Source organism: Terrapene carolina, unplaced genomic scaffold, assembly GCF_002925995.2.
Source record: "Terrapene carolina triunguis isolate 2854851 unplaced genomic scaffold, T_m_triunguis-2.0 Scaffold21, whole genome shotgun sequence".
NCBI classification, from domain to species: domain Eukaryota; kingdom Metazoa; phylum Chordata; order Testudines; family Emydidae; genus Terrapene; species Terrapene triunguis.
In genome coordinates, this window is record NW_020664372.1 from 30,052,016 (window position 1) to 30,124,104 (window position 72,089).

The window sequence follows — 72,089 nt, forward strand, 5'->3', positions numbered from 1 at the left end:
CAGCACAATTGGGCTGGACCACTGACTGTGGGATTCTTCGATGATCCCCAACTCCAGCATTTTTTTTACTTCTGCTTTTATTTCCTCCTTTTTTGCCACTGGCACCCGATAGAGCCTCATTGTTACTCTGGCCCCAGGGTTTGTGACGATGTGGTGATATGTCTCGGTTGTTCGACCCGGTTTTGTTGAGAAAACATCTTGGTTCTGGAAGATCATCTCAGACACCTCATTCTTCTGGTCTGGTGTTAAATCGGGAGACACTCTCACCTGTTTGGAAGGCTTGTTTTCCTGGGTTAGGTCTTTTTGGACCGTTGTGCATGCCTCTTGTGCATGCCAGGGTTTCAGAAGGTTAACGGGATAAATCTGTTCTTGTTTTCTGCGTCCTGGCTGCCGCACCTTGTAGGTTACTTCCCCCACGGGTTCAACCACCTCATAGGGCCCCTGCCATTGGGCCAGAAGCTTGCTTTCTGCCGTGGGTACCAACACCATTACCCGATCCCCTGGTTGGAACTATCACACTTTTGCCTGGTGATTGTAATGGGTTCGCTGGGCCTCCTGTGCCTTCTCCAAATGTTCCCGTACAATAGGGGTAACCCGGGCTATCCGGTCTCACATCTGCATTACATGCTCTATTATATTTCTCCCCTCATTGGGTTCCTCTTCCCAGATCTCTTTGGCGATATCTAGTATGCCACGGGGGTGACGCCTGTGTAATAACTCGAAGGGGGAAAACCCAGTTGAGGCCTGTGGAACCTCCTGGATAGCGAACATTAGGTAGGGTAGTAGGGTGTCCCAATCCTTCCCGTCCCGACTTACCACCTTCCTTATCATAGCCTTGAGGGTTCAGTTAAACCTTTCTACCAACCCATCAGTCTGCGGATGGCAGACCGAAGTTCTCAGGGTATGTATATGGAGCAGCGTACAGAGGTCCTTCATTAGCTTCGACATAAATGGGGTTCCTTGGTCGGTTAATATCTCCTTCGGTAGCCCCATTCGGGCAAAGATCCCCACCAGCTCTTTGGCTATAGTTTTAGAGGCCGTGTTCCGCAGGGGAACGGCTTCTGGGTAGCCAGTAGCATAGTCCAAAACAACAAGTATATATTGGTGGCCCCGAGCCGTCTTCTCCAGGGGTCCCACTAGGTCCATGGCTATTCGCTCGAAGGGGACCTCTATGATGGGAAGGGGTACTAAAGGTGCCCTCAAGTGGGGACGGGGACTGTGCAGCTGACACTCCGGGCAGGAGGCACAGTACCTCCGCACTTCTTCATATACTCCGGGCCAGAAGAACCGTCGTAGGACTCGTGCCAGGGTCTTCTCTACCCCCAAATGCCCCCCAAAAAGATGACTATGAGCAAGACTTAATACAGCATTCTGGTGTTTTTGAGGTACTAGGATCTGTTGTACCTTCTGCCCCTGTACTGATGCGACTCGGTATAAGAGATCCTTCTTCATTATGAAGTAGGGTCCTGGTCCCTGGGTTTTCCCTTCCACGGGGACCCCATCTATTTCAGTCACCTCCTTCCTAATGTTGTCATACCTTGGGTCTTCTGCCTGGTCCCGTCCAAAATTTCCTTTCCCGGGGCTAATCTGCCCAAGACCTAGGGGCCCAGTCTCTGTTGCCTCTACTGGTTCAGAAGCATTAGGGTAGGGGTCAGACTCAGGTGCTTCTCCCTCCTGCGTGGCCTCCTTTTCAGCTGCGCGGGTCCGCCTACCTACAAGAGTGGCCCTCTGGCTTTGGGTCAGTATTTGGGTTCCCAAGGCCTTAGCTGCCCTTCTTTCCCTTTTTGTCTTTCTACCCTGTCTGGGAGTGGAGAACAAATCTGGGGATATTTCAGAGAAGATTGGGGGTTGACAGTCTGCTGTGGATGCCTCATCAATTTTAGGGTCCCCATCTTTCTCCAATCCCCCTTCTGGGAGTAAGTTTCCAAACCCTGGGAAGTCCCTCCCTGTGAGCACCGGGTATGGGAGTTTAGGGACTACACCTGCTGCTACCTCAGTAGTGTTCCCTTGGATCTCGATTTTTACTGGGATGGTGGAGTAGTAACTAACTGTCCCATGGACACATGTTATCCCCGTACGTTTAGCCTGCAGCAGTTGACTACGCTTCACGAGCTTCCCTGAGATAAGCGTGATAGCACTCCCCAAATCAACCAGTGCCGTGGTCCCTACCCCATTTAGTTTCACTGGTCTGGTATATATATGTGGGGTTAGTGAGACCCCCACAAGGTGGATTAGGGAGCATGGATCTGCACAGTTCCCCAGGTTACACTGCATAGGCTCCTCAGCATTGGGACACTGTGCAGCTATGTGTCCCCACTCCCCGCAGGCATAACATCTGTATGGAGCCCTAGGCATTCCCCGGTCTCTTGGTTTGGGCAGTCTAACATCACAATCCTCTTCTCCCTCAGTGCTCCGACTCTTTGTGGCCTCTGATGGGCCTTCAACCTCTCTCTTTTTCCACCTGGGCCCTCCTCGTGGCCCAGTCACCCGAACTTTAGGGCTTGGTGCTGCTAGTTTAACCCGGGGTGCCTCTTCCTTAACTGGTCGGGTCAGCTCCCTCGCTGTCCTTCGACCCTCTCTACCAGGGCGACAACTTCGTCATAGATGGAGGGTTCGTCCTGGCTTACCCAGGCACGAAGGTCTGGTGGTAGTCCCCTCATGTATCAGTCGATGACGAGAACCGCTAGTATCTCTTCCGGACTCCGGGACTCTGTTTGCAACCACTTTCGTGCGAGATGGATGAGGTCATACAATTGGGACTGCGGGGTTTTGTCTTCCTGGTACCTCCAACCGTGATACTGCTGAGCCCGCACTGCTGTCGTTACCCCAGATCTGTCCAGGATCTCTGCTTTCAGCTGGGGGTAGTCTGCCGCAGCCTCTTCAGGCAGATCATGGTAGGCCTTCTGGGCCGCCCCACACAGGAATGGGGCAAGGATGCCAGACCACTGATCTCGAGGCCAGGCCTCCCGTAGGGCTGTCCTCTCAAAGGCCAGAAGGTATGCCTCTACAGCATCCTCCCGTGTCATTCTCTGCAGACAATGACTGGCCCGTATGAGCCGCGTCCCATCATGGCTGCGATTCAGCTCTGTAAGGGACTTTACCTGGTTTACCAGTTCCCGCAACATAGCTTGGCCTTGAGCAGCCTGGTCCATCAGCAGGCAATTAGTCTCTTGCTGCAGCCACACTGCCTCCTGTTGGGCGGCAGCCTGGACACGGGTAGCCTCCTGCTGGGCCGCCGTAGCTTGTATCAGTGCCCGCACTACGTCATCCATTGTGGTGAAAAAAAATAAACCCTCTCCCTTTTTTTCTGTTTTTTGTTGTTGTTTTTTTAAATCACCCTCCTTCTTCCGCCGCGCTGTGCACCCCAAGATCCCACTGCTAACACCAGTGTGACAAAGTTCCTCCTCTATCTTGGTGGGTCCTGCGCTTATTGGCGGATTTTCTTGCCTCAGAGATTCACCATGTGGGTTGGGGAACAGCCCAGAGACCTTCCCCTCTGGAAGAACCCACAGTCCAGGTCAATTGGGAGGTTTGGGGGGAACCCGGGCCCGCCCTCTACTCCGGGTTCCAGCCCAGGGCCCTGTGGACTGCAGCTGTCTATAGTGCCTCCTGTAAAAGCTGCATGACAGCTACAACTCCCTGGGCTACTTCCCCATGGCCTCCTCCAAACACCTTCCTTATTCTCACCACAGGTCCTTCCTCCTGGTGTCTGATAACGCTTGTGCTCCTCAGTCCTCCAGCAGCACACCCTCTCACCCTCAGCTCCTTGCGCCTCTTGCTCCGAGCTCCTCACACTCGCACCACAAAGTGAAGTGAGCTCCTTTTTAAAACCCAGGTGCCCTGATTAGCCTGCCTTAATTGATTCTAGCAGCTTCTTCTTAATTGCTCCAGGTGTCCTAATTAGCCTGCCTGCCTTAACTGGTTCTAGCAGGTTCCTGATTACTCTAGTGCAGCCCCTGCTCTGGTCACTCAGGAAACAGAAAACTACTCATCCAGTGACCAGTATATTTGCCCTCTACCAGACTCCTGTACCCCACTGGTCTGGGTCTGTCACAATATTTACACATATTTCAAGATAGTTGGCCAACAGCTAAATAGCAAGGTCTACTGTTGATTTCTGACAGAAGAGTGTTAGATGTGTTTGCACAACTCTGATTTAATCAATTCCATGTTGTGCAGTGGCTGCTGTTTCCAACTCCCTGAAAGGAATCGAACTGATAAAACTTCTATAAAATACTGACCCAAAGCACATAAGGACATCTGTACCCCTTGCATGGGTTCACCTCAGCCTATTCTCCTTGCTCAGTAGGCCTGCACTGGATAAGTTGCCTTTTGGATTGTATGATCCTGGGAAGGGAAAATCCTGGATCTGAGCCTATTAGGAGGGTGTGTGTGTGCGTGGAGTAGACGAGGGGCTGTTTTGGTGTGGTTTTCTTTATTAAATTGTTTTAAATATTTTCTTATCAAAAGCAACTTAAAACATACCTGATATGTTGTGCAGTTAGTTATTTGTGCAACAGAAATGGCTTTGTAGCTGACCAAGAAACTACACCACCATAGATTTTACATTCAATTGCTTTAGCCCATCTGTATGTCAGGTGTTCCATTACAACAAATCCTGCAAGCTTCACTGTTCCCCTTTCTTTTTCTCCACTGACAGGCTATCTGGAAAATGCTTGTCACAAGCCAGTGAACAGGAAAAAAGTTTCCCCAACAGCATCTTTTATTATGTTTTTTTCTTCTTTTTTTCTCTCTCCTTAAGAAACAGCATGGCCAGATATCACAGCATTAAAATCATCTTAAGATAAACATAAAACCATTGCATTACAGCGATCTGTTAGGAGGTTTGCTTTCAAGCACAGTATTTGTTGAAAACCCAGATATAAAATTTATGCCAAATATAAAAAGTCTAGGGAAATAAAAGTAAAGGTAATCTCCTCCTACAAATTTCCTCTATACCCAAAGGACAATCCAGAAACGAGTCAAAATGTAACAAAAAATGGCTTTACTTATTTTGACAAGAAGCACAACAGCAGCAGATAGGCTAACGTTTCAGTACTAAAGTAAGATCCTTTGATATTGAAACATCAGATTAATACTTTAACACTGAAACACTAGACTGCTGCCAGCTATTTCTGAAATTTATTTCTGAAATAAAGCAAGATCCTTTATATGATTACTGTGACATAGCAGGGTGCAATTTAGACTAAGGAGCAGTTGTGCCATCCTTGCCCTGTAACCTTGGGTGCCTTACAATGCCTTGCTGAAGCAGCTCCCACATGGCTCATAAACAGCCTTTGAGCATGCAAGCCACACCCTGAGTTTGTGTGCAACTGCAGCCTGCCAGCCACACTTGGGTTACACTCTGGCTCTCACCAGCCTTGGTTATACCACAGGGTGACCCCAACACACCACCAGTTTTACATTTTCTCCCAGAAATGTATGTCTCCGGGACAGTACAAGTTTATATCGAGTCTGTTATTTCGTCAATAGAAATAATATGAGCACAACTTGCCACCGCAAATGGAGTTTCCCAGACTCTTCAATTTAAACACACTGGATTGATAAAACAAGAAAACAAGTTTATTAACTACAAAGACAGATTTTAAGTGAGTACAAGTAATGAGGCATAAAAGTCAGAAATGATTACAAGAAAAAATGAAGCTAAAATGCAATTGGGTACCTAACATAACACATTATGTTCAGTTCATTACCACAGGCTTTCAGCAGTCTTACTGACCAAACTTCTTAGGTCAGAACCCCTTCTCCAGTCCAATGGCTACTTACTTTGTCACTTCAGGTGCAGTGAATCAATGGGTGGTGGTGTTGGGGGTGTGCGGGTGCCTTGGGCTGTTTGTTCCTCCTCTTTACAGTTTCAATCCCGCTCTTGAACAACATTTCTAGCTGGGTACCAGGAGACCAAAAGTCTATGAAGAAGGATGTTCCCTGCTGCTTTTTCCTCAAGTGTTTGAGCTTCTTTTGTTTCCCTTCCTGCTTGATGATTCTGTTTACTGCTTAAATGCAAATTAAGCAGAGCACACATCCCTTTGTTTGAGACACACTTGTTTGCCAACTTCTGTTTGTAACATGTGTTAATAATACCATACAGTAGACTCTAACTTCACATACAATGTTGCCACACATAGTTTATCAGGATGATACTCATGAGTAAATTATGAGTTTTTAAATGATACCTTAAAAGGCATACTTTGTACAAAGATTGTTGTAATAGTGTGTAGCGTGTGAACATGGGTGCATTCTGTCACAATTACACTTTGACTTTGTTTTTTAATCAACTTGACTTATTACTTTTCTATCTGGATGTGGCAATAGTTTTTTCAGTGGGTTGAATGATATTCACAGTTTCTAGACCTTGCTTGTAGATTATAAAAATACTTTGTCCTTTAGACTTTTTTGTTTTGGAGTTCTGCAGTTCCTCACTTCTGAATATTGAAAACCACCAAATGTAAGCATTTTGTCAGTTCCACATAAACATAAAAAATTTTCAGCAAAATTTGGCTAACTTTTATAAACAATCTCCTTAACACCACCCACAGTAGGAGGCTAACTACAATCCAGTTATGCTACATCACAAAAAGAAATAGAAATTTATTTTAATACAGTGTTTCTTAGAAGCCTCCATTGAAAGATTTGAAGCAGTGGTAGATAGATCTTAAAAATAAAAGCACATTAATAAAAGTTTGCATTAAAGGTTAAATCAAGCTTTAACAACCACCTTACAAAAGCTGAATGTCAATGTCAGTCTTACCAGTCAGGCCAGAGAATCTGGCCTGCCTCACGGGTGGTGGATTTCCGACATTTGGAGTCTAAATCAAGACTAGGTGTCTTTCTAAAAGATATGCATTATCACAATTAAAAGTTATGGGTTTGATGCAGGAATTACTGGGTGAAACTCCATGGCCTGAGCTATGGAATCATAGAAATACAGGGTTGGAAGGGACCTCAACAGGTCATCCAGTCCATCTCCGCCATGCTGAGGCAGGACCATGTATACCTAGACCATCCCTGACAGGTGATGGCCTGTTTTTAAAAACCTCCAGTGACAGGGATTCCACAACCTTCCTTGCTAGCCTATCCTGATATTCTTATAGCTAGAAAGATTTTCCTAGAGTCTAGCCTAAATCTCCCTTGCTACAGCTTAAGCCCATTACTTATTGTTCTACCTTCAGTGGATATGGAGAACAGTTGGTCACCATCCTTTTTATAACAGCCCTTAATGAAGCTGAAGACTTATCAGTCTTTTCTTAAGCCTAAACATATCCAGGTTTTTTAAGCCCTTCCTCATAAATCAGTTTTCTAAGCCTATCATCATTTTTGTTGCCCTTCTGTGGACTCTCTCCAGTTTGCCCTCATCTTTCTTAAAATGTGGCACCCAAAAATGGACACAGTACTCCAGCTGAGGCCTCACCAGCACTGAGGAGAGTGGGACAGTTACTTCCCGTGTCTCAATCAGGGTCCAAACTTCCTAAGGGCAGAACGGGGGTCTGAACCCCAAAGAATAAGCAATTCAATCAATGTGTTATATACAATGTTATTGTGTATAAATATGTCAAATAAGATCTTTTATGAAAGTGTGTAATGTTCTGAACTTGATGGTCATTAGGAGATACATATGCAGGTTATGGTTTTGAATTTATGCACGTATAGCTGTGTAGAACATTATAATTGTTACAAGGGTGCAACTACATTACCTCACAGCAACCAGACAGGGAGGGGCACCTCTCAGGCTAGTTATTTGCACAAAATTAATTCCAAGCACCCAGCACAGTAAGACCCATAGAAAGGCAATGGTGGACTATTAAAAAGAACAGGAGTACTTGTGGCACCTTAGAGACTAACAAATTTATTAGAGCATAAGCTTTCGTGGGCTACAGCCCACTTATTTGGATGCATATAGAACGGAACATATATTGAGGAGATATATATACACACATACAGAGAGCATGAACAGGTGGGAGTTGTCTTACCAACTCTGAGAGGCCAATTAAGTAAGAGAAAAAAAAACTTTTGAAGTGATAATCAAGATAGCCCAGTACAGACAGTTTGATAAGAAGTGTGAGAATACTTACAAGGGAAGATAGATTCAATATTTGTAATGGCTCAGCCATTCCCAGTCCTTATTCAAGCCTAAATTGATTGTATCTAGTTTGCATATCAATTCCAGCTCAGCAGTCTCTCGTTGGAGTCTGTTTTTGAAATTTTTCTGTTGTAAAATAGCCACCCGCAGGTCTGTCATTGAATGACCAGACAGGTTAAAGTGTTCTCCCACTGGTTTTTGAGTATTATGATTCCTGATGTCAGATTTGTGTCCATTAATTCTTTTGCGTAGAGACTGTTCAGTTTGGCCAATGTACATGGCAGAGGGGCATTGCTGGCACATGATGGCATATATCACATTGGTAGATGTGCAGGTGAACGAGCCCCTGATGGTATGGCTGATGTGATTAGGTCCTATGATGATGTCACTTGAATAGATATGTGGACAGAGTTGGCATCGGGCTTTGTTACAAGGATAGGTTCCTGGGTCAGTGTTTTTGTTCAGTGATGTGTGGTTGCTGGTGAGTATTTGCTTTAGGTTGGGGGGGTTTCTGTAAGCGAGAACAGGTCTGTCTCCCAATGGAAGGACACTGTAACTGAAAAGAAAACCCAAAACTTAGAAAACTAAGGAAGGATTAACTCTAGCCATGAAAGAAAAGAAAAGAAAAGAAAAAAAAGGAAAAGAAAAGAAAGCTCTCTTAATAGGGAAGGATTTTGAAACTAAGGCTATCCAAAAATGGAGGGCATGCATGTAAACTGGGTGTGGTCCATGAAATACTGGATTCCCTCTGTAACGGTGCCAAACTCAGGTCAGATTTTCAGAAATCAGGGCAGACACCCCAGACTGGTGGTATATTCTATCATTACATTTCACCAAGCCAGGAACAGGTGTTCTCCTGGATCACAATATTGGTTTTACCATGGAGCCACAGACAGTCCCTTTATGCTCTCTAACTTCTCTTTACCACCCACACAAACTGGAATTTATGATGAAAGGTTATTAAAACCAAAATTAGGTTACTTCCAACCCCAAAGGGCCAGTCAGTTACCCCAGGTCAAAATATACTCCACGTCTCACCAAAGACAACACTGTAGCCAATCCTATAGTAAACTAAAACTGAAGATTTATTAATTAGGAAAAAGTAATGAGAGTTATAGCAAGGTTAAAGCAAAGAAAATACATTACAGGTGAATTAGCATTTGTAGGTTCAAAATAAAAGCAGAGATGTAGCAATCTGCCAGACTCAGAGTCTTTTCAAAAATTCTCTCAGAGCTTCCCCAAAATGGCTTTTTTGGACTCCTATGTGACCTCTTTTTAAGTGACAAATCTGAGGAACTGTCCCAGATTGAGGTGTCATTAGAGGTGGTTTTGGAAGAAATTGATCAACTAAACAGTCATAAGTCACCGGGACCAGATGGTATTCACCCAAGAGTTCTGAAGGAACTCAAATGTGAAATTGCAGGACTACTAACTGTAGTCTGTAACCTCTCATTTAAATCAACTTCTGTACCAAATGACTGGAGGATAGCGAATGTGATGACAATGTTTAAAAAGGGCTCCAGAGGCGACCCCAGCAATTACAGGCCAGTAAGCCTGACTTCAGTACCCAGCAAACTGGTTGAAACTATAATAAAGAACAAAATTGTCAGACACATAGATGAACATAATTTGTGGGGGAAGAGTCAATGTGATTTTTGTAAAGGGAAATCATGCCTCACCAATCTAATGGAATTCTTTGAGGGGGTCAGCAAGCATGTGGAAAAGGGGGATCCAGTGGATATAATGTATTTAGATTTTCAGAAAGCCTTTGACAAGGTCCCTCACCAAAGGCTCTAAAGCAAAGTAAGCAGTCATGGGATAAGAGGGAAGGCCCGCTCATGGATTGGTAACTGGTTAAAAGTTAGGAAACAAAGGGTAGGAATAAATGGTCAGTTTTCAGAATGGATAGCGATAAATAGTGGTGTCCCACAGGGGTCTGTACTGGGCCCAGTCCTATTCAACATATTCATAAATTATCTGGAAAAAGGGGTAAACAGTGAGGTGGCAAAATTTGCAGATGATACAAAACTATTCAAGGTAGTTAAGTCCCAGGCAGACTGTGAAGAGCTACAAAAGGATCTCTCAAAACTGGGTGACTGGGCAACAAAATGGCAGATGAAATTCAATGTTAATAAATGCAAAATAATGCACACTGGAAAATATAATCCCAACTATACATATAAAATGATATGGTCTAAATTAGCTGTTAGCACTCAAGAAAGAGTTCTCTGAAAACATCCACTCAATGTGTAGTGGCTGTCAAAAAAGCGAACAGAATGTTGGGAATCATTAAAAAAGGGATAGATAAGAAGACAGAAAATATCATATTGCCTCTATATAAATCCATGGTACACCCGCATCTGGAATACTGCATGCAGACATGCTCGTCACATCTCAAAACAGATACACCTCTACCTCGATATAACGCTGTCCTCAGGAGCCAAAAAATCTTACTGCGTTATAGGTGAAACTGCGTTATATCGAACTTGCTTTGATCCGCCAGAGTGCGCAGGCCCCCCCCACCCCCCGCAGCACTGCCTTACTGCGTTATATCAGAATTCGTGTTATATCGGGTCGTGTTATATTGGGGTAGAGGTGTATATTGGAACTGGAAAAGGTTCAGAAAAGGGCAACAAAAATTATTAGGGGTATGAGCGTTTGCCATATGAGGAGAGATTAATAAGACTGGGAGTTCTTAGCTTGGAAGAAAGACGTCTAAAGGGGAATATGATAAAGATCTATAAAATCATGACTGGTGTGGACAAAGTAAATAAGGAAGTGTTATTTACTCCTCGTAACACAAGAACTAGGGGTCACCAAATGAAATTAATAGGCAGCAGGTTTAAAACAAACAAAAGGAAGTATTTTTTCACATAATGCCCAGTCAACCTGTGGAACTCCTTGCCAGAGGATGTTGTGAAGGCCAAGACTATAACAGGGTTCAAAAAAGAACTAGGTAAATTCATGGAGGATAGGTCTATCAATGGCTATTAGCCAGGATGGGCAGGAATGGTGTCTCTAGCCTCTGTTTCCCAGAAGCTAGGACTGGGCAACAGGGCATGCATTACTTGATGATTACCTGTTCTGTTCATTCCCTCTGGGGCACCTGGCATTGGCCACTGTTGGAAGACAGGATACTGGGCTAGATGGACCTTTGGTCTGACCCCGTAAGGCCGTTCTTATGTTCTATCTGGCACCTGGACCCTCCCTGTCAGCGTTCAGATGGATCAGAGGTAAGGATTGCTCCCAAGGCCGCCCCTTTATAGTTGAAATAGGCTAGCAAGCTGACAGGCATCTTCTCTGAATGGGCTTTGATGAATAGCAAATGCAGACAGTTTGTGATCTTCATTGTTTAACATTCAATAGGCCATTCAAAGATAATGCATTTAGTAAAGGCCATTCAGACTATAAAAAGCAAAATGGTCTAAAGGTAAATCAACAAGTTTCAGGTAGATGAAGACAATAACATTAGCATTTCACTAGTTTTCATACATTAATTAAATCATCTAAATGCTAATACATCCTTTGATTTAAGTTTAATTAAGCACAGGATACTGACATGAAAAAGGACATTGCAACAACAGGTTAATTTAGTTGCATTAGTACACATCAGACAGGATACATATACAATGTAAATAGCATTCAGCAGGTTACAGACAAATGTAGGGAATAATGTTAACATTTAACAGACAAGTGAATTGGGACACTTAACACTGACTTGAGGTCTTGACCTGAGCTCAGTTAGCTGCTAGCACCACACCCTCTATGATAAACAGCACACTTGAAAACTGTTCAAAGGCAATAGGTAACTTGTTAGAGAAGGGAATTTAGCTAATATAGGTTGCATCTTTATTATTATTTTCTGTGTACCTTGTATGTGTTTGGTTTTCCTTATTATTTCATCCTTAAAACCATGATTTTTCTATTAAATAAACCTTTTGTTTATTTTTATCCTAAGCAGGTTTCTGTTGTACAATCTGGGTGAGCGGCCTCAAGTGGACAGATAACTGGGAACAGGTTTCACATCATAGGGGGTGACAAAGCAGAAGGGAATGTCAGAGTGTCTGGTAGTTAAGAATTTGGGGGATGGATCTGGGGAGACTCAGGACCAGAAGGGCTGTTGGAGTCACTTTGCAAGGAGTAACTAGGCAGGTGACAGCGTGTTAGACTTTTTTGCTTGAAAGCTTGCTACTATTATCAGAGCTCTAAGCTATAGTAGCATAGCATAAGGGTACCCAAAATTACAAGGCTAGCAGTGACTGAATGTCTTACTGATCTGGGTGACCCCCAAACATCATAAACACTCCTGTTAAAACACCCAGGATTTGCTCTGGTACCATACTTGAGCCTAAGCAGCATCAAAATCCTCTCTACCAGGTCTCCCTCTGAAAGCACCACTTTGCAATGAGTGATAAACCATTCCTGCGGGCTTGATGGCCCTCATATATTTTTAGTTCAGAAGGTGGATAAAGCTACTAGGGAAGAAGCTGTTCTAGATTTGATTTTGACAAATAGGGAGGAACTGCTTGAGAATTTGAAAGTGGAAGGCAGCTTGGGTGAAAGTGAACTACAATTAGGATTAAACTGATTTTATTGCATTTTGTATTTCATTGTACAATGAGTATGAAATGAATATAGAGATAAACCCTTAATAGGGTCAAGAAACCTACAAACAAGTGATTCAATCTGGAATATCTGTATGCATTATGATGTTTCCAGTAGCAACTCCATGGAAGAGGTGCCAGCAGATAGTTCCAAGTTTTATTTTTGACCTTCAAAACCACACTCCTCCCTTTTTTGTTTGTAGTATATCATACTTGGGATTAAGGCAAAAGATTTTTCTTCAAAGACAGGTTAAAAATGGCTTAGTAATAGAGAAGGTGGAGAGAAAAAAATTCAAATACATTCAGATTTTTAAAAAACTGAGAAAAAACATTTTGGTGTTGGAAATTCTCATGTATTAAATCTGCTATGATGCTTTTCATTACATATTATCATTAATATAAGCTAATAAAGTAAGCTGTATTGCATTGTAAGGAACCTTTTAAAATGTTTGTGTTAGGAGTGTCTTATGTACCATGTAAACTCGTTCATTAGCCCATTCGTTTATAAGCTGACCCCCCAAAATGGATAGGTAAAAATAGCAAAAAACTGTATGACCCTTTCATAAGCCAACCCTATATTTCAGGAGTTGGAAAACTTTGGCTCCCAGCCCGTCAGGGTAAGCCGCTGGCGAGTTGGGACGTTTTGTTTACTTCAGAGCATCTGCAGGCATGGAGCCCCTCAGCTCCCTCTGGAGCCCCATGTAAGCAAAATGACAATGTATTAGATATTCAATTCAATGATTCCATAGAGTTTAGAATTATCAAATTTTGGTGTGGATCCCTTTATAAGTCGACCCCCGCTCTTTGATGCGTCACTTTTTTACCAAAAATATTTGGCTCATGAACGAGTATCTATTTTCTGGTGGTATACAATTTTTCCATTTTAATAAATCCATTGTCTTTTAGTATTTTTAGTGCACAAAAAACAATGGATTCATGTATTCTACAGTTTAATGATTCATCTAGTAAACTACATTATAAGAAAAAAATAGGTGTGTCATAACTATAAAGGGAAGGGTAACAGCTCTCCTGTGTACAGTACTATAAAATCCCTCCTGGCCAGAGACTCCAAAATCCTTTTACTTGTAAAGGGTTAAGAAGCTCGGGTAACCTGGCTGACACCTGACCCAAAGGACCAATAAGGGGACAAGATACTTTGAAATCTTGGGGGGGCGGGGAAAGGCTTTTGTTTGTGCTCTTTGTTTAAGGGGTTGTTCGCTCTTGGGACTGAGAGGGACCAGACATCAATTCAGGTTCTCCCCATCTTTCTAAACAAGTCTCTCATATTTCAAACTTGTAAGTAAACAGCCAGGCAAGGCGTCTTAGTTTTACTTTGTTTTCTCAACTTGTAAATGTACCTTTTACTAGAGTGTTTATCTCTGTTTGCTGTACTTTGAACCTGAGACTAGAGGGGGGTCCTCTGAGCTCTTTAAGTTTGATTACCCTGTAAGGTTATTTTCCATACTGATTTTACAGAGATGATTTTTACCTTTTTCTTTAATTAAAAGCCTTCTTTTTAAGAACCTGATTGATTTTTCCTTGTTTTTAGATCCAAGGGAGTTGGATCTGTATTCACCAGGAGTTGGTGAAAGGAAGGAGGGGGGAAGGGTCAATTTCTCCTTGTTTTAAGATCCAAGGGAGTTGGATCTGTATTCACCAGGGAATTGGTGAAAGGTTTCTCAAAGCTTCCTAGGGAAGGGAGTGATGGCAGCGGACCAGATCTAAGCTGGTAGTTAAGCTTAGAAGTCCTCATGCAGGCCCCCCCACTTGTACCCTAAAGTTCAAAGTGGGGATACAGCCTTGACAAGGTGTTTATAATGTTTATTTTAAAAAACTAAATTAACTAAAGAATAATTTGTAAAGTTAGCCCTTCATGTTTATACTAATAAAAAGGAAGCAAAAAATGCGAAACTTACTTTCTTCCCATTTGGCCTTTGATATAATGTTCATAATTATTTATGTAACTCTTCTTGAAAAAAATCCATATGGTCAAATACTGTTATGTGGCACCTGATAATGATTGCATCAAAGTTAATGGCTAAAGTCTTATTTACGTTAATAGGGCAGGATCAGCCACTAAAGGTTCACGTATTTCCCCCCCCACATTAGAGAAGTATTTTCCCATCAAAATAACATTTCAGACAGGAATAAAAAAAAAATATAGATCTTTATTTCAATCATTCAATACAAAGTCTTGATTAAAACTGAAGTGTATTTGGAAATAAAATGCTATACATTACTGAATATCTTAAAGTAACCCATATATCATCACTTATAGAAAGGTAAGCTGAAATCTGGGGAGAAATCCTGACTTCACTGAGGTCAACAGGCGATTTGCCATTGACTTCTATGGGGCCAGGATGTCACCCAAGTTTTTAAATATGTGCATATTTTCAATATACAAGTCACTTTGATATTTTATTCACCCTTCAACTAAATCTTTGGATCCGGGCCTACAATGTCTACTCACACAGTAGCACTTACACAAGTAGTCTTATTGAAATTAAGTAACACTTCAAAGGACCCAGTTTGCAACCCCTATTCATGTTAAGTACAAAAATAACTACAGATGTGATACAATGAAGGGATGGCAAATTTCACAGCTTTTAGAGTATATACAAATATTTTTTAAAAACTGTAGCTATGACTATACAATTATGATTGATGTTATGTTTAACAGTTAATGAAAGTTCTACAGATCTGTTTTAAACTACTGAAAAAAATATCCTTAAAATACATGAAACTCACTTTCTCTAAATTTACACGCAGCATAGATTCTGAAAGTTTTCCAACATATGTTGAATAGCTACTTCAGAATGTTAAAATTCATATAGTACTATCGTTATTCAATGAATAATGTAGAACTGTATAAAAACATTTAACTGTGTTAATGCTTTGGTTTAAGAGGCTTTTTGTAATTTCTTTATTCAATAGCATATTCTCTTTAAATATTATTGATTTAAAAGTTCAATCTCATACCTCAGAAAGATCAAATGGTATAAAATAGCCAGTATTTACATAAAGGCAAGTTTTGTCAGTGGTACAAGATTATCTTCATAGCTATAAGTAAAACAATCTCCTATGGGAGATCTTTGTAAAACACAAAGCATGTAATTATTTCTTTAGCACTGGACATTTCCTCCCACAGTGTAATGTAGTCTGAAGTCTTTCCCTCCTTCCCCAGCACAGGAGATGCTACCTTTCCTTTTCCAATATATAAAAATTAGAGCTACTCTTTAACCATAGGCTAGGTATACACCTGGAAACATGCAGAAGGACCTCAGCAAATCTTAAATCCACCAAGTTAATCAGAATGCCTTTACTTCTAGTTAAAACCTGCTTTAAATTAGGTATGGATTTTCATTCTGTAACTTCCCCTCCTTTATTGAATCTGTTACCCACAGCTCAGATAGGATTTTAAATTTTTTCTCAAATGTTCTCCTAAGTGCTTTTATCTCTTTCACATGGGTATGATCTTCTCCCATAATTACATGGGACACACCCTCCTTTAGCTGTGAGACTATTTTTGCTCCATGAAAACGGAGCTCCAAAGCTCTAATTGATAGCATTGTTCCATGGGTCTTGGTACTGGGGTCATTAACAACAGCATAAAGGTCGAGATAAATGGTATTTTGCCTGAACATACAGAGTGGAGAGCTATTCCACAAATAACGTTCTTCTAAGTCAGCAATCATGTCCAGAGGCATCTTCTCATCATTTTTATTATTAATTCTTGAGAATACTTCCTTTAGTTGGGTCACATCTGTATCTGCTGTGTAGCTGTCACCATAACGATCATATTCACATGCAAAATGTTGTTTTGTATCTGGAGACATGTGAATCATGAAGGCAGGCTGCCATGGTACAAATATTTTCATTTCAAAACACTGTAAAAGCCACTCTGCTCTCACAACATCATGCTTGTTGGAAGATATAATATTTTTTACTCTGACATTCTCAATTCCTGCAATAACACAGTAAGTGTCTGGTCCAGGGTTTTGTACCACATTACCACCACTTTCTGCTACTTTACTTTCCAGTTCAGATTTTGAATGGTTTTCTGTTCCAGTCATAACACAAAACTCAACGTCTTCAAATATATTAGAAATCTTATTTACATTGGAAAGATCAGGGGCTTTAAAATTATCCATGATTCCAATTATTTTCTTAACCTTTGGTACAGTTTTCCGTTTCTTTTCTTGTGGTTCATCATCACCCATATCAAGGTGCTTAGATGCTAGCTTCCCTGATGCTTTACCTCTGAGCTGTTCTAAGAAATCCAAAGTCATACATTCATGCCACTCTTTGTCCTCTCTTATTTTTTCAATTCGAGGGAATCGCAAAGTGCAATCAGTTTTGTACATATCACTAGTAACAATCTCCGCTGCCTTAATCTGAACTATGACTGAGTTACAAGGCTCGATGTAGACTTCAGGCTTCTCAGTTCCACATAAAATATTACAAGGAGGATCTCTTTTACGGTAAGGCTTCCAGTGTTTGGCCAATTTCAAACCAAGATCATATAGCTCCTTCATAGTGTAACCAGAACCAACACGACAAATAGAATGAAAGACAGATGGTTTTTCACCAGGAGGGGAAGTCTCAGCAACAGCACACAAAAAATGAGACATCATGCCACCACGCAACCCTTTTCCCCAGTAACCACCAATAATTAATAGGTCTAGTTCATCCATGAGCCCATTGACATACTCTGGTTTGATTTTTAACCAGCCTTCCCCACGTTTGTCTGGCTTGTAAATGGACATAGGATCTTTTATCATGATTCCTTCTTCTCTGTTATCTATTGCTTCATTTAGAGCATCAACTACTTCTTTCCTGGTGCTAGCCTGTGTTTTATGCACTATGTGTATTCTGCCTGTTATTGGTGTAAACAGCTCATTTAGAATCTCATATCTTTTACTTAGTATCTCATGACCCAACTTCTGATCATTAACCATTAATACATCAAACACACAAAAGCATGTCTGCAGATCAGAATCATCTGCCATACTTTTTATGTCAAATTTGCTTCCCTTCTGCATAAAAGTTTGTGTATTGGGATTGTAGGCCATCATTTCACCATCAAGAATGCAGTTTTGTATACTATTTTTAAACACATTATGAATAAATGGAGTTAATGAACCTTCGAGGGGAGAAGAACCAAACTGCTGAGTATAATAACCAAACCCATTACGGGAGAAATACTTGTATACATCTCCATCTTTGTGCATCTGCATACGTTCACCATCTAGTTTAGTTTCTATGTAAAAACTTTGGTGGTTCATTTGTTTCTCAATTTGCTGGACATTAGCAATAGCAGCAAGCATAGGTTTAAAGGCAGAAAACAACATGATGGAAACATCACTGAGTGATACAGAAGGGTCATGCAGTTGTCTGCAAACTTTCTCCAGGTCAGTTGTGACATTGTGTAACTCAGAAGCATCAGGATGGAAAAGGGAAAATATGGTTTGCTGACTAACACCAAGTTTTAGATCCTTTATAATCATCCGGATCAGCCACTTTTGTTCAAGTGCTGAGCTCTGAGTTATTAACTGAAGAAGACTTTTCTTTACTAGGTCCTTCCTTTTGGCAGCATTATTACTAGCAACTGAATCCAGCAGCTCATTCACCTGTTGTATGGTCAGTCTGCCTTGTTTTGGGCACCTCGGTTTCAATACAAAATAGGCAATCATTGCAAAGTCTCCAGCATCTCCATGTGAGCCAGTAGGTGTTCTATAATTTAAAAGTTTTAGGGCATCTTTTCCTTCTTTGGGTAAATTGAGCAGTTCAATATAGAGCTTAGCAAGCATGGTTTCTTTAATTCCATAAGCCATTCTCTCTCTTTCCAGTTGTGGAAGAATAAGTCGCATTGCTGGATAAAAAGAGTCTGTGACATCTTTCTCTTTTTTATGAAGAGCATCATGAAATTTCCTCCATGAATCTAAAAATTCCTTAAAATACTTGGTTTTCTCTGGCCGGGATTTACATTTCTGTATTCGTTCTAAAATTGAACACAGATCTGCAAAAGGAACTACTGATGCCACAGTTCGTTTAGGGGAAGATTGTGAAGTAGGTGTGGAAGACATCAGGATTCACTTTTTCACTATTAAAAAAAAAATATATTTCAAGTGAAAGAAAACATACCACCAAATTGCCCTATTTCTCAAAAGAATTAGGTAGGTTTTTAAAAATTACTTTTACATAGAACCATCAGTAGATATTTCTACACTTAGTTTAACTACCATTATTATCATCATCTATATTATAATACCACCCCACAACTCCAACTGAAATCAGGGCCCCCTTGTGCTAGGCTCTGTAAAAAAAAAAAAATGCTGTAAATCCCTGAAGAGAATAAATTTTACATTGACAAGACAGTTAAAAGGATGGAAAAAGGAAATATTATCTAATTTGTACTGATGGGGAACGGAGAGATACCATGAGATTACAGGTAAAATGTTTGAACGTGCCTAAGTGATTTAGGAGCATAAGGGCCGTTATCAAAAGTTACTAAGGCTTGGTCTATACCTAAAACATAGGTCAACATAGCTACATCGCTCAGGGCTATGAAAAATTTCATGATCTGTTCAACATAGTTAGGATGACCTACCACCTCTTGAGGGGAAGATTTTCCTACAGCAATAGAAAAAACTCGTGTCACTAAAGTGAGTGTCAACACTACAGCGGCATAACTGCAGCATTTACAGCTGTGCTGCCATTGCACTTGTAGTGTAGACATATCCTGAGGCACTTAGGAACATAAGTCCCATTAACCCAAGGACGTATAAAAGTCTGTGGCAGACCTTCAAATTGATCCAAGGTCTCCTGCCACCCAGCCTTAGCCTCAAACCATCCTCTCCCTTCTATTCAGACTCCCATACTTGAGAGGAAATCTTGCATCATATAATAGGACTGTCTACGACATTTAATCATTTCTTATTTTCAATTAAACTGAGGTATCAGATGGTTCAAGGAACAGTAATGAATTACAGTCTTGCATCTCTGTGACAGATTTAAATATAGTGCAGGTTAGTAGTACATGATTAGATGGTTCTTAGGTAGTTACTATCGATCAAGTTGAGGCATGGCTAAAAGCCACAGCCCAACAGAAAATGATGCATCCTGCCAAGTTTGGCACCCAAGGCCCCTAATTCCATCACCTAAAACCCAACTTTGGAGAAGGAGACACAGAAATCTGCATGTCCACTACCTGCTCTGTATTTTTCCAGTGCCAAGATGTGCTGGGTTCTGTTATTTTTGGGGACACTAATAGCGGTTAAAGATGTTCTTTATTTGGGGAGTGGAATTTTGACTCCAGCACAAAAAACAGTAGGATTCAACTTTTACTCTTTACTTCTTCTAGTGGACAAGTGGTTAGGGAGTTGGAGCATTACAATCATGCATTATTACAACTACACACATATATACCCCGCCCCGTCTGTTGGATGTATATGCCTATTATCTCTGGTCTTACATTGTGGCTACATCTACACAGCAATGTAAGCCTAGTGTTAGTGGGACTTGAGTCAGCTGACCCGTGTCATGGAACCTGGGGCTTGAGCATCTACACTGCATTTTAACCACAGATTAAGAATTTTCAGACTCATGCTCCAACCTAGGGCTCTGGCATCCACACTGCAGTGCGCAATCCCAAGTCATAGTATCCAGAGCCCCCACTCCCCAGTATCGACACTCTAGCCCTAGGAACACGTGCATTGTGGGAAAACGCTACTGCCCATTTGGTTTCCTAACTGTAGTGGTGCTATTGATGGGACTCATGGCCACAAGGAGCACGAGTACACAAACCACATAATTAGCTCCTTTGGTGGCTGTGTCAGTAGACCGACTGCAGTTTGAGAAGGCTTTATACTGAACTATCATCTAATCTGAGAATTGGGCTCTATATGTCTAGGCTGAGTCATATTGGCATGAAAATCCCCACGTGCACCTGTTCTGAGTATAATTAGGACATCAGTCTCCAGGCCTGTCAACTATTAAACTTAAACTTTGCAATTCTTAATTTTTAAGACTGGATGTTCACTGAAGGTGTGTTTATTTGTTCATTCATTCCTGTTTGTTTTGAAGTCTGACATAAAATGAAGGTATCAGAGGAAAAAGACACCCCTCTCCCAACCGAGCCTGGCTGCTGCTGACTGCAGAACAGTTAAGTACATCCCCAGGGCTTGGGGTGCAGTGTTCTCCAGCACTCTGTGGTGATCCCTTATCCCTGCCCCCTCTGTACCCCAGGAGGTTGCGGGGAAGTTTTGGGGCTGTTTCCAACTCACCACCCTGACAGTGCATACAATGTGGGTGTCCCTACACACACAGCCCCAGGGAGAGCAAGAGAAGCCCGGGAGCAAGGGCCAAAGAGCAGAACGGGGATCAAGTACTGCCCTGCAGGGAGGGAGAGCAGTAAACCTCCTGGCTCAGAGTGGGATGACCCCCAACATTCCAGCAGTTAAGAGCCACCTCCACTTTGTCAATTTTGCTCCCTGCTTCGGGAAAGCTCCATGCTTCAGCGAGGAGCCGGAGCTGCAGGCACCGCTGCGGGCAAGTTTTGGGGCTGGCATCCACTCATAGTCCTGAAAGTGCACACAACCGGGGCCCCGCGCCCCCCCCCCCCCCAAGCCACAGCCCCAGGGAAGGCTGGGGGAGCACTGGAGCAAGGGCCAGAGAGTAGAGCAGGGACCAACCACTGCCCTGCAAGGGAGGGAAAGCAGTAGAGCTCCCAGCTCAGCCTGGCCTGGGAAGGGATGAGCCCCAACATCCTGGAAGCTGACTCCCACTTTGAAACTTTGCTCCCTGCTCTGGGCAAGTTCCACACGGCAGCAAATAGGAGATGGAGGGAAGAGCAGGAAGGGAGAGCGGACTCGGCCAGGCAGTAATGGTGCTTCTGGCCCGCTGCGCTGGCTATCTGCAGCGCAGCCACTCTGCTGCCAGGAACCACGAGATACATCTGTAGGACTCCCAAGATGTGAGTCAAGCCAGGGCCACATGTACATAGGAAACCAATAGGGACCCTAGGTCCTGGCTTATCATGGGCTCGGACCCTTCTACCCTGCAGGGTCCTGGGTCTGAGCTCTAGTTTAGCACAACTGCAGTGTGGACACACAGAAGGTTTTTCTTGAGCCCAGGCTCAGACCCAGGCTTAATCTGTTGCGTGGACATACCCTGAGAATCTTTGGACAAGAATGACCTTCTGTGTTGTATGTCCAGCACTCGGCACCTTGGGGCCCAATCCACCACAACACAAATTAATAATAATTAGCCAAGCTTGCAAGGTCTTACATTCCTCTTGATGTATACAGTGTTGTTATAGATGTGTTGGTACCAGAAGAGAAACAAAGTGGGTGAGATAACATCATTTACTGGACCAGCTTCTGTTGGTGAGAGACAAACTTTTGAGCTTACACAGACTTGAAGAAGAGCGCTGAGTAAACAGCTCTCTCTCTCTCTCACCAACAGAAGTTGGTCCCATAAAGATATTACACACAGACAGGCAGAAATGCCGTCAAGCTGAGTGGGTGAGGCAATACTGCATCCGATCAATTTCAAAACTACTGAGAATGTTCTAGGCATAAGTGACCAGAAGCCTCTTGATCTGGGGAGAGATCAGGGACACACAGCACCCACTGCCCTCTTGTTCTTAGCACAGCCACGGCTTCAATCACCTTCAAAAGTTGTCTGCCCAGCGAACAACCAGATGATGGCACCATGAACACTTCCCAGCATAACAATCGCCCATCCCAGCCCTGCTCATGCGCCCAACACACTGACCCCATGCTGCATTATTTACAAATAATAATAATACAATGATAACAGTGGGGGGAGGGGAGAGGCGGGTGCACACAGAGCCCCTGCCCGGGGGAGGGGCGTGATGGCGGACCTGGCATGGGGGGGTCATGAGGACACCCTCCCCAGCTGCGGGGTTCTTGGTAGGGGAGGAATCACAGGGCCCCTGCCAAAGGGGCGACTCGGACTGGGGGTGGGGGGAGCAGCGGGGGATCCCTGCCCTGGCGGGGGATGGGGGGGGGGCTTCAACCTACACACCCAGCAGCCGGTACGGGTAACGCGGCTGCGTCACAACGGCCCCAGCGCAGACCCTGACCCGCCGCCCCCCCTTCAGCCCAACTCACCCACCACCGGCAACGAGCCCAGCTCCTGCCCCACTACACGTCACTGGGGGCCACACACCGACCCGGAAACTCGTTCATCGGACCCGCCCATTCGGCAGATGTGGGGGGGGGGGAGGGAAGGAGTTTCCCGACGACGCCAGGTCGCGGACCCCTCCCCGCCCGCAGTGGTTTAGTCCTGGCGGGAATAGCTCTTACACCCTCCTCTGCGCCCGTGGGTTGGTTCATCCCAGGAAGAAAGGGATGGTGGTCCCGTTCTACTTCCCTCCCCCCCCGTCCTACGCAATAGTTCGTTGTCCTAGTATCAGGTCGGGGGAGGCACCACAATGATGCCCTTGACCCCGGAAGCGGAAGTGGCCGCGGTGGTGGTTTCGTTCCCGGAAGCGGCGGTGGTTGAAGTTGGAAGTCCCGGCTTTGGCCCGAGCGAGCGCGGCGGGGGGGGCGAGCTCCGGCTGCGGAGGAGAATGAGGCGCGGGGGCCCCGCCGAGCCCGATTTCAGCCTGGGAGCGGTCCCGGCAGCGCGGCGCGTCTGAGTGAGTGAGAGACACGCGGGGAGGCGCGAGGGCAGCGTGGCGCTGCCGGGGGGGCGTCTTCCTGCCGGGGGGCGCCACCTCGGGGCTGCCCCGGCCCCCCCCCCCGCCCGTCACGGGAAGAGGGAGCCTCCCCCCCCCCGCCCCGGCTTTCGGTGCCTGGTGCTGGGCGGGGTCCTGCCGAGACCCGCAGATCGGAGCCCAGCGAGCCTCCCCCGGGCGGACCCTGCACCGTCCCCGGGCTCCGCTGGTGACTGGGTCGGGGCTGCCGTGGCTGACCCACGCTGGGTCGGTAGCGGAGGCTTCGCAGCCCCCGTGCGGCGGGGCCGGGCCAGTGTCTCGGCCGCAGGGCAGTTCGGTGCCTGTTCTGTGCCCGCCCACGTGAGGCTCGGTCGGGATTTTTTTTCCTGGGCCAGAATGATGCGGAGTCGCCAGATAACCCCGTTCTCCCTGTCTGTGTGCGCGGACTGGAGCGTCACTCCGGGAAACCCGCAGCGAACATGAGTGACCGGGAGGACGTGTGTAGACAAAGTGTGTGTGTGTGAGGAGGGCACGGCAGGAAAGAGGAGGAAAAGCAGCGGGACACAAGATGCTTTTTCCGGATGTATTAAATCTATCTAATAATAATAAACTAATAATGCAAGCTTGATAAATTAAGTAATCAAAGGTCAGATGTGTAGCTCAGTTTAGTTAATAACCTATTTTACTAAACAGTTGGATAGTCATTTGTGCTGCATTTATGCTTAAATATTCTTAAGTTATTTCTTTTCTCTTATGCATTAAGGTAGCTGATTTCCACAAGATCCTCACATTTATTGTACAGCTTAAATTTAATAAACTGTCCAACACATACACTATTTACTAGAAACTATATATATTTTACGGTATGTGATTTGTTAAAAGTTTCAGATGTCTTGGGATTTTCCCCTCAGTGAAACCAAATAGTATTTTGTAAGTTTGAGAACTTTCTGGCATACAATAATTGAGGTTGATGGGCAGAGCAAGAGTGTTAAGAAAGTAACTTGCAGCAGCAGAGTAAGTAGGTCTAATTTTTAGGACCACCAGCGTTTACTGTGTGCCTCTTAAAATCTTCCCAAATAATTTGAGAGAGAAATGGTCTTTTTTTAAATAGGTCAAAATTACAAAGCTTGCAAAACTCAATGATTTCAAAAATAAATGTTTAAGTTTAGAACCCTAATACCTGGTGAGCCAGATCTTGGGTTCAGTGTCCAGTGCAGCTTGTGAGGTATGGGACTGCAAACGTGGCTATGAGCGATGTATGTGACTGTCAGGTACCAGTCAAGGTCTGAGAAGCAATGGAGAGTGGTCTCAAACTGCTCTAAATTGTGCAGGCTGTAGTGGCTCCCACGGGTCTATAATAGCAAAAAGGGGTCAAGTTCTCTTTCAGCCAGCCTCCTCCCCTAGGCTGGCATTGGGATGGAGGTAGCATAGAACTGACACTATGCCATCTTGGTATTCCCCTGTGCCAGGAGTATATCCAACCAGCCAATTAAGTTGCCTTTGTGACTGTCTTGCAGGTACCCAATATCTCGTACATATTTTCTGTTTGCATTACTAAACTCTTAGATATCACTACTTAACTGCTAGTCAAGAACAGTTGGCTTCAAGAAACTACTAACATATTCACAAAGATATTGTTTTGAAGGCTCATTAAGGATTACTGATTTTGAGGTCTGCATGTCAGTCAGAGCTGAGATTTCCCTAACAAAAAAGTGAATTTTAGATATTTGTTTCATTGTTCCTGTTACCCCAGACTCTGTTTTGGCCAATGTAATAGAATTTGTGCGTAGTGTAAAAATTTCAAATATTAAATTGTTTTAAAATTTTTTTTGATAAAGTAAGACATTTGACTCTTGGTCATAGTTTTCCAAGAGAAACAATGTACTATTACCTAAAACATTGTGGGCCATGACTTCTCTCTTTAACTAAAATCATTTGGATTTTTTTGGCCATGACAAGCAACCACTTTTAGTATGGTTATAAAGGGCTAATATTTATCCGGGAGTGGGAAGGAGGCACGTGTAGACAATAGAACTCAGTTTCTTATCCACTGGCCCAGGAGACTGAAGTTGTCTTAGCTCTTCCAGTAACCCATTCGGTCACCCTTGGACAAGTCACCTTATTCCTCTGTTTCCTAGCTTTCACATCTGTAAAATGAGGACAATACTTACCTTCCTTCATAGGGCACTCACATTTACAGATGGAAAATAATATAAATGGATAATGTCTTATAGGTAGTTGTACTTAAAGATAATATTGACCTATTTGTCATATTTGGGGAAAGGAGGAAATATTGGTTAGCTGAAATTCAGTATTTGAAAGGGAATGTTGTTAGAGTCTGGAAGACACTGAAGGAAATAACTGTTTGGCTCCGTGATTTACTCCTAGGGGAATTCTGTGCCAAAAAATTAAAAATTCTACATACAATATTTTAAAATTCTGCATATTTTAATTATCAAAATAACACCGTATAATCACACCAGTTTCAATTATTCTTGGTCATTTGTTTCAAAATACCTGCCAGCAAGTATGTCTGTAACAATACAGAAGATAAAAAAAATATTGAGGAAATGTTTTTTGACAGATTCCTTACTCAGCATATAAGTATAGAACTTTGCATAATTCATTTAAACTACAATACAGAACCGTATTTTGTGCCCCCTGAGAAACAGTGCAAAGTCACTGTTGGGGAAGTCAGAGGTAACGGAGGGGCTGAGGGAGAGGGAAGGAGCCTGGAGGGTTGTTGAATGTGGGTGGGAGAAATATGGAACAGATTTTTTGGAGGGCAGGGAGGGGTTGTTAGGGAGCCTCCCCCATGCAGACCCTGGTGTACCCCTAGCCTTTCCCATTCAGTCAGGCACATCTGCCCCTGTTCCCATGTGTCTCTGCACCCCTATGTGTTCTTGCACCCCCATCTCCCCTGTGTCCCTCGACCCCTACTCAGACACCCACTCCCCCACCCCCATGTGGCTCTGTACTCAGTCAGTCACCCCCATGTGTCCCTGCACCTCCTCCCCATTCTTATGTGTCCTTGTGCCCCCTCCCCACTCTCGCCATGTGTCCCTGCACCCCCTCAGCCAGCTCCCTCCCAATCCCCATGTATCTCTGCACCCCCTTCCCTGTCCCCATTGTGACACTGCACCCCATATTCTTCATAGAAATATTATTATGATACGATTATGGCATAATTCTATCCTGAATAAAATACATCAGGTCACGTGAGAGCTTATGATTTATGGAATATAATTATCCTATTTGTATGCATGTATCATTTTTGTATCCGATTTTAGTAATATTGACTATATATCTGTATTACAAATGTGTTTACATTTGGGGAACGCCCACTAGGCAAAAAATTGTCAGTCTAGATGGCTGGCTGGGAAGGGCCCATTCAGGTTGTTAAGCCATTAGGAGAAAACAATAGGCCTTAAAATGAGCTTATCTCCCACCTGAGGGCCTTCCTGAGGACCCTACAAACAGCATCCAAGTTATGGCTGCTATGACCCTACAGGGACATGCGATCAGGTCACTTGGTGCTGGACTCCATCTTGGGATACCAGTGTTTTTCCACTGACTGATGTGGGAACCAAGCTTTGAGACAAAGGGTTCCCACCATATGCAAAAGCTATTTAAGGCAGAGGAGTGACATCATCATGGTTCTTGACTGACTCCCCACCCAAAGAGACTCTTGGAAACACCTGTAGAACAGAGACACTATACTGGGGGGGAAGCGCTGGATCCTGGCTAAAGGGATTTTTAGCCTGTGAATGGAACACCTGGGGATTTTAAACTGTAAATTAATGCAGCTTGCCCGTTAAGAATCTGCAGCCTGCTGGTATCATCGCTTACGATGAGGATCTGCTATTCCTATTCAATCTCTTTAGTATATTAAGCTTAGTTTGCATGTTTTGTTTATTTGCTGTGTAATCTGCTTTGATCTGTTTGCTATCCCTTATAATCACTTAAAATCTACCTTTTATAGTTAATAAACTTCTTTTTGCTTTGTCTAAAAGCCAATGTGTGGGAGTCATAACTCAGGGCAGAAAGCTGTTGCATATTTCCTCTCCACATTGAGGGAGGGGGTGAATTTCATGAGCTTACGCTGTACAGTTCTCTGTGCAGCACAAGATGGTATAATTTTGGGTTTACATGCCAGAGGGGGAGGGTGCGTGCCTGAGTAGCTGAGAAGTTCCTTAGCTAGAGCCTTCCCATGCAGAGCTGATCACAGCGTCTGCATGTAACCGCAGCTGTGTGTGTGTCCCTACCTGTATGTATGTTGGTGAAAGTGCAGGCTGGAGCCTGGGAGAAGGCTTGGCAGGCAGGTCACAGCAGTACAGTGTAAAGTGAGTCCAGGTTGGTGGGTGAGGGGGGCTCAGTGGTACCCCAGTTCCAGGTGGCACCCCAAGGGAGAACCCATCACACCCATCCGTCCCTGTGCCCCCACTCAGCCACCCCATCCATCCCTGTGCCCTCACTCAGCCACCCCCATCCGGTCCTGCACTCCCTCTCCCCATCCCCATGTGGCCCTGCACCTCTATTCCCATTCAGCCCCTTCCCCAGTCTGTCCTCCCCGACTAACCCTTAACTCCAGGCTGTGCCCCCCCCCAGCATCCCCATGTGCCTCACGCTGTCTGTTTCCCCCCCCCCTCCCACCCTATATACCCTGTCTCCTGACTTGGCCCCACTGGCAGGGTGCTGCGCTGCCAGGAAGGCAGCCTCTTCTCCTTCTTATCGCAGCTGGCTAGGGCCCCGGAGCGGCTGCTGTGTTCTAGTGCCACAGCAACCCCTGGTGGGCAAAAGGCGTAATTGCAGCAACTTTTCGGCAGAAGTTATTTTCTGCAGGGGGATACAAATTGTGTGTGGCACATGAATTATGCACATGCGCTGTGGCGCAGAATTCCCCTATGAGTATCCATGATATAAATACAAACACTAAGGGAGGCTTTTGACATGTTGACTGAAAAAATTGAACAGCTGTACAATAGGATGATTACTTTTAGGTAAAGTATATTTTGCTTTTACTTGTAAAGACTGTAGCTGTTAGAATTTTTTTTGTAAATTTCCCCATGCAGATAGCCTCATCATTAAAATAATTATCTTCAGAAAATGAGATGGTATAAAGTGTAATTTTCAAGGTTTATTTTGTTTTCATAAACCTTGCTTTGTCCTCTCCACTATCACCCAAGCCTCTTTTAAAGTATTTTTGTGGGATCCCTGAGTATGATGGAACAGAAATTGAGACGTGAAATCTGAATTGGGCTTTATATCTTGAAGGTTTATATATAATGTAAAGTTAACAAGATAACTATTGCATGGTGTTTTTATTCTACATGTCACTGGAGTTAAGGTGTGATAGTCTCCTCTCTCTCTCAAAATGTAAATAAATGTAAGAATAGTAGAGGGTTTTTAGGACATGTTTTTGCAGTGGGGTGGAATTACTGAGCTTTTTGGAGTGTAATTTAATAGCTGTTCTTTGAATCTTTCAAGGATTCACACTGAATTAATGAGGTTTAGCTGTAATACTAGTGCACTTGCTATAATTACTTAACAGCTCATAATGTATTTAAAATATGCACTCCACCCAGCCTTCCCATGCTCTGAATGTAGACCAGGCAAAATTGTGATATTTGGCAGAGAGAACATAAAGGCCTGGATGCAGAAAAGTCACAGGCCTGAGGAGGAATTCATATGTGGCATTCAGTTACTTTAAAAACTCTCAGGAAAACTGCAGCAAGTGTGCTCTTGTTCAGCATTGAATTATCTTGGGTCTTAAGACACTTTACTGTAAACTGATTTAAAAACCAGTCTCAGTAAATGTTAATTATGTTTTAGGGAATTTTTTTTTTAAGACTTAATGTACTTCATCTTAATGTTAATATAGTACTATTTGAAAAATCATTAAAATATAAATCTGAAAAGAGAGAGAAAAATGGTCTCAATCCTGCGAGATGAGATTTGCAGGTGTTCAGCATGAATTTCATTAGGCGCTCTCATATGGCAACAGGAAAAGCAACATTAAACTTGTCGGATCAGGCCCATGGACATAGCAGTTAGTTCAACTCTTAGCTAAAACACTAGCAATTAAAGAAGGCCAACACTAAAGCACTACTTTAAAAAAAAAATCTTAAAATTTAGAGTTGCTTTTACCATCAAAAAAATTGGAATTTGAGGCCTAATTCTTCTGCTCTTCAGAAGGGTAGCCTTCTTGGCTTCAAAGGGTCTATTAGCATAAGAAAAGTGGGATGTATTTGGCTTCTTTTATATAATATTGTTGGAATGTTTAAATTTCTTTGAACAAGAAACTTTTAAACTGACTTTAAATGACTCTTTAAAAGCTACATTGTGGAAGGTAGAGAAGCTCTAAGCCTTCTTTGCTTTTTCTATAACTAGCAGCTCTAGTTGTATTCTGGGCTATGTTGTATTTCTATGAGAGAAACTTTTGATACAAGTGTTTCTCATATTGAAGTTGGTTTTAAACATCTTGAGAACTCAGTGTTGGGTGTCCATAAGGTTTTGCTCTACTCCCAGCTAGCAGTTGTTTAACAATGCAAAATTTATTTTCTATTTCTAGCTGAATTTAATTTCCAGGGTGGAAATTTTTGTTGCTGTGATTTTTAAATCATAGTTTAGTTATCCAATTTTGAGTATGTATACCTACCAAAAATAAATGTGTACTTTTATTCTTCAAATATCAACAATACAATATAAGTAAATTGTGACTAAGGTTTTATATCTCATGGTTCTGTGTGAAATTCCTTGCTTTCAAACGATACCTTTCTAAGTGTTGACAGCATGACCGTTATCTTACAAAAACAAAATTAACATGGATTTCAAAATGTGTGGCTTTCCCAGAGATGCATTTGCCATTTTATTCTAAGAGCGCAATGATTTGTAGCAGGGGCGCCACTTCAGAGGGTAGGCAACGTGGTGTCAGCAAATAGAACATTTTGTGTTCCAAATATTTTCAAATGAAAAAAAGCTAGGCAATTATTGCTTAACTGTGTCCAAAGTCAGCAGGGTGGGGGTAACTGCCCGCTTTGCGCCATAGCAAATGATACTCCTGATTTCTAGGTTTCTCTCTCTGAAATCCAGCTTTGCCTGTTTCTTCTTCCATTGTGCAGATCAGATTAGATTGTGTGTGTGTGTATTGTAGTATGGCGTTTTACAGCTTGATGGCAGTACTGCTCTCTGAAGAAAATGTTATTTGTAGCTTTCTTTAAAATGATTTTACGTTCATATTAGCTTACAGGGTCTCTTCCAGGGGTTTAATTTCAATTTTGCTCAGAAAAGGAATCTTCATTACCGCATATGTGTACACGCTTTCAAATGGTTTTGGGGAGAGAAGGAAAATTAAAAATCCTATGGGACTCTTTTATTTGGACTCTTTGGGTATCAATTTAATGACATCTCTTCCACCTTTACTCTTGTGGTGTTAATATTATGGAGGGTCTGAAACTGCTCTTCTGTCCAATCTCCTTCTGCTTCTGAGATAACTGACTCTGTGGATATGGGGAAAGCGGTAGGCGTGATATACTTTGACTTTAGCAAAGCTTTTGATACAGTCTCCCACAGTATTCTTGCCAGCAAGTTAAAGAAGTATGGATTGGATGAATGGATTATAAGGTGGATAGAAAGCTGGCTAGATCATCGGGCTCAACAGGTAGTGATCAACGGCTCGATGTCCAGTTGACAGCCGGTATCAAGCGGAGTGCCCCTGGGGTTGGTTTTGTTCAACATCTTCTTTAATGATCTGGATGATGGGATGGATTGCATCCTCAGCAATTTCACGGATGACAGTAGGCTGTGGGGAGAGGTAGATATGCTGGAGGATAGGGATAGGGTCCAGAGTGACCTAGACAAATTGGAGGATTGGGCCAAAACAAATCTGATGAGGTTCAACAAGGACAAGTGCTGAGTCCTGCACTTAGGACGGAAGAATCCCATGCACTGCTACAGACTAGGGACCGAGTGGCTAGGCAGCAGTTCTGCAGAAAAGGACTTAGGGATTACAGTGGGCGAGAAGCTGGATATGCGTCAAGAGTGTGCCCTTGTTGCCAAGAAGGCTAACGGCATTTTGGGCTGTATAAGTTGGGACATTGCCAGCAGATCGAGGGACGTGATCATTCCCCTCTATTTGGCATTGGTGAGGCCTCATCTGGAGTACTGTGTCCAGTTTTGTGTCCACACTACAAGAAGAATGTGGAAAAATTGGAGAGTCCAGCGGAGGACAATAAAAATGATTAGGGGGCTGGAGCACATGACTTATGAGGAGAGGCTGAGGGAACTGGGATTATTTAGTCTGCAGAAGAGAAGAATGGGGTGGGGGGATTTGATAGCTGTTTTCAACTACCTGAAAGGGGATTCCAAAGAGGTGGCAGATGATATAACAAGGAGCAATGGTCTCAAGTTGCAGTGGGGGAGGTCTAGGTTGGATATTAAGAAAAACTATTTCACTAGGAGGGTGGTGAAGCATTGAAATGGGTTACCTAGGGAGGTGGTGGAATCTCCATCCTTAGACGTTTTTAAGGCCCAGCTTGACAAAGCCATGGCTGGGATCATTTAGTTGTTGTTGGTCCTGCTTTGAGCAGGGGGTTGGACTAGATGACCTCCTGAGGTTTCTTCCAACCCTAATCTTCTATGATTCTGACTGGCTGTAATGCTGAGCACCAATAATAGGAAATGTGATGGAACCAGTAAAGTTTCAGATAACTCTGGGGAAGAATCCTCTGCTGCCAACTGACCACAGTGTTGATGACCAGATACTCAAGGACCCAGATGGGTTTAATATCCTATCAAGTAGCTGATTGTGAAAAGAGATGGATTTATGGTTGTACTGTCTTTCCCCCCCTCCTTATTGTCAGATTAAACAAAAGTACTGTTTGTTTAAAGTACTGTTTTTCCAGGTCTGTAAAACTTTAGCCACATGACAAACCTGATTTAATTAAATTAAATTCTTAAGTATTCTTTCTTGACTTTTAGTTGGAGGAGTAGATTGGCTTGGCTTTGCAACTGCAATTATAAACTTTGGTACAAAGGTTTTATGCAATTTAAATAACAGCATACAGAAGAAGCTCCCAGACTGGTATACGCAGCACTTTGGATGGCCCGCAAAGCTGCTTCGATCACAATAAGAAGGCACGCACAATTGAAACAAGAAGGATGCCTGCCATCCTGTAAAGTTTCACTTATGAATGTCAGACGTCAGGTAGTGAAGTATGATGTCTGATGTAGTTTATTCAACCGTTCTTATGACTCCCGGAGGTTCTTGAGATTTGCTCTATGCTGTGACTGTTTCTCTTTGTGTTTTTTCTGATGATGATGATGATAATAATGGTAGCCTCATGCACTGGATCACAGGTATTTCCCTCACCAGTGAATGGCTTATATCAAAAAAGGCTTTGGGGTCCCTTTCCTTCTTATTTCAAGGGCAATCATTTATGTCTTCTTCCTCGCAGAATAAAAGCACAGCTTTTCTGCCATACCATGGTCACCTGCTTTGTCATTATCCCTGCAGTTCTTGGCACTTGAAGACCAAACCATGGGTATTTTCAATCAGGTCCTTCAGTCAGCGTGCTTAACATTTTTCTGTGCCTACTCTTGTGGTTCTGTTTTCTTGTATTGTGATTCAGTGGCTGCACGGAAATTGAAATCTGTTAACTCTTTTCCAGTGAGTGTTTAGTGTGAATTCCATTAGCAAATTTGCAGATGAACTCAGGCTAGAAATAAGAATAAACACACACGGGGGAAAAAAGAATAAAACTAGAGAGAAATTCAGCGAATGCAGTGATCTCTAAGGCGAATATCCTGTCCAAAAGCCAAGATTGTTTAGTGCATGAACCTCAGGTTGGAGCTAGCATGTTTTGTTGCTGATGTCTGATCACCCTTGCAGCATAACAGGGTCCCATCTGGAGCCGACAGTCACTCAGACTGACTTTCTTAGATGTCTTTAGTAATTAGATACGGACTCTTTAGGGGTTAATTCCACTTCTCATTATTACTATAACTCTTCTAGTTCGCATCAGTCTCAATGCATATAGTGGGCTACGTTCTGGATCTGGTTTATATATTGGGATAAGTAGTTGGAGGGATAGATTTTACTCCCGTGTCATGGACTGACCGCTGTGTCCCTCATTTTGATCTCTGGGTGTACTTTTCTCATTGGGGCATGAACTTGCTTTGGCATCCTGACCTTCTCCTGAACCAGTATTGTTTCTGCTGATCACGAGGAGGTACAAACAACTGACCTCTCAGTAGCCTGGTAGGACATTAAAACCACCTGAGGTCATCACCGTGGATGATGATACAAATACTGCTAAATACCTTTCCCACTTGATGGCCTGTAACAAATGAATCAGGAGGAAATATGGCTAGAAAGCTGGTAGCAGAAATCTTAAACGGAATCTGAACAACTGTGGCATTAAGCAGCATAGGTACAAAATGGGGGTGGGGACAAGTAGTAGGCATCCCTCACAATTTCACCATTTCATCTGGTCATCTTAATCCAGCTAGAATACTTTTTCAGGTAACTAAGGGCTATAGTTGCAGCAAGGCATTTGCAAGGGATTGGGGAAGTTGGTCTATTAGACTATTTCTGTATAAATTGTCAAAGACTGAAGACACTTGTCACGGGTATGGAAGTAAGAGTGATATCGTTTTTATTTCTGGATCCTAGAGCTAATGCCCAGGAAGCAATTTTACAAACTGATCAAATCACCATGTGTGCCCATGCTTTGTTCTGCAATTTGGGTGGGAATAATGTTGCTGTCAGCCACTGTATTTGAGGGGATTATTAGTACTAAGTAGTATTCAAATGAAAACAAAAGAGAATTCTCCTAGGAGTTGCAAAGCCTATTTTACTCTTCTCACTGATTATCAGAGATCCTAGTTTTCCATGATGATAAAACCAAAATTCTCTGACTTAAAACCCCCCACAAAAATCCGCATTTTTCTGCAATTAAAATGAAATGCTGAACTTTAGTTTTCCTAGCCACAATATATATAGGTATCTGTTGAACACAGTCTTTTATTGATATACATTGGAACTCTGTTTAGCTGAGCTAATTGGCACCGGGCCAGATGAGATAATCAAAAACTTGGATAATCTGGCAAATGGGCAAAGAGCTTCAGCCCCAGGCAGCGGAGCTCCCACTATCAGCTGAAGCCTGAGCCCTGCTGCCTGGGGCTCACAGCCCTGGTTCGGTTAAGACGGATAATGGAGGCTCAGATAAACAGGGTTCCACTGTAGCTAATGTATGTTTTTTTTTCACAAAACTAAAGTTTCTGTATAAAAACACGAATTCCGTGGTTTTCCATGACAAATGAATTTCTAGGAGCTCTGCTGATTACTACAGTTGAACTTTGGGAAGTGATTAAAGTGATCCAGTTACATAAAGGATGAAATAAACAGTAGTTTGTTGTTACCTTTTGTTTATGCAATGGTTTACTAATAATCTTCAGGAATATGAATGCTTGCTTGACTGTTTTCCATGTTTGATATTTATGTATGTATATTTGGGTTTTTTTTGCAGGATACATATGGACTAAAAGATCACTCACTACTGCAATGGAAAAGTCATGGATGCTTTGGACCTTTGTTGAAAGGTGGCTACTGGCTTTGGCATCATGGTCTTGGGGTCTCTGCCGTATTTCTCTTCTACCTTTGATAGTAACTTTTCATTTGTATGGTGGCATTACTTTACTTATGTTAATATTTGTATCGATAGCAGGTATACTATATAAATTCCAGGATGTACTGCTTTACTTCCCAGAACAGCCCTCTTCTTCACGCCTTTATGTTCCTATGCCTACCGGTATACCACATGAAAACATCTTCATCAAAACCAAAGATGGAGTTTTTCTCAATCTTATTCTGTTGAGATACACTGGGGACAATGCAGCGTATTCTCCTACTATCATTTATTTTCACGGGAATGCAGGCAACATTGGTCACAGGTTACCGAATGCTTTGCTGATGCTGGTAAACTTGAAAGTAAATTTGCTGCTGGTTGATTATAGAGGTTATGGAAAAAGTGAAGGAGAAGCAAGTGAAGAAGGTTTATACTTAGATTCTGAGGCTGTGCTAGACTACGTGATGACTAGGTCTGACCTTGATAAAACAAAAATCTTTCTCTTTGGCCGTTCCTTGGGGGGGAGCAGTGGCGGTTCATTTAGCTTCTGAAAATTCCCATAGGATTTCTGCCATAATGGTGGAGAACACATTTCTTAGCATTCCACATATGGCCAGCACTTTGTTTTCTTTCTTCCCAATGAGATATCTTCCTTTGTGGTGCTACAAAAATCAATACCTATCCTACAGAAAAATCTCTCAGTGCAGAATGCCTTCTCTCTTCATCTCTGGGCTATCTGACCAGTTAATTCCGCCAGTTATGATGAAGCAGCTTTATGAATTATCCCCGTCTCGGACAAAGAGATTGGCAATATTTCCAGATGGAACTCACAATGACACTTGGCAGTGTCAAGGTTATTTCACTGCACTTGAACAGTTCATCAAAGAAGTAATAAAGAGTCACTCCCCTGAAGAAATGGCAAAAACATCATCTAATGTAACAATAATATAATTGATATTCCCTTTTTTCTGATAAAACTGCACTGTACCTTGATTTGTGAAAAATTGTAAAAGAATGTCAATTTTTAAATGTATATTATGTCTGTACTTGCCTAAAGAGTGAAATTAAACTTGGAAAGGTCTAATACTTTATTATGATCATCCATATAGTTTTTATATTTGCAACATTGTAAATGAGTGAACAGTTCTACAGGTCTTTCCCATACACTTTTTGGATTTGTTTATTCTTCCACTTGTTCGATATATACAATGAAGGCTGTTAAAAACTTCTTGTGACTACATTATTACAATTTACATTAGTTTAAGATGACAGAAGGCTCTTCAGTATTCTCTGCTGTATGTATCAGCTATTTGGCCAATCATGATTAGCAAAATATGTTCCATAACAATATTTCTCTTCTAGGATTTAGTTTAAGTATACCATGCATGATAGTGTTTTATTCTTTGAATTTCTGTGTTATGCAAGATATGCTAAGTAATGTAAATAGCATTAATGGCTGCGTATACCTAAGGGTGTACGATCCTGATTATTTTTATGGTTACATATGTTCAATTACAAATTGAAGGTTAAGAGGAAAAGCCAATTTTCTATATTAATTTCATTATTTTTACTGTAGGAGTGCTCACAAATTTGAGTGTCCATGCCTAAAGGCCAAGAGATGTTTTTTCCTTGTACAGCCTGCTATCTGAGAAGAGAATTAACCGATGAAGAGAGGGGGAAAAATGTACCATCCAAATATAACTTTCTTTCAAAACAATTGTTTGTCCACAGCTCTTCAACTTAGCCATTATTAGTTGTTGTTTTTTGTTGGCATCACAACAGAATCATCAGTTTAGGCAGGGTGTCCCGTGTCTGTAGGTCAGGATAGCAGAAAGAGGAACACTATTTGTTTAAGAGATGGCAGGTGGGGTGCTACATATAAACTTACATTTGATTTTAAATTTGATGAACTTAAACATGTCTGTACTCCCTCTACATACACTTCTAAAACAAGTAGTCTGTTAAAACATTGGAGTTTGATTTGTACGGTTTCTATGATAGGGATGAGAGCCACATAAACATTTAGACTCAGCAGATTTATGATTTGTTAAATTCTAGTGAATATAGATCATTTTATATTAACTCTTTTAGCCTTTTGTTTGCGGATTTTTTATTTAAATTTTATTGTATAGTGTGCAGACAGATTGTAAATACCATCAACAAAAATGTGAATTTCTTCCAGTCACATTAAGAGTTAATGGTGACCACTTTAGTGTCAACAGTGTTGAATAATAAGATAAGAGCCTGATTGTGACTGTCCTTCTAGAATGAGGATCCTTGCTTGAACAACTATACCAAAGCTGTCTGGCATCTGCTCAGTTAACATGTACAAATATATAAAATACCTTGTCTAGGTTTAATTACTCATTTGCTGCAGATGATATGCAGTAGGCCTATTCAACAAATAGCTTTTTTTTTAACCAGACTAAGTATATCTGTGAAAAAAAAATTTCCATTCAAAAATCGGTACAATTGCTGTTTCAGACTGAATTCTCTTAAGCCCTAATTCAGGAAAGCACTTCAGCAAATGTTTAAATCCATTCCTGTTTAGGAGTGGCACTTAAGCATGTGCTCAAGGTCCGTTAGCTTCAGTGAACAAAGCTGCATTCCTGAACTGGTGCCTTAATGACTACTTTATTATATGGAAGTACAGGTATTGCACATGGATATGTAGTTATCAACAAATTAAATATGGACATGAGGGGTGAAATTTCTCAACTAGAGAAAATAGTTTTCAACGGTGGTTACTCTTTTTTCTTAATAAAGACATATCCTATATTGCTGCCATCTCAGTGACAAGTATATTTTTAATACTGCAGCCAGAAGTCCTTTAAAATGACTGGAGTCAACATTAGAACTGCCTAGTGTTATAAACTCTCCTTGTCTCCTCTAATTATTTCAGTGTTGTGCGGTATATTTCTTTTCCTGTGTGATGTAGAAGTGGCAACCTTAACGGCTAAAAGAATTTAATGGATCATAATGTTTGTTTACTTGGTATATTCCTATCAGACCGTGTATATTTTTCACAAATTTTGTTCTTGTGTTATACTATTTCAGCTACATCACAGATTTGGAACTGACTAAATTCCTACAGAAAATACTCAGATATAATTTATTCTAAGTGGGACAAATATTGCTGTTCTGAAAGAAAAAGCTTTAAATAGTAGCAGCCACCCATGCAGATTATTTGTTGAAGGTTGTAAATTCAGCTCTGTAAATAGCTGCTTCAAAAGTTGTCATATCTGGCTATTATTAAATTATGCCTAATATAAAATATGGATTTCCAAAGCAAAAGCTGAACATAAATGTGTATTTTTAGTGTAAACTCTGACTCCATAAAGGGCTCTTTATACACTTGTATCATCTGAGTAGGGAATGTTGAATTGCGCCCATAGTTGCAAAAGCAACTGGTGTGGAGAGGGAAGGGGCAGGAAATCATGACAAACTAAAACTGTTTAGCAATGCACTCTTGATCACCAAACCATATCACCATAGTGACTGTGGGTTTTCAAGTCATATATCTGAAAACCTGCACATTGTGATAAATATTTATCCCAGATATGAGGTGTCTATATTCATAGGATTTATTAAACTGAATACTGACCCTCCCCTTTTTACTCCTTCAACCACATACACATGTTCAGACTCCTTTCCTGTGCCATATAGGGATAGGGTCATGTTAAGCAGTGTGAATGAGAAACTGAATCTCTAAAAGGAGTTTACCTTTTCGCTTTGAGATCCATCTGGGGCAGGTGAGGGAATTCTTAAACCAATTTTGTTAAGTTCTGTTTTCTGTAAATGCTACACTGCTGTCAATGTGATTATTTATTGGTAACAAAAGTGGAGAATTATTCTCCACACCTCCCCCCGTGAGGGAATCCTTCCCAGTTGGAACATCTGACAAGTTAAGATTTTTGTCTACAGCAATGCACTCATTCTGGCTCCAAATTGTACAGTGACAAACCAGTGTTTTGCTGTTGAATTTTCAGTTTGAGAAGCAGCTGTTATGGTTGGATATTGAGAAGAATCTTTGCTGTTTGGCTAAAGTATTACTGCTGTTATATCATTTGTGTTTAACTGAAAAATAAATTGAAGGGTAATTAAGTCAATTGCACCTTTGCCAGTGCTCCTCTATGTAGAATATTCCCTCTTGCAAAAAATAACAGTAAGATAAAGTGTTTAACTGTGAACAGTATATATTCTTATTTTGTACGATTACCAATCATAGACTTGTTTGGGGAGAAGGGACTAAGTAGTCTGGATCCAGGGTTTACAGAGGGGTCACTCTTAGGTTTAAAGATATAGTAGTATACGCTTGAGTAGGAACTGCCTTTATATATATATATATATATATAAAATAATAGACTTCAAAAGAATTGGGAGTCGAAATAGAGTAGCTGTGCCACTAGTGTCCTTGTGATAAATCCCCCCCAGGCAAGAGTACTTTATTTCTTGATGTAATTAGTGGAAACAATGCTTCCTATTGGCCCATGTTTACATTCCCAATATTTAGTTCTGAAACTGTGAAATGCAAAGATATAAGCTGTGCTTTCAAAGCGGAGGGAAATGACTAATATAGGTGCCCTCATGTCCATTCTCAGGTAAAAGAATACAGCACAAACATATTTGGCAGACTTGATATTTGTGGACAATCTCCCAGGTGTAAGGGTAGATGCACTCTCACTCATTCTCACTCTCTCTCCTGACTAATTAGTAGTGTCACCTTGGATGTTCTTATGGTGACAGATGTAAAAGTGAATAGTTCTCTGACCCTAAAATCCTAAGATTTGACAAGTTTACATGATTTGACACTTTCAGTTAGCAAAGAGATGCAGATATACCTTCAGTTATATTTCATAAATCACTTTCTTCAAGTGCATTTTAAAAAAATGATGTGCCAATTTGCAAGAGACACTTTGCCAAAAATAAAACTAATGCCTCCTGCACAGGACGGGTTTAAACTACGATTGGTGTGTCCCGTTTAGAACAATTTATAATGCTGTCCTGATTACAGTAGAATCGTGCAGAAGAGAGAAGCCTATATAGCTAAAGCATATTCAATAGCTAAATAAAGCTGGTGTTCTGAATTTAAAGTCAGTCATTGAATGTTCAAGGAATGAATTTTCTTTAATTTTTTAGTATTCAGTTTAAGTATCCTACGAAGTAGTACTTCTAATTCTATATTTTGTCCAGTAAGCATAAATGTGTCAGTATATGTGCTAACCATTGCAGTTTTTACAAACACTTTCATTCTAGTCTGGTTTTTACAATAAAATTGATTTTACAAAACACATTCTATTTTTATGTACTGACGTGCAATAAATTGATACATTAAAAGTGCCATTAATGTCTTGTTCCAGTTTGTGATATGTCTTCAGAATGAATTTGGGCTTTTTTGGATTGCCTGGTAACTGCTGCTGTTTAACAGGTAAAATATTTACAATTTATTTACAAAACAAATCAATGTAAATGGAATACAGATTGCCCATATTAGATGTTCTGTTACTGCACAGAAATATAATTGACAAGGTGGTTAGTAGATTAATTTCAAGCATCCATTTTTAGGACCTCTAACCTGTTTTCAGCTTTTCAGAGTACAGCTCATAATCGGTGACCTTCTGCTACCCTTTTTCACCTTTACATTTTTCAGATTTCCTCTTTTCCCCGCCCCCTTATATTTCCTCTTTCAGACTGAAAGATTGTCTGAATATTTAGTTTCTTAATCTGGATTAAAAGCAAGGTGAAAACATTCTGAAATCTGTACAGGATGTCTTCCATCCTCCCAAAAAACTTTCACTAGCTCCACTACCTAATCATCCTGAGATACAAATTTAAAATGTCAGTGGCATACTTGATCTTATGCAGGCTTATGTAATCATACTTGGCTTTCAACCTGTGCTTGCAAAACTATATTATGTCATAGGCAAATCCCTACTTACCGCAGAAGACTGTGAAAACTACTGTTGGGGTTTTGTTCATCACCATTACTCAGTGACTGAGGGATTTCTTGCCCTTTTATATTACCTCAGTATTGCCCCTTTAGGATATAAAAGGGTTATGATATGTCTTTCACCTTCTTTTGAAAGACCTAGAGGACAGAATTTAAAATTCACCATTTGAATTTCCAGGCAAAAAGAATTTTAACTTGTTTAGTTCTCAGAAAGGAAATTTAAAAGGGAAAATTGCAAGGAAAAGTCATGTCGTATTTTTTGTTTGTTTTGTTTTTTAAAAAACCCTACACAATGCACAGTAGTTCCCTGAATGTTAAGCATATTCCACATGCAAGTAATTCCACATGCATGGAAGAGCTCGGCATTAATTTTTGAAAGGTTAATGGTTTACCTACACTTGTCTTAACTATGAAAAATGAATAAACATGTAACTTAAGAAATGCAGTGTAATAGAAGTGGCTGGATTGCATGGTACAGGAACCTGAGTAGAATGAGATGTTACATGCCAGCCTGTAACAGCTTCATAAAGTTTTCTGTGCTCCACTTGAGACATCTTTAAAGGGGTTTTATTTTTCAAAGCATTTTTCCTGAAAAAAGACTCCTTTAAAAATCTCTCAAATTGGTGACCTAAAACCACTAAAGGAAAACCTTGGGCATTAGCTTGATTTTTCTCCCCCCCGCCCCCTTTCCCCTGCTAATCTAAACAGTTGTGAAATAACCATGTTGATCTTTAACTTGTCATTAGAGTTGAGGTTCCCCCTCCCAAAATGTTGATTAATGGGAGCAGTTCATCTTTCTCTGAGCTATTTTGTCATGCTGTGTGCAAGCTCTGCATATGATGCAGCATGAGTTTATTTTTGGTGCACAGTTTGAAGATTATCTTTTCACTCAGAAGATTTAGGCTTAGCTTTTAAATAAAAGCTTAGGTGCTGGAGCACAATAATAAAGAAACTTTAAAATGGAAAAATATTAGTGAAAACAATCCCTCTATCATGTGGTCCAGATGCTGGTACTTGAAGGTGCTCAGAGGAAATTTGCACTTCATCTCAGAGGACTGAGTCTAAGCATGCTGCTGCTTAAGTAGGGGCAAGGTGAGTGTGACCTCTTTTCATCGGGAGCTGTTGTATAAGATTGAAGTCAGACAGAGTCTGACTGGCCACTTTGGAAAGGGAGGGGGTTAGAGAAAGGTCTTTGAATAATATGTTTGTGAAAATGGAAGCTCTGCTCACTCTGTTCTTTGCTCTAACCTCTATGTGCTCCATGCTGTCTTGTATACTGGGGCATGCCAGCCTGTTTTGTTTTGGGGGGTTTTAAGCAGTTATAGGAAACGGTGCCATTTTCACGCTAATTTCGAAGTATCCGATGTTGACCCATCGGTCGGTTAGCCATTCTGCACTTTCCATCTGAACATACACCTATAGCATAGACCACAGTCTTCGGTGGACAGAGATTCTGCATAGTGGCATCCAAGGATTTGCCCTAACTTTTTAAACCATGAGATTTTGTTTTAAATTATTTGAATTTATCCCTTGGCCATCTCTTAAATATTTATTCCTCTGACCTTATTCATGAGACTTGTAGTCTTATGTGCTTTTTAAAAACTTCTTTGTGAGAAATAATTTTCATTCCTTAAAGAGGAAGGATGCTTTTGTGGTTAGGGCACTGGACTGGAACTCAAGAAATCAAGGGTTCAGTTCCTGACTCAACCACAGACTTCCTGTCGGACCTTGGGCATGTAAATCTCTCTGTGCCTTGGTTCCCCATTTGTTTAATGGATATAATAATACTTAGTAGATTTTTAGGTTAGAAGGGCCATTATGGTCATCTAGTCTGACCTTTTGCATGACGCAGGCCAAAATACCCTCACCCTGTAATTTTGTCATCAAGCCTGCAACTTCTGTTTGAACTACAGCATATCTCTTAGAAAGAGATCAAGTGACGGAGAATTCATCGCATCCCTAGGTGAGTTGTTCCCATAACTAGTTACCCCCACTGTTTAAAAATATGTGCCTTTTTTCTAGTCTGAGTTTGTCTAACTTATGCTTCCAACCATTGAATCTCATGCTTTTTTCAGTCTATCAGAAATCTCTTCCCAATTAAGGCATTTATAGATCATGATCAAGTCACCTCTTAACCTTCTCTTATCTAAACTAAATAGATTGAGCTATATTAGCATCTCACTATAAGGCATGTTTTCCAGGTCTTGAATCCGGGGGGGGGGGGGGGGGGGATAGCTCAGTGGTTTGAGCATTGGCCTGCTAAACCCAGCGTTGTGAGTTCAATCCTTGAGGGGGCCACTTAGGGATCTGGGGCAAAATCAGTACTTGGTCCTGCTAGTGAAGGCAGGGGGCTGGACTCAATGACCCTTCAAGGTCCCTTCCAGTTCTAGGAAATGGGATATCTCCATTAATTTATTTATTAATCATTCTTTTAGCTGTTTTCTGGACCATTTCCAATTTTTCAGTATTTTTTTTTTTTTAAATGTGGAACCAGCACGTGGCACATCATTCCAGTAATGGTCTTGCTAATGTTATATACAGCAAGAATACTACCTCCCTACTATTACTTGATATGCACCGCATATACATTCAAGGATTAATTTGCTCTTTCAGCTACAGCATCACATTGGGAGCTCAAGTTCAGTTGGTTATTTGTAAGGCTGTAATTCTTTCATGGAGGTTGCGGAAGTCACAGATTCCATGACCTCTGTGACTTCTGCAGCAGTTGGTGCTGGCTGGTTCTGGGGACTGCCCATGCAGCGGTCCCGCTCGGCTGGCCTTAAGAGCTGCCCCGGGGCCAGCCACACCAGCCACTGCTCAGGCAGTCCCAGGCAGCTGGCTCTGGGGACCGCCGGAACAGTGGCCAGTGTGGCTGGTCCGGGGAGTGCTCAAGCAGCAGTCATGGGGGTGCCCTGGGGACCTCCCAAGCAGTAGCAGTCCCAGGGTGGCTGGAGCAGTGGCCCAAGGAGTGCCTGGAGGCCGTCCGGAGAGCAGTCCCCGGGAGCAGCGGCTGGGGGGCAGTCAACCCCCAGCACTAGAGCAGGCGTACCCCAGAGCAGCGGGGCCCCAGAAGTAGAGATTTAGTCACAGGTATTTTTGGTAAAAGTCATGGACAGGTCATGGGCTGTGAATTTTTATTTATTGCCCTTGTCCTGTCCATGACTTTTACCAAAAATACCCGTGACTAAATCTTAGCCTTAATTATTTGCCATGACCCCTCCTTTTCATAGTTACTGCTTTCCAGGAGATAGCCCCCATCTGACCTACATTCTTTGTTCCTACATATCCTTGCATTTATTTGTGTTTTAAAATACACGTTCAGATGAACCCACCTTACCAAGTGATCCAGATTAGTCTGTATAAATGACCTGTGCCCATCTTAATTTATCACGCTACCAATTTTAGTGTAATTTGGAAATTTTACCAGCAATTATTTTGTTTTCTTCCACATCAGTTATAAAAATTGATTATTAGTGAGTCGAGCAGCTTGCTTTTAAGACTCTGCTAGACACAACCCCATTGGATGACAATTTCCCATTTACAATTACTTTTTGGGATCTATGTTAACCAACTTTTAGTCCATTAATATGATTTTGTATAGTGCTAACTTTATCAGAATGTCATGCAGGGTTACGTCAAATGCTTTACAGAAGTCATCACAGTTACTTTTAGCATCTAAACTTGTGATCTCACCAAAAAATGTTTGTGTGACAAGATCTATTTTGCATAAACCTGTTAATGTAATTGATTATGCTATTGTCATTTTAATTCATTACCAATAGCTTCCCATATTTGGCCTTTTCATGAATTTGCATGGCATCGATGTCAGCCTAATCAGCCTAAAGCAGGGGTCGGCAACGTTTGGCACGCGGCTCGCCAGGGTAAGCACCCTGGCGGGCCGGGCCAGTTTATTTACCTACTGACGCGGCAGGTTCGGCTAATTGTGGCCCCCACTGACCGCGGTTTGCCAATGGAGGCGGCAGGAAACCGCGGCCAGCACATCCCTTGCCTGCACCGCTTCTCGCCGCCCCCATTGGCCCGGGACGGCGAACCGCGGCCAATGGGGGCCGCTATCGGCCGAACTTGCCATGTCAGCAGGTAAATAAACTGGCCCGGCCCGCCAGGGTGCTTACCCTGGCGAGCTGCGTGCCAAACGTTGCCGACCCTTGGCCTAAAGTTTCACAGGTTATCCCATTTACCTTTTTAAAATATTGGCACATTATCTTTTTTCCAGTCCTCTGGAATTTCCTCTGTGTTTTGCAAATTTGTTAACAATAAACATTAGTGATTCAGAGAGCTCTTTGGTCATTTTTTTTTTTTTTTTTTTTTAATCTTGGGTTACTACTTACTACTCTTCCATTGTCCTCCCTGTGGCTGTCCTGTTTATTTAGACTGCAAACACTTCAAAGCAGGGACTGTCTCTTATATGTACATGCAATAGCTAGAACAATGGGACCCTACACAACTGAGGCCTCTAGATACTATGTAATACAAATTATAATTCCTGTTTATGTGCCAAATAAATACACTTATCAGATAATATATAATCATTAAAGTACACAACCCATAAAATATATAGCAACTAAAATTACTCTGAATTTCATTGGAGGGGAGATCATGGGATTCTGTTCTACATAGGTTCTCAAACTGCCCTAATCACTATAATATCTGAGCACCTTCCAGTAATACAGTAAGTGAGATGGATGACATCTTTCATGTGTGGTTCTTTCTCATTCTCTCCCCAGGGGGAGAATTTGTGTGTGCAGTGTAGTGCTTGTGGTATATGCTGTTACATATTTGTTAGAAAAGGCAAGGTTGAAAAAGTATACATTGCACTTAAAGTGAGAAGGTGTGAGGTTTATGATACTCCTTCGTTCCTGAAGGAGTTTATTCCACAGTCTGAGACCATCCCCAAGAACCTGTTTCTTACACAGACAAGTTTTACCCTTGTAGTAAAAAGTTCCATTATTCCTGTTTACCACAGTCCTCATCCTGGAGCATCGGATGATCTCTTAGATGTCATGGGCCCAGACTGTTGAGTGCTTTGAAGATGAGGACTGAGACCTTGAATTTAGCTTTTATGGGAAGTCAATGCAGAGTGTGGTGGACACGTCTGACATTTTCATGGTCGTCTGTGTTGCTTAAAGGGATGTACTGCAACGTTCTGTTCTAGCTGAATTAAGCAAGGGATGGCAAGAGTAAATTACAATAGAACTTCAGTTATGTACACCTCAGGAATGGAGGTTGTTCATAATTCTGAAATATTCGTAACTCTGAACAAAACGTTACGGATTTTTTTTCAAAAGTTTACAACTGAACATTGACTTAATACAGCTTTGAAACTATTATGGAGAAGAAAAATGCTGCTTTCCCTTTATGCTTTAGTAGTTTGTTTAATACAGTACTGAACTGTATTTGCTTTTTGGGGGGGGGGGGAAGGGGAAGCTCTGCTAATGCCCGATTATATACTTCTGGTTCCAAATGAGGTGTGTGGTTGACTGGTCAGTTTGTAACTCTGAGGTTCTGCTGTAGTTAGATTCCCCTCACCCCTATTTTAAGATTCTGTCAAAAAGTTCAGAGGGATGCAGGGATTAATAGGACCATAGGAAGAGATGAGCCCAAAGCCAAGCACACAGGTTTACAAAGTAAAATTAAGCAGACAGGTTTCAATTCCATGAATTATCTTTGCCTTCTAAAGTGCATGCATGGTGGAAAAAGTTATTCCTCTTTTTGGAATTCTCCATACACTTCCTTTCTACCATCCCCTTTGTATCAATCCTTGGCTAATCCCACATCCAAATGCTTGAACTCTGCAGCAGAATCGGCAAATTTATTAAACAAATTGTAATTAAAAGTTGTTCTCAAATTCTGGGGGAACATCTGGCCCTCCATTGAGCCTGCAACTTCACACAGTCAAAGAAATGAAATGCTCTGCTTCCTGTACTCTGCTCCCTGTACTTGGAAAACTTTTTTCTGTTTTTAGGATACAGGATAATGATAGAAAGTCTGTCAGTCCATGCACTGACATACATTCCGTTTTCTTGAGAACGACTGTATATTTCTATTTTTAGAGACCGTATTATGTGTTAGGTTGCGACAGGATACAATACTTTGGCAGGGAGTCTTACATCTCTTCTGCACTATTTCCGAAGATTCAGGATACAAATAGTATCCGATGTTTTAATCATGTCTGGGTACAAAGATAACAGGAGATGGTAATGGGCAAGTTGCCATAAAAAGTAAATAGCTGAAAGTGAAATGAGGAAGGTAGATTGAGCAAGCAGCTGAAGAGAGAGTAATAATTTGCCAAGATGCAGAGCAGTAAGAAGAAAGCTAAGGGAGCCTGCATCTTAGACACTTACTCTGTACATTAAACTTAATGTTTGTATAACCAGCTCCATATGACAGGAAATGATCTGAGCGTTTTGGTCAGATATTTCTTAGTTTCAGCCAGCAACAGGCAAAATGGATTACACCCCAGAAGGAGACAGAGCTGAATGTTCCCTCTGCCTTTAGTAAGGAAAGAGCAGAGATGAAATCCGTGGACTGTGTGCACGTCATCCAACAGAGGGGTATCTCCTCCTCTCCTCCTACTCTCCCTGGTGCTGGTTTGGGCAGGAAAGGACTCCTCTCGGTCACATTCCTGTGGCTTGCAACGCTCCTGTCCTCTTCTCTTGCAGCAGTGTGTCTTTACCACGTTCTCACACTTAAAGCAGAACTAGCAACTCTCCGCAGCGAGCTGATCTACAGAGTCCAGGCAAGAGCTCCGCTACCCCACTCCCAGGATGAGAGTAAAGAGGGTACTGTATCCTCTTCTTCCTTGCAGTTATCAGCAGCTGCTGCCAGGCAGGTGAGTTGCAGTGCCCTCTGAGTCCTGCTCTTGTTGCTAGGATGAGGAGGGGCTGAGTATTTGGAGCTGCTTTCCCTGCTCTAACCTTGTCTGTCATTGTCAGGAAATCAGGCTGCCTGATTCTGAGGCAGGTGAAGGTGATGAAGAGAGAGGCTGGAATGCAGGCAGAAGCAGAGGGAGAAGGTCTGCTCTGCCCACAGAAGAAATAAGTAAGTGACAAGATGGGTTGAACTGCTTGGAGGAAGATGTATAGATACTGGAGAGACAGGGGATGGGGTTGGGAGGTGAGGAAAACAGCAGAGCTTGAGTCACGTTCTCAACTGGAAGAAACAGCAGCACAATGTCCCCCCCTCCCTTGCTTTACACTGTTATTGTAGAATCAATGGTGTTAACTCTAAATATAACGGCCCAAATGGAATATTGATCCCCTGCCCAGTTTTTGATCCCCTTCTGGCAAGTTTTTGGATATGGATCCCAACCTGCTTCTCATCACTCAAACATCTCTCTATAGTGAACCAAACCAGAGCAGTAAATTCACACAACTGAGTTCAGATTTTTTTTTCTTTTTAAATCATAATAAAGTCACTCTTCTGGTAATACTTACCAGTTTCCTCATGAAAGAGAGAAGTGGCGGGACAGCTTCATAGCTTTGTTTGGGGAAGTCTTAAGTTTTCACAGAGAACAGCTAATTTGTACCTGTCAAAAGAGGCAGAACAAAAAGAATCCAACAGACTAGTCACTCTTGCTCAAAATGTTTCCCTTTAAAAAATATAAATGCTTCTGTTGAAAAGGTGGCACTTTAAAAAAAATTTGTCAGAACTCTCTCTCGTGGCTTTATTTGAGGCTTCATAGAAAACTTTTAAAAATCTTTAGAAATCATTTTGCATGTGTTTATAATTTTAATGGAACCGTTTTTCTGTTGATGAAAGACCAATGCTTTATTATCCTCCCAAGTCTACTCATGAATAAGGCTACGTTTTAGTCACGAGTATTTTTAGTAAAAGTCATGGTCAGGTCACAGGCAATAAACAAAAATTCATGGCCTGTGACCTGTCTGTGATTTTGACTAAAAATACCTGTGACTAAAACTTGGTGGGGGGGAGCCGTGGGTGCTGGGGAGGATGGCTGGGCCGCAGTGCGTGGCCTGGGATTCCCACTTCTGTTGGGGGGTGCGGGGGAGAAGCGAGGGGAGGTTTGGCGGGGCTGGCAGGGGCTTCCTACCTGGCTCCACATCTCTGCAGCTCCTAGGTGGTGGAGGGGCACAAGCACCAGCTGTCGCAGCTCCCATTGGCCGAGAACCGCAGCCAAGGGGAGCTGTGGGGACGGGGCCTGCAGGCGCAGGCAGCACATGGTGCAGTCTCCCCCAGCCCCTCCGCCACCTACTAGCTGCAGGGCCATGCCAGTGGGAGCCCCCCATCCTGAGATTAGCTCTTCCCCCACTCCCCAATCTCCTGCCCCTAGCTCTGAGCCCATTCCCACACACCCAAACTGCTGCTGCTGGCCCAGGGGCTGCCCGGCTCGGACATCCCCTGAACCAGCACCAGCTGCTGCAGAAATCAGAGGTCACGGAAAGTCACGGAATCTGTGACCTCCGTGATAAACTCACAGCCTTACTCATGACCCAGAAAATTTAATAGGCATATAAGTGCATGAAGAGCGCTAAAGTTGTCCCTATAGTTCCCAAAGAGTCAATGTACTTTTTATTATAATAAAGACCCAGTTTACCTCCTCATATTACACTGATTTAACTAAAGGGGGTTTGTAAATTGATAAAAATCAGTGCAGTCTTCATGTGGTCACTCTCTTAAATTAGCAACAGAGGGTCCTGTGGCACCTTTAAGACTAACAGAAGTATTGGGAGCTTAGATTAGTTTGACTGGATGTTGATTTAGTTTAATTCAGTAATTGATTTAGTTAAATCAGCAATTTGTGTGTACATCAACCCTAAATCAGACTTTATCAGCCAAAGACACGTTTTAAGTAAAGTGAGATGTTTATTTAACTGAAACTTCACTTAGTAGGCTAAAGCCCAAGTTACTGTATATTCACTTACTTTCCCCTTAGTACCCAGAAAGAAAATACTGTATTCACTGAGGACTTAATCCAAAGCCTATTGAATTCAATGGGATTATTACAGTTGACTCAATAGACTTTGGATCAGGCCCTTAGTTTAATAAAACTCTCAATACAGTACAGAATCAAACTATCATTTTTTCTTTGTATTACCATGGTCCCTAGGAGCCCCAGTCATAGACCAGGATCCCACTGTGCTAGGTGCTGTACAGAACAAAAGGACAGTCCCTGCCCTAAAGATCTTACAATCTAAGTATAAGACACGAGACAATAGATGGAGATAGACTGATAGGGAGCACAAGGAAATAATGAGACCGTACTGGTCATCATGATAGGCAGTGTTCTCAGCACACCAGCAGCCTAACCCTTGTCAAGTTCTTGGTAGGCATCATCGTAAAGGAAAGTTTTAGGAAAAATGTGGAGGATATTGAGGTCTCTTTGTGGATGTTTATGGGGAGAATCTCCCAAGCGTGAGGGGCAGCATGGGAGAAAAGCATGAAGGTGCTTGAGCTTGGAGGTTGGCACTTCTGGCCGATCAGAGGTAGGAGTTGATATCTTGATAACAAATGCAAAATAAGGGTAGAGTGGAGGTAGGCTGTGAAGGGCCTTTAAAATGAAGTCAAGTCACTTATGTTTGATGCGATAGAGAAAAGGCATCAGTGGAGAGACTTGGTCAAAGCAACAGGCTAGAAAAATGATCTTTGCAGCAGCATTGTGAACGGATATGAGCAGGGCAAGATTGCATTTGTCAAGTAATCAAGACACAAGATGATGAGACAAATTTTCGCAGTGTGGATGGCTAGGAAAGGCTGTCTTAGGTGTTATGCAGAAAGAATCTGCAGTTTGAGAAAACTTAGTGTTCTTTGTGCAGCCCCATCTACTTCTTATGGCATGTCACCAGAGCCACTGAGCTAACATCCTTGGTTTTGCTTAAACTTTTAGTATACTTCTATGCCCAACACTTAAATACAAGCAAAAACACCTACCGGGGTTAGATACCAGCTTTGGTAAATGTAATTGGCTTTAGCACGCTGCAAGCTTATTTGGCTCTCTCAGCCACAGGTCTCTGGTGGCTTTTATCAGTCCCTCTTCAAATGTTATTTGGAGAGAGCAATTGTATTATCCTACTCTTACTTACTCAGCCTCCTCTGAAGTCAAAATTCAGATTTATTCTCTTCAAGGTGTCTACCAACAAGTATCTCCAATTTACCAGTCTTCACATCCGGTTTCAGTTAGCTTAAATAAAGACAACTTTTGATTGTCATAGTATAGAAAATAGAATCACAAAGAAAAATTATACTAAGTCAGTTATCGCTACAAAAGTGTCACTAATGAGGCCCCACAATTTAGGTTACAGAATACTGGTGAAGTGAGTTGAAAACCTTGTATATTAAAGTCCCTTTGTGGCTCACAGGAATGTCACTATGTCCATTTTTTTCAGTCCCAAAGGTCTGCATAGTCTCCAGCAGGAACTTCTTTAAAACAAATAACTTTTAGAGAGACATGTCAAAATGAGGCAGATGCCAAAATGAGAGAGAGATCTTCATAATAGGATTGTCCCTCTTCTCTCTTGCGTACAATGTTGCAGTGACATCAGCTTTCCAGTGTTCACTGAGAAACTGTATGTCCCTGGATCAAACTTTCTGGCCCAGTGAGGTTCACAAACACCAGTGCAGACAGTCTTACAGCAGAGGGGCTGAAGTAACCAGGAAGGATGGTGGTGTTCATGGTGCTGAATCCTCTCACATTTAGTCATGGAAATGGTTGTCACTGCAGATTCAGTCTTTAAGTCCTCACACATTTTGGTGCCACCCCAATCCTTCTAGGCGCTGAATGATCCTACGGATTCTGTTTCATTCATTTTGAAGTCATGAGCTTAAGGTTAAGCGTGTGCTTAAGTGCTTTGCTAATTCAAGGCCTTAGAGAGCAACTTATCGGTAAAGTATTTTTATGAATATATTAGTTTCTGATAGTCTCACATTTTACTTTAACTCTTATGAAATCATTGACCATAGTTCACTGATAATTTCATTGGTTTAATAAAAAGTTAATAATAGAAAATGTCATCTCAAATATTATTGTTGACATCTCTCTTCATTAGGCAGTAGGTAAAGACAGTATGTTAAGTTAATTAAATATGAAGAATCTAGTTTTGATAATGTTAAATATTTTATTCAAACTTTTTGTTTATTAATGTTAATATATATTTCAGGCATTAGTTTTCTTTTATATGTACCATCATTCATCCCATATACCCAATCCAGTAGCTGTTGCCTGCATAGAACTCCTGCTTAATACTCTTCTTTTCATTTGCTGGGAGTTCTGCATGTAAAAATGACCACACAGTAGGGTTTTGATTACTATGAAGAGTGAAACACAAATGAACACATCACAATTTTGGTCTTTTTAAAGTTTATTTTGGAGGACACAATTATATTTTTATAATCAGCAGTGCTAGTACAATATGTACCCTTGAAAGTTAAAGCCCAAGTAGATGGAAAAGAGGTGGTTTTGATCAACATTCCTAATATAGCGGTATGCTTATCACTCAAAGTCAGAACTCTTGCTGCACTGAGTGGGAGTTAATAGACTATTGCCAGGAGTACATATAATTAACACCCAGGCAGAGAAATCATCAAACCATTTATGACAGGACTTTTTTTTTTTTTTTTTTTTAGAGCAATGAGTATCTTTCTTTCTGACAGGGGAAAATATAGGGTCTTCAGCACAACTGAAACTAGCCCCATATTAAACACTATGGTTACATTTGTTCATTTTGTGCCAACATGTTTTATGCCAGAGATCCATGCACCGTGATGTCCAGGAACAAGAAGGTGGTTTTTGGTTATCTGAGCCAAATTATTAGTCCCTGTGTGTGCCAAAGTTTCATTCACATGTACTGTGTGGGCCTGATTCTGATCTAATTTCCACCAGTGCGACTCCAGAATAACTTTGATGCCAGAAGAAAATAAGGGATATTAGAATTAAGCCCTTTGTCAGTTTAAGCTTTGGTAAAGTTTTTTTGTGGTTATTCCATGAATTAACAGCAAATATTTACTGTGGTGTACTGAGAAGTCACAAAGCACCTGCTCCAATTTCCCTAATAAAAGGCTTGGGCTCCATTTAGCCACAGAAAATTTCCACATTGTTCAAACATCAGTGCAATAGCCTAATCTGGCATACAAACCAGCAAATTCACACCCGCAACTGTCAAGATCCTCTTCGGCAGATGCCCATGTCCAGATTAAATAATTAACAGCATGCAAACTTCAATGTTAGCTTGTTATAGCTATCACCTTTTGTCTGTTTCCTCTAGCTATTCCAGGCTTGCCAGAAGAGAGAGAGGTGGCAATGGATATGATTTAATTAGGCCACAACTGTATTCTCATAAAATATTTGGGTGTACTTGGCAATAAATTCAGGTGGTCATCATTGCTTAATCATTTCCACGTAATCCTCATCCTGGTCCCAGCCATCCCATAGCTGGGACCTTGCCACCCTTTGCTTGTAGGAGGTAAAGGGGTGCTATGAAACGAGGGGGTTGGCTCCCCACTCTACCATACACAGGAGCCCTAACCCCACTTTCTCAGGTCTCTTTAGGAATGCCTTTTTCCAGTGCTTTTCCAATCCATGGTGTTTGACAATCGTATCCCTTCTATAACGAGACCCTGCACTGGACATCTGCTAAGAGTCTTGTATGCTAAGTTGTGATGTTATAACTAAGGCTACAATTTAGTCATGGGTATTTTTAATACAAGTCATGGACAGGTCATGGGCAATAAACAAAAAGTCATGACCTGTGACCTGTCCATGACTTGTACTATAAATACCCCTGACTAAATCTTAGCTGTGGGGACGCTGGTCTTGGGGGTGGGGGGATGACCCGGGTCCAGTGGCACCAGCTGCTGGGGGTCACCCCATTCCCACCCCTGCTGCAGCCGCCCCCAGGACCGCAGCCAGGGAGCAGTGGCTGGCTCTGGGGCAGCTTCAGCAGCAGCTGGTGTGGCTGGCTGCAGAACCACTCCAGCAGCAGCAGGTGTGTCTGTCCCTGGGGCAGCTGGGGCCAGCCACACTGACCTCTGCAGAAGTCATGGAGGTCAAGGGAAGTCATGGAATTCATGACTTCTGCAACCTCCAGGACAGACGCGGAGCCCTAATTATAACCTAACCCTCGTGCCTTTCCCCACTGGTTTCCAGACCTGTTGTGGGGAAGATGAAAAAACCCACCCTGCCTTGGCCAATCTTTGCCTGCCATCCCCCAAGGGGAAAAAAAGGGTGACTAGCATAATGCCCCCAGCAGGTCATGAGGATACCCAGTATTTTTGCAAATGTTATGGAAAGGTGGGTGCAGTTCTCAAGTTCTACTTCTGGTCTGGAAAAGAAAAAAAATGATTTTTGTTTTTGTTTTTTTGTTTCTGCTGACAGCAATGTAAGTCAAAGAGGAAGCAACCACTCCTTGACCACATGGCATGAAGAGATTTAATCCAGGACATGCAGTTTAGCATGAAAGATGCAATTTACTGCCTGGATGAATCAATACTATGCATATTATGTGAAATATTGGGCACTCAAAAATAGTTACACAAAAGTAAACTCTCCCTTTTAAAAGACAAATAAATTCCATTATGTGCAATTAATATGTACATAAAATATTTGGGGTGAATTACATAGCAAATCACTTATGTGGAACATAACACAGTAATTGTCAATCTATTAAGATCAATATACTGCAACAAATATTTTGGGGATATATGTTAGATCTGAGTCACATCCCCTAAATACGACTAACCTGCCCTTACACTGGGATTAGGCTGTCTTTACTAGTTTATGTATCTGAAGTATTTATAGTACTGAGTGCCAGATTAACCAGTTTTTAAAATGCACAATTGAATCATATAGGGATATTTCATCATTCCCTTCTATGGATGAAAAATAAAGCAAGCAGCCCTTAGAAGAAAAATGGGATAGAAACAAAATCCCACTTCATGTAGAATAATACAGTACTCAAGCATGTTCCAGAAAGTCCACGGAGAATATATGAGGGCCATGAAAGAAAGAAGGGATGTGTGGAAATCCTTTTAGCAAGCGTCTCTCTAAAGATACTTAGGGGGCTAATGCCAATGTGTTCAAACTCGGGCGTACCCTAAGGCATGCCTAAATTGTGTGCCTAAAGCCATGTTTAGGCACCTACATAAGTAGTTTGTTTTTTCAAAGTTACTGAACTCTGCCAACTCTATTTGGCATCAATGGGAATTGTTAGTGTTTGGCACCTCAGGCCACTTTTAATTAGCACCATAATCCATACGTATGTAGTTAACTTTAGGCACCCACATTTGAAAATTTCTTCAAGAATTAATATACTGGAAGGTTAGGTCCCAACTTATTAGCACATGGGTAACTATGCAAATAAGATTTTATAAAACCAGCATGGGAGGGGATATGATAATATTGATACGAAGTCTCTGATCATGCATAGGTGTATACATAAGTCCAGTCTGCAGTCTCATCTGTAAGAAACGTTGCTAGAGCAACAGCATCACTAGACTCACAGGACAGTCCTTCCTAGTGTTTTGGAAAATAAGCATGCGTTGCTCAGATAGGCCACATCCCTTTAAGTTCTGTCTGTGGTTTGTTAATGCACCTGAAGTCTCTAACTTCAGAAGTATCCGTTTAGCTCAGGGAAGAGACATTACATTCTGAAACTTGGTTTTTATATTTTTTTTCCCCGGGAGGTATACAAGTTAGAAAAAAGTTTGTCTTACAAGAAGAGCAGTTCTTCTCTGTATGAGGTCCCAAGAGATTATGCAAGTTTTGAATACTCCAGATGCAATGCATACTGTCATCATGATGTTGTAATCTGTTTTCTTCAGTTGTTATAATGTTTTTAGATGATCTTAAACAATTTTATACACATTGTGACATTATTAATTATTATTATATTTATCATTTATTAGGGAAGGGCTTAGCCCACAAAGTTAGAACTCAGATCTGAATTTACACAGAGTTTAGGGTGTTCAGATAAGGTTTTTTTTTTATTCATTCCAATCTATTATTATTAACTTACTATTTGTTAATTCCGTATTTATGTGTGTATGTGTTTGGCGTTGTAGTCTGAGTAAGTCATCGTTACTTCTTGAAATAAATTGACTATCAGAACTCATGTGTTGCTGAGGAACCATACTGATTCCCCAGAGAAAATTGTTTTCTTCCTTATTTCCTATTTAACAAGCAGTAATGTTACTCCCTATGGCCCTGATTCAGCAAGTACTTAAACATGTGAATAGTCCCATTGAAGATAACAAAGCAAAGTATTTTGCTGGATCGGGGCCTGTTGCTCCTGAATTTTGAACAATTTAAAAAAAAACAACTGTTGCTGTTGGTAGTTCTGAACTAGACTTTGGTTTCTTGGACACTGCTGTGGTTTAATTTGTGGTTTTAAATAAGAGGTTTAATTTGTCAGTTAGCATTTGCTCTAGCACCAGTGAACAAAACTACATCATCTTTTGTCCCCTCCTTACAAAAAGTAAAGGTTTATATTCCAAGGAATATAGATGCACAAAGATTAGACAAACAGATTGTCATAACTATAAAGGGAAGGGTAACAGCTCTCTGTGTACAGAGACTCCAAATCCTTTTACCTGTAAAGGGTTAAGAAGCTCGGGTAACCTGGCTGACACCTGACCCGAAGGACCAATAAGGGGGCAAGATACTTTCAAATCTTGGGGGGGGAAAGGCTTTTGTGTGTGCTCTTTGTTTTAAGGGGTGGTTCGCTCTTGGGACTGAGAGGGATCAGACATCAATCCAGGTTCTCCTCATCTTTCTAAACAAGTCTCTCCTATTTCAAACTAGTAAGTAAAAGACAGGCAAGGCGTCTTAGATTTACTTTGTTTTCTCAACTTGTAAATGTACCTTTTTACCAGAGTGTGTATCTTTGTTTGCTGTACTTTGAACCTAAGACAGAGGGGGGTCCTCTGAGCTCTTTAAGTTTGATTACCCTGTAAAGTTATTCTCCATACTGATTTTACAGAGATGATTTTTACCTTTTTCTTTAATTAAAAGCCTTCTTTTTTAAGAACCAGATTGATTTCTCCTTGTTTTAAGATCCAAGGGGGTTTGGATCTGTGTTCACCAGGGAATTGGTGAAAGGTTTCTCAAGGCTTCCCAGGGAGGGAATTCTTGTGATGGTGGCAGCGGACCAAAGCTAAGCTGGTAGATAAGCTTAGAAGTTTTTATGCAGGCCCCTACATTTGTACCCTAAGGTTCAAAGTGGGGATTCAGCCTTGACACAGATGGTTTTCTTTAGGTTACAATTAGGAATAAGTTATGTGTGATAATAGACATGGTACTTGTATTTGTTATGAAAAAGTTTCACAGATGTTATCAGACCTTGAGGATATTACTGCTTTAATAATTAAAGAGCAGTGTCCTGGAATGATGAGTAGTTTTGTGACGTGGTAGTAATAAAAATACAAGGCCAAATCTTCAGCAGGTGCAAATAAGCATAGTTTAATTGAAGTCAATGGTGTTACTCAGCTGGCATGAATCAGCCTATCTGGCCCAGTGTATTTTAGTAAAAAAGAAATGCTATAAAAACCACCAGAAATAGCAGTGATAGAAGCAGGACCACACATCTGACACCAGATCTCTTCTCCTTCTTTTAAAAGATAGTTACATATGCAAAAGTGGAGCAGTATGAGGAAGGGTGGCAGAATTTGCCCACAGAGTTTATCTGCTTCAGGAAGTGAGATTCAACAAATTAGGATTTTCTTCTCTTCGTTTCTGATAAATTACTAGATTAGCACATTCATCCACTTTCTGGACAGTACTGTAGACATTTTTTATTTAACACTTTCATCCTTTGAAGTAACAGTAAAACATAAGGCTTAACTGAGATCTGTGCTTAGTGAATGCAACTTTATAGTCTTCTTTATTCTTTATTATGATTCCTGGCACTTATCCGTGGCAGATTTTTTTAAAGTGCCTTAAATTGTATTTAGCTGCGATCCAACACTTTAAAATACCACAATATTTCTTATTTTTCTTTAACTAAATTTGAATCCTGTATTTCTATCCAATGCATGCAATATCAAAGCTTTAAAGCAATGGGTGAGTTTTGGCAAGTTTTTTATAGCTGTAAATGCAACAATTTCTCTTACAAACATTGTATCAGCACTTTCTAGATTAGGCAATTTCACTAAAGGCCTATTGTTTTGGAACATGGGGAAGTCTTACTCTGTTTACGAATTCATTTCATATTACATTCCTTTCACTCTTGGCATTTTTTTTAATATTATGTGAAACTAAAAAGCTCCTGCAAATACTACAAAAAAAAAAATCTTTTGAAAGCCTAACATCCATCACAACTGAGAATTGTCTGGTGGGGTTTCAGTTAGAGATGTAACTAAAGTAATGGAGCCGATAGCATCTAACTCATTTGACTTAACACTGCATTGTTAAAGTATACAAGAAACCGAGATGAAAGACCAGTGTTTTATCATAGTATTCAAGGTTGGCTGCATGATCTCTGAATTTCTCCAGGACCCTTTAATGTGAAAATCTGGTGGGTGTTCTGCATATCTGGCAAGTATCTGCAACAAGAAGAAATGGGAGATCCTGCTTTCACATAGTGAGAATAAGAGTGTTTCCCTCATGAGTATGCTTTGTCACTTTTTTTACCCTCCCAAGATCTTAAACCATTCTCTTAATTACTTCCTCTCATTTGTTTTCTTTAATTACAAAAGGAATCTTTTTTTCTTTTTAGTGCTACAGGCCTGTCTGCAATTGATTGCTGATAGCAAAAGTAACATCCAACAAAAAGGTAACAGTGCCTTCCACATATTCACATATTTTTCTACTCAAGCTCCAGGCTAACTAACAAGCAATATTCTGATTAATATAATGCCAGTTACAAAAAATAATAAATTTTGGATCTGGATAAGTCTTGCAAATCTCCTCCCGATTTAAATTGGAAAATCCCCCTCTCTAAACTTTGCTATTGTTCAAGAGGTCAGCATTGTTGATTTTTGACCAAAGGAAACTAGAAGGAACTAATTTTGATTTTTTTTTTCTTACCAGAAATTATTCTCATTCTCTCTCTCTCTCTCTCTCTCTTAGATGACTCAAGCATTGTTCCATGGCTTCTTAGCTTTAAAAGAGGAACAGCTCTGGAAGAGCAAGGAAATAAAATATTGGTCAAAGAAGCAGGTTACTTTTTCATATATGGTCAGGTAGGAATATTCATTTCACTTTAATATTGGACTTAGGGTGCTTAACAGCTTCACAGTGTATATCTGAAGTTTTTCTTTTTTATTCTTCAGGTTTTATATACAGATACAACATTTGCTATGGGACATCTAATACAAAGGAAAAAGGCTCATGTATTTGGTGATGATCTCAGTTTGGTGACATTATTTCGTTGTATCCAAAACATGCCTCATTCTTATCCTAATAATTCTTGCTATACTGCTGGTAAATATCTGAGTTTTTACCCTTCTTATTTATAGTAAAGCTGTGCCAAATATAATTTGTGGTGATACATGATTACATATAGTGAAAATGTAATGGATTCAGAAATCACCTTGCCAGTAAAAGTATGGCATACTTTGGTGTGTGCTCAATTAACATCTATTTTTCTTATGGTTGAAATTCCATAGAGAGTCGAATTTTCATGGTTAGATGCCCAAATCTGTATTTACTGTAGATACTACAATAGCCATTTTAGACATCTATGTTCTGCTTTAGTCAATCAAATATGGATTTAAGCATCTTAGGCTGATACTGACTTCTTCATCCTTAACTCTCTGCTCCTAATAAAGATGACTGGAGTCTCATCATTGACTTAAGTGCAAACAGAGTTAGGCCAATGCAGTGTGTGTTTGACAGTCCCATCAGAAACATTGCATGCAAGTAAATCAAGATATGCACACCAATACAAAAATAATACTTTTATATTAGCAGAGTTCCAGCAGTCTGCAGTAAACATGTGTGTTCTACTAACCCCTGTGCAAGTTTTAAAGAACCATTGTTGCAACCCGTCAGACTATATTTTACCAAACCTCTTCTAATTGCCTTTACTTCTCTAGACTTCTTTTCCCATCATTGTTGTTTAGCAAGCTCTCTCTATGAATGTTTTCTTCTGTGTATTTACCTTGTACCAAAGAGCCTGATATATTCATTGATGCCAGAGTTCATCGTATATGGCATCACAACTCACCACAATAAAAGCTGTTCTTAGACACGGACACCGGATTGTGCCATCGCCAAATGATGCATGTAGCAGGGAGCTAATTAGAAAGGAAAAATTCTTTGTATATAATGTCATCATAATCACCAATTAGAGGACAAGAAATACAAGGCAATTTATTATGCTTATGGTAACTTTGCTGAAGTGTGGCAGTAGTTCTTTAAGAACAGAATGTAATCATTAGGGAATGATATTCAAATGTAAGGTCAAAATCATAGGTGAATTTAAATGTGACCTTTGCCTGAGTAAAGATTGCATGATTGGCCCTAATGATATAAATTTTTTATTGCAAATAACGTGTGTTTAGGTAATACAAAATACACTCTCTGAATACAATCTATTAGAATACTACCATATGTAAAATACCTATTTAAAGATATTCCAAATTCTTTTCCAGGCATTGCAAAATTAGAAGAAGGGGATGAACTTCAACTTACAATACCACGGAGAAGGGCCAAAATATCATTGGATGGAGATGGCACTTTTTTTGGTGCAGTTCGACTCCTGTGATACTCTACAGTTTTGCATCATGCTTATCTCTGTTCTCTTTTTTTGTTTTTATGTAATTGAAAAAAATGGAGATACAGTTAAGCGGCCCATTCAGTCTTTTTTTTTCTCTTTTTTTTTTAACCCCCTTTCTTCGGTTTAATGAGCCAGCCCAAAACAGGAAACCCAGCAGACATAGTTCTGATGTGACTGTCATGTGAATTACCAGAAATATAGGTTATTTTAGGCAATAGAGGAATAAAAATACCAATGGCTATATAGACATGTCTTTGAAACAACTTCTTGTCCATGAGGCATTACTCAGGGCCTTGATACTGCAGAGTTTGACCCAAAATATCTCACATGTAATGAGCACCATTTTGATTAGTAAATCATTATCCAGGAGGTACTGAAGTAACAAACAAGTCAATGTAAACACTGCTCAGATTCATATTAAATTTCACAAATATTTTATTGTTAAAGCAGTAAAGAATAAGAAAGAATCACCAAAGAGTACAACCCTCAACATACATATTAATGTACAGTATATGAGAAATTGCTAAATAATCTGCAGGCAAAGATTAAACTGAAAAATGTACGACAATTGTCAGCCCAGTTTTTAGCATTCAGTGTGAACTTTTGGAGGAAACTGAAATCAGATGAGGAAATAGGGGTTGGGGGGAAGACTGACTGGGGTGGTTCGGGGGAAGGACATGGGATTGGGATAGGAAGTCCAGAGGGGTGAGACTAGGACTTGCTGAGGAAGGAGACTGGGACTGGGATAAGAAGCCTGAGTGGATACTAGGACTGCTTAGAAGAAGAAAATGGGACTAGGTCAGGATGACAAGTGGGGGGGGGGGGGAAGAGATAGGACAGAGACAGCCTGGAGAGGAGTAGGGATAGTGGAAATGGAATTAAGCGTGAGGGAAAACGGGCAGAATTGTCTTTCCTCCAGACCCCCAAATAGAACCCAAGGTACCTGAATTTCACCATTCCTCTGCTGTCTATGAAACCCTGGTCACAGAATCTCAGGTCAGTCTGTCAAAAAACAGGGTATATTCTATAATTACATTTTACCAAACCAGCAACAAATGTGTGCTTCTCGATCGCTGTACTAGCTTACCATGGAGCCACAGCCAGTCGCCTTAGACGTTCCGGCCTATATTACCACCCAGACAAACTGTACTTAATGATGAAAGGTTATTAAAACCAAAAATTGTCACGCTTTCGGTTATTCCCAGCCATAACGGGCCAGCCACTTACCCGAGGTCAGGGTATACTTCAGATCTCACCAAAGACAATGCTGAAGCCAATTTCTTTAGTAAACTAAACTAAAGATTGATTAGCTAAGAAATGAAAGATGTTGAGAGGTTAAAGCAGGTAATATACTGTGACAGACCCAGACCAGTGGGGTACAGGAGTCTGGTAGAGGGCAAATATACTGGTCACTAGATGAGTAGTTTTCTGTTCCCTGAGTGACCAGAGCAGGGGCTGCACTAGAGTAATCAGGAACCTGCTAGAACCAGTTAAGGCAGGTAGGCTAATTAGGACACCTGGAGCTAATTAAGAAGAAGCTGCTAGAATCAATTAAGGCAGGCTAATCAGGGCACCTGGGTTTTAAAAGGCGCTCACTTCAGTTTGTGGTGTGAGTGTGAGGAGCTGGGAGTAAGAGGTGCAAGGAGCTGAGAGTGAGATGGTGTGCGGCTGGAGGACTGAGGAGCACAAGCATTATCAGATACCAGGAGGAAGGTCCTGTGGTGAGAATAAGGAAGGGGTTGGGAGGAGGCCATGGGGAAGTAGCCCAGGGAGTTGTAGCTGTCATGCAGCTGTTACAGGAGGCACTATAGACAGCTGCAGTCCACAGGGCCCTGGGCTGGAACCCAGGGTAGAGGGCGGGCCCGGGTTCCCCCCAAACCTCCCAATTGACCGGGACTGTGGGTTCTTCCAGAGTGGAAGGTCTCTGGGCTGTTCCTCAACCCACATGGTGAATCTCTGAGGCAAGAAAATCCACCAATAAGCGCAGGACCCACCAAGATAGAGGAGGAACTTTGTCACAATACATAACAGGTGAGTCAAAGTTTGTAAGTCCAAAATGATAGCAGTGATGTCTGCTAGCTTCCATAAGTCTCTCAGGGTTTCCCAAAATGTCTTTGGTGACCTCTGTCTTGTATCTGGAATGCCCCCTGACAGCATCCAAATAGATCAGTCCAAGGGCACACTTTTAGAGCGGTTTCCCCTGAAAAGCAGCCAAGCAAATGCTTGTACTCACAGCATAGGCTCTCCCTTTGATGAAGAGTGCATTTTGAGTTTTTCACCTCAGGTCACCACATCAAGGACCACTTGTTTTGAAATTAACATTTTACTTCCTATGCATACACAAGTAATCCAGTTAGTGATACACATATGCAGTTGCCTGCCATTACATTCTAATAGGGATAGATAAGTGAAAACAATACAGATAACATTCATTTGCTTTCAGGAAGTTTACACATCAAGCAAATTCTCATCTTACTACTGACACAAACCTCTGATCTAGGATTAATTAAGCATAGGGTATACATATAATGCAAATCAAGTTACAGATATGTACACAAAAGCATTAACATTTATTTGAACTATTCTAACAGGTGAATTGGCTTGATCCCATTATAATGCCTCTTGACATTCTCTTGATTCCTATCAGCACAAGTGAATGGGCCTATGTCTACTAGCCCACTTAACATCTCTTTGGTAACCACGCACAAGTGAATTAGTACACCTAATACTTCTTTGAGCTGGCTAACTGTCAGCGCCACAATGCTCTAGCAAAGTGTGTGTATCATTGCCATCTAGTGCTGGTCCACATAGAAGATGACAACCTACTGCTATCTTTTACTGCATTAGCTCAAGTGGCAGATGACTGTGATGGATCTAAATGTTCCAACTTTGCAGATGACCCATTTGAGTGTCAATCTGATGCCACTCATTGTTCCTTTACACACTTGCTATATCACATTGTGACTATATATCATGCTTAACATTTTCATGCTCTGGTGTCAAATACCTGGTCCATTTGATATATTTCCATGGACTGCATGCTATGGTCAGATTCTACAGAATCTCAGCTTTCATTTAATAACAAAAAGTAAGTTTCTAAGCCTCATTGTTGTGAAGAAAACCTCCCAGATACGAACAGGCTGGGAACTGATAGTGATTGATTTCCTGTGCTTGACAGCAGCCTGAACCAATCTCTGAAAGGTGTGAGCTCCTCCATCTCTAAGTTAGTCCAATTTGGAGGGAAGCTAACTCTAACTCTTAATGATAACTCTTCTAATGGCAGCACTGCCTCATTCATGAGGGTATGAAGCCCACAGAGTGGAGAGGAATGAGGAATAGCTGCAGGGAAAGAAATGATAGAAGGATAGTAACAGTAAAAGGAGGATGAATTAAAAAGAGGAAAGTGGTGGTCTAAAGAGTAGACTATTCTTCCACTGAGTGTTGGTGAATGGGTCAATAAAGTCATGTATAAATACTAATTAGAAGTTGTATTACTACTGAAAGCCATACTCTACTCTTGATCTTCGTACAAACCTGCCATTGGACTGAGGGTAGGGGATAGTCCTAAATGTATATCACAATTCCATTACTATAAATTAAATTTGGCCCAGAGGGATGAAAATCAAATGCATTAGGGTGAAATTCACCCCCAAACTCTCACAAAGGTTGAGAAAATACATTTTGTGCAGAAAAATATGGAGGGGGCTGGAGTCTTTCTATCACATAAGGTCCACAGCCCCTATTCTAGTTCCTGCTCTGAAAGAGAGGCTGCAACTCCATAAACAGGGCTTTGTGGCCACTGGGTCTGTACAACTGCAGACCCAGTTGCTATAGTTTTATCCCCCCCTTGGGCTGTCTCCCTGCTCCATTCAGGGCTATATCCAGAAAATTCAGCGTTTCCATGTACTCAGTTTGCAGCTGCCCTCACCATGTGTAGTGGAACCATAGCAATTATACAGCTGCAGGGGTCTTAGACAGCCACTATGCTGCTGGATACTTCTCACCCATAGGGAGTATGGCAGCAGGTGCCTTCTGGGATACAACTAGATTAGGTCTTATTAAATATTTTAATTCCATATCTGGGTGAGAAGTTAGCATATTAATGGAGAATGTAGCCCATGGGTGGTCAATTATTTTTTGTCGAGGTCCAGATTTCTTGGTCAAGGTATAGTCAAGGTCCAGACTCCAAAGAAACATTTTTCACACCACAATAATGCTAATAAGCCAATTAAAAGATTTTGCAGTCATTGAGAATGTTATGGCTGATATAGGTTATGGCTACACTGCAATTAAAAATCTACAATTAAAAACCTGTGGTACTCATGCAGCTCAGGCTAAGGGGCAGTTTGATTGCCATGTAGATGTTCCGGCTTGGGCTGCAGCCTGATCTCTGGGTCCCTCCCCCCTAGCAGGCTGAGCCTGAACTTCTACATGGCAATTAAACAGTCCCTTACCCTGGGCTCCAGGAGCTCAAGTCAGCTGGCACAGGCCAGCTGCAGTGTAGACATACTTGTAGAGAAGTTAGAAATGTGGACAGGAAATAAACTGAGGTTTGACTTTGGAAACAATGCAAACTCGTACATCTGGGAGAGGAAGAAGCTGCAAGGCAGGGTAAGCATTAATACCAATAGACCTACAGAGTCTACAAGAATTAGAAACAAGCTTGTGGTAAAATATACAAAAAAAAACCAACAACACATGATTTGGGGCTTTGTATTCAGATTCTTCACATCTCTAACCTAGAAGATAGGCGAGAGCAGCTCTTTCTGGATCTGATGAGACTGTACCTAGGATAGTGCATTCCTTTCTGTGCACATCAGTACCAGAAAAATGTAGACAAACTGGCACAATTTCAGAGAAGAGCAGCAAATAGGATTTGTGAGCTGAAGGGACTGACTTAAAGAGAGAATAAAAGAGCAAAGTATTTATAACTTGGGCGAGAAACAGCTTGAGAAGGGCATGACCATCACCTGCGGGAACTAGAAAGATGTAAACCAGGCATGTGTACAACACACAGCATTCGGATGGTACATGGATTCAGATATTTGAGGTAATTACCTAGTTAGAACTAAGGACTGATATTTGAGGTAATTACCTAGTTAGAACTAAGGACTGGGAGCCAGGAGTTCTGGGTTCATTTTCCAGCTCTGCTATAGACTTACCCTGTGATACTGGGCAAGTCAACTTATTTATGTTTCCAAGTTGCTCATCTGTAAAATGGTGAGAAGAATACCAACCTGTTCTCTCCTGCTCCCCAACAAGAGTGTGACTACACCCTGCCCACTTCCTCTCCCATCAGATGAAGCACTAGCAGGACATTTTCCCTCGAATCCTAACCCTAGAAGAAGAGCAGCAGTGGTCAACTGAAGCAGGGTGTGTGTGGGGGCATATGCAGGACCCTGTTGGCCCCTTGTCCCCAGCACCAATTCATCAGCATCTCTTCACATTCCTATCACCACCTTGAAAACATCATTTGAATCCATCACTCTCTGCCATCACCTGCTGTTCTCACACCAGTCTGCAGTGGCTCACTGTCAGGTACGATTGTCAGGTACAACTGTCATTGTCAACTGACTGTTCCGGCTGCACTGCCAGTCCCATTTAGTTGCTCTTCGGTACTGTGATTTTAATCATGCTGCCTCCATTTATGTTTCTGTTGTTTCACCACCTGTCTCAGACTTATCTTGTCTCTGTTCTTTCCAAGCTTCTCTCCAGCTGGCTTCCTCCATGGTCATGTTTCCATTTGCCTCCTTTACCCCGTCTCCACCAATTTTCACATAAGTGAAAGAATAGGAGAGAGAGATTTTTAAACAGAACTGTAGTTACATTAACTCATCTACCTTATTTATCTTGGGAACCACATCGCAGGTCATAGTTATGGGCTTCTTGGTGAACTACCCAATGTAGTGGTTTTAACTGTACAGTACACATGCCACATGGCCACTAGAGGGCAGATGTGTCACACGTCAAACCCATGGCTGCTCTTTTGCATACCAACCATAGCACAATACAACCTTGATTTGAATGGATAGGTGAGTGTCTCTCTGACTGCCCTGGAAGTCAACACAACAAGGAAATTCACGTTTCTGGAATACCCAGAATAAGGAAGCCTATTAAGAAATACTCTTGTGCCTAGGAACTGGAAGGCTCCCTAAACTGTCTAGTCTTTGTTTTCTAACAAAGAAGATGATTTTTCCACCCCCTTTTTAGGCAAGAGACAGAAATTGGCTTGTATAATTAGTCTGTTTTATTTTTTCATTAAATAGTAACTTAGGGGAAAGAAGTCTAAGATGAGCAGAACTGCTTATCCTTGCACTGTGCACTCAAGGGCCTGAGTAAACTAGTGGCCTGCTTAAATGCTGCAGAACTTAAGCCTTTCCTCCATGCTCCCAGACCTGAATAAAAGCAGCCAGTGTGCTTAGGGTTGCCAACTTTCTAATTGCACAAAACCGAACTCCCTTGCTCTGCACCCTGCCCTACCCCTTCCCTTAGGCCCAGCCACTACCCTGCGGCCCTGCCCTCCCACTCACTCCATTACCCCTCCCTCTGTCGCTCGCAGCCCACCCGCCCCCACTCACTAGCTCATTTTCACTGAGCTGAGGCAGGAGGTTGGGGTGCAGGAGGGGGCTCCGGGCTGGAGGGTGAAGCTGAAGGGTTCGGAGTGGGAGACGTCTCTGGGCTGAGGCAGGGGGTTGGGATGCGGGCTCTGGGAGGGAGTTTGGGTGCGGAAGGGGGCTCAGGAGTGGGTGCAGGCTCTGGGAGACAGTTTGGGTTCAAGAGAGGGTTCAGGAGGGGGTATGGGGTGCAGGCTCTGGTAGGGAGTTTGGGTACGGGAGGGGGCTCTGGGTTGGGGTGCGGGAGGGGGTGCAGGCTCCAGGAGGGAGTTTGGGTGCAGGAGGGGGCTCAGGGCTGGTGGTTGAGGTGCAGGAGGTTGTGAGGGGTGTGGGCTCCGGGTGGGGCTTACCTCGAGGGGCTCCCCAGAAGCTGTGACATATCCCTCAACTCCTAGGCGGAGGCACAGCCAGGGGGCTCTGTGTACTGTCTCCACCCACAGGCACCACCCCCCAGCTCCCATTGGCTATGGTTCCTCGCCAATTGGAGCTGCAGAGCTGGAGCTCAGGGTGGGGGCAGCGTGCAGAGCCCCCCCCGGCCACGTCTCTGCCTAGGAGCTGAGGGACAAGTCACCACTTTCGGGGAGCCGCGCGGAGGCAGGTAGGCAGCTGCCAGCCCCACCAACTGGACTTTTAACAGCCCGGTCAGTGGTGCTAACCAGAGCCGCCATGGTCCTTTTTTAATCAGAGATTCCGGTCGAAAAATGGACACCTGGCAACCCTAGGTGGGCTGTGACCAGCATCATTGCCTTGTTAGTTTGTGCTACCCTCATCTGACTTGGTGCCTCATGACATTTTGATTAAAAAACTAGAATGAGGTTAAAATTATAACATGGCCCACATTAAATGGGTTTAAAACTGGCTAACTGATGTCTCAAAATGCAATTGTAAATAGGGAATCATCATCATCAAAGGGGTGTGTTTCTAATGGGGTCCTGCAGGGATTGGTTCTTGGTCCTATGCTAGATAACATTTTTATCAATGACCTGGAAGAAAACAAAATCATCACTGATGAAGTTTGCCAATGACACAAAAACTGGGGGAGAGGTAAATAATGAAGCAGACAGGTCGCTGATACAGAGCAATCTAGATCATTTTGTAAGCAGGGTGCAACCAAATAATTTGTGTTTTAATACAGCTAACTGTAAATGTATACATCTAGGAACAAAGAATGTAGGCGATTCATTCAGGATGGGGACTCTCTTAGGAAGCAGTGACTCTGAAGAAGACTTGGCAAGGGCGGAGTGCCACAGTTCTCAAGCAGCTGACGGGTGCTTCCTACTGTATGGACAAGGAAAAATCCTTAAGGCCCCCTCATCTGCATAAGTAGGTGTCTCTGATACAAATTGAGTTAAATAGTCTGCTTGTGTTTGAAGGGGGTGGGGCTCTTGACTCCCACTCCCCAGTCCCTTTAGTGTGGTCCCAGATTCCCTAATCCCAAAAGGGGTACAGGTTAGTGGGACCGGTCCTAATGGCTCACCTTGGGGCTTGCTGAACCTATCCTACCTAGCAGAATACCAGAGTCATTGTCTTCTTGCAGCCACGGGGCTGGAGGCTGGTAGCCTTCCTGAGGCCAGATGCCCTCAAGGCTTCCAGGAGACTCCTTTGGGAGCTGCAGAGCGACCATCTGCTCTCTCCCAGAGCTGTCCAGCAACTCAGGGGAACTTCCTGCTTTTAAGCCCTTATACCACCCCTTACATGACTGACAGGATCAGAAGGCGGGGTCAGCCTTGCCCACAGCAGCTCTTTAAACTCTCCATTACTGATGTGGGGTTTACCCATCCAGTCACAGGGGCAGGGGATAATCAGCTGAACATGTATTCCCAGTGTGACACTGGCCAAAAAAGCTAATGCTATCCTTGATGGATAAACAGGGGAATCTTAAGTAGGAGAAGCGAGGTTATTTTACTTATGTATTTGGCACTGGTGCAACCCCTGCTAGAATACTGTGTCCTGTTCTGGTGTCCACAGTTCAAAAATGATGTTGATAAATTGAAGAGGGTTCAGAGAAGAGCCATGAGAATCATTAAAGGATTAGAAAACCTGCCTTATAGTGATAGACTCAAGGAGCTCAATCTGTTTATTTTAACAGAGAAGATTAAAGGGTGACTTGATTACAGTCTATAAGTATATCCATGGGGAACAAATTTTGATAGTGGGCTCTTCAATTTAGCAGAGAAAGGTGTAACATGATACAATGGGTGGAAGTTAGGCATAAATACATTTTAACAGTGAGAGTAATTAACCATTGGAACAATTTACCAAGGATTGTAGTGGCTTCTTTATCACTGACAAATTTTAAATCAAGATGGGATGTTTTTTCTAAAAGATACACTCTATGAATTATTTTAGGGAAGTTCTAAGACCGTGTTATACTGGAGGACAGACTAGATGATCATAATGATTCCTTTCTGGCCTTGGAATCTATTAATCTGTCCATCCATGTCCACCTGTAATCTAAGCAGGAGCTGTCTTTTTTTTTTTTCTGTGTTTCTACAGTACCTGGCACAATGGGGTTCTGGTCCTTAGGCTCCACTGCATAGGGTAACCAGGTGTCCGGTTTTCGACTGGATCACCCGGTCGAAAAGGGACTCTGGCAGCTCCAATCAGCACTGCCGACTGAACCATTAAAATTCCGCTCAGCAGTGCTGCGGAGCTAAGGCAGGCTAGTCCCTACCTGTCCTGGCTGACACCACGCTGCACCCCAGAAGCGACCAGCAGGTCTGGCTCCTGGGGGGGGGTGGCATGGGGCTCTGCACGCTGCCCCCACCCCGACCACCGGCTCCACACTCCCATCGGCCAGTTCCTGGCCAATGGGAGCTGGGGGGCAGTGCCTGCTGGTGAGAGCAGCATGTGGAGTCTCCTGCCCCCCCCGCCTAGGACCCAGACCTGCTGGCTGCTTCTGGGGTGCGTGCACCACAGTGCCAGGACAAGCAGGCAGCCTGCCTTAGCCCCCCCACTGTCCCACTGACTGGGAGCTACCCAAGGTAAGCCCACGCCCCAACCTTGAGCCCCTGCCCCAGCCCTGAACCCCACCCTCATGCACCTCAAACTCCATCCCCAGCCCCACCCCAGAGCCCACACCCCCAGCCAGAGCCCTCACCCCCTCCTGCACCCCAACTCCCTGCCCCAGCCTGAGCCCCCCCCACACTCTCAACCCCACCCCAGAGCCTGCACCCCCAGTTAGAGTCCTCATCCCCTCCCACAACCCAACCCCCGCCCCAGCGCACTGAAAGTGAGTGTGGGTGGGGGAGAGCAAGCCACTGAGGGAGGGGGAATGTAGTGAGTGGGGGCGGGGTCTTGGGGAACAGGCAGGGTAGGGGTGGGGCCTCAGGAAGAGGCGGGGCTAGGGTGTACGGTTTTGTGCGACTAGAAAGTTGGCAAGCCTACTACTGCAATACAAATAATTGTACTGACCTTGCACAAGGAGTCTAACTGGGGTTGGGAAGTAAGAAATCTACCCCCCTGCCCCACCAAAAATTAACAACTCAGAGGTGAGAGAGAAATCAACTGTCCATGCTTGTTTAGTCTTTGGTCTCTCTATGCAGATTGCCAGTCAGTGCCAAATATGTGATGTGGCCACATGTCCACAAAGAACCATTCTGAGCCCACCATTTCATTTGACACAAAAACAGGAAGCAGCAAGTAAGTGGGCTTGGGCCAAAAGTGAAAGTATCTGCATCTTCTTATCAGTCCTCTGAGCCTTCCCTTCCCTGGTTTTCCCCCCACTAAATTATAGGAGAACAGAAAGCAGATTCCTCACCTATTGAATGTTATAGGGGGTATTATTTGCATATCTACAACTAACACATTTCTTTGGGGTTTTCCAAGCTGTCAATTACTTTCTGTCATGAATTTTCACACTAGAGTTACAAAGCCTTCAAACAGGCTCTTATGGCCAAATGAGTGCAATGCAAGCCACAGCCCTACAATACTACTGTCAAATTCTCCAATGCTATAGCCCAACACATAATGATTTAGTCTCCTCGCATATTTGTCTTTTCGGAGAAGATGACTATTGTCTATATTTTGATTGTTTATTTATTTATTTATTTATTTATTTATAGAACAATTAAAACTAGACCACTGGGATATACTGCTGGTGACAGAGAGGTGCAGAATGGCATTTGTCTTTGTGCTCCAGTTCTTCTCACCCTCCGCGCCCCTCCCGATAATGCAGGAAGCAGAGCATATTAACCCCCTGCAGATACTCAGTGACTACTGCGGCAGCAAGTAAGTAACAGAAAAGGCAGTGTTGTGTTTTTTTTTTTTTCTTTTTTGAGGAGCTTCCCAGACATGAAGTTAGTTTTATTACTGCCAAATGTTTTATTACTACCAGTTGCTTCATGAGGAAAGGAAGGGGAGGTGGCAAGTACCAGAGGGGTGGGTGAGGAGGCAGAGAAACCCAAAAAGGGAAATGAAAGACTATTGTGTTATACACAATTGCCAGGCATACGAGTAACACAATTATTTAATTAGAGTGTGAAGGAGAAGTGCGATCTAATTGGAATAAATTGCTTAAATCAAGACATTGGCTGGGAGATTAAATGAGTTGAGGCTGTCATAACTATAAAGGGAAGGGTAACAGCTCTCCTGTGTACAGTACTATACAATCCTTTTACCTGTAAAGAGTTAAGAAGCTCAGGTAACCTGGCTGACACCTGACCCAAAGGACCAATAAGGGGACAAGATACTTTCAAATCTTGCGGGGGGGAGGGGGAGGCTTTTGTTTGTGCTCTTTGTTTTGGGGGTTGTTCGCTCTTGGGACTGAGAGGGACCAGACATCAATCCAGGTTCTCCACATCTTTCTGAACAAGTCTCTCATAT

At 42.2% G+C, this 72,089-nt stretch overlaps 3 protein-coding genes across 3 annotated transcripts; 2 read left to right on the top strand and 1 right to left on the bottom strand.

The window, feature by feature from the left end:
* Positions 1-14,852: 14,852 nt before the first annotated feature.
* Positions 14,853-22,931, bottom strand: LIG4 (DNA ligase 4). The gene is made up of 2 exons (XM_024209278.3): positions 22,839-22,931; positions 14,853-18,805 (listed from the first exon to the last, which is right to left on the bottom strand). Exon 2 carries the CDS (start codon positions 18,786-18,788, stop codon positions 16,044-16,046), a length of 2,745 nt encoding a protein of 914 aa, XP_024065046.1. The 5' UTR covers positions 18,789-18,805; positions 22,839-22,931; the 3' UTR covers positions 14,853-16,043.
* A 271-nt stretch (positions 22,932-23,202) lies between these two features.
* On the top strand, positions 23,203-40,014 carry ABHD13 (abhydrolase domain containing 13). The gene is given in 3 exon segments (XM_024209292.3): positions 23,203-23,368; positions 34,915-35,531; positions 35,533-40,014. Coding segments are annotated over 2 exon segments (1,014 nt in total). The 5' UTR covers positions 23,203-23,368; positions 34,915-34,949; the 3' UTR covers positions 35,965-40,014.
* Positions 40,015-47,374: 7,360 nt separating this feature from the next.
* Positions 47,375-61,197, top strand: TNFSF13B (TNF superfamily member 13b). Its single transcript, XM_024209303.2, is given in 7 exon segments — positions 47,375-47,400; positions 47,402-47,813; positions 47,917-48,022; positions 58,648-58,704; positions 59,001-59,113; positions 59,204-59,354; positions 60,527-61,197. Coding segments are annotated over 7 exon segments (978 nt in total). The 3' UTR covers positions 60,640-61,197.
* Positions 61,198-72,089: the final 10,892 nt, after the last annotated feature.

Excerpts from the sequence above, each read along its gene's own strand:
- LIG4 (XM_024209278.3), bottom strand. The coding sequence starts at position 18,788 with ATGTCTTCCACACCTACTTCACAATCTTCCCCTAAACGAACTGTGGCA.